The sequence below is a fragment of the Mus caroli genome, unplaced genomic scaffold (genome assembly GCF_978045245.1).
Source record: "Mus caroli unplaced genomic scaffold, Mus_caroli_1 scaffold_6, whole genome shotgun sequence".
In the NCBI taxonomy this organism is placed as follows: Eukaryota; Metazoa; Chordata; class Mammalia; order Rodentia; family Muridae; genus Mus; species Mus caroli.
In genome coordinates, this window is record NW_028227261.1 from 59,235,823 (window position 1) to 59,307,911 (window position 72,089).

The following is a 72,089-nucleotide window of genomic DNA, read 5'->3' on the forward strand; positions in this document are numbered from 1 at the left end:
ACATACATACATACATACATATATACATTGTAGGGAAATCTAAACACACAGTTACTCTGGCAAGGGATTCCATCCAAAGAACTTCTAGGGTGTGTGATCTGGCTGGAATGACACATCGTTATTCTGGCTAGAATACAAACAATGAAGGTAAAGTTAGTTTGTAGGAGGAAGCAGTCAAGTTTGAAAATAACACCCAATTGAGGGTCAGAGAAGTAATGAGTCAGAGAAAGAGTTGACAGAATGAGTCAGAGAAAGGTTACACCCAATTCTTATAAGAACAGACAGGATAGAGAGGTCACTTTAGAGCCTAAGAGAGCAATGTGTACACATGTATGCACACACACACACACACACACACACACACACATATACACACACACAGAGGCGGGGGAGGGGGAGGGAGAGACAGAGACAGAATGGAAGAATGGGAGAATGAGAGTGAGAGAATGGGAGAATAGGAGAATGGGAGAATGGGAGAATGGGAGAATGTGGGGAGGCGGCAAGCAGCGGTAACATTAGAACATATTGCCATAGTTAGTATGAGGCCAATCAGAGAAATTCAGCCAGAGCCATTTTCAGTCAGTCATTTAGAAAGGAGCTTGGGCCAGAACAGCTGAGGTGAAACAGACAGGCAGAGTTTAGAAAGAGTGAGGAGTCTAGAGCAACATTCTGGGAAGCCCAAGATACTTTATTATTGATGGTCATATATTTGATAAGCAATTTATATTCCTTACAAGAGATTTTAGTGTAGTTACATTTCCAACAAATGTAGTTGCATACTAAGACGTTTGGTATAATTTCTGAAGAGAAGAGGCATTTCTTCTTCATTTCTCCCCATAAGGTGACATACAACACTCAGGTGATGTTTGGCATAGTTTCTGAAGAGAAGAGGCATTTCTTCTTCATTTCTCCCCATAAGGTGACACACAACACTCAGGTGACGTTTGGTATAATTTCTGAAGAGAAGAGGCATTTCTTCTTCATTTCTCCCCATAAGGTGACACACAACACTCAGGTGATGTTTGGTATAGTTTCTGAAGAGAAGAGGCATTTCTTCTTCATTTCTCCCCATAAGGTGACACACAACACTCAGGTGACGTTTGGTATAATTTCTGAAGAGAAGAGGCATTTCTTCTTCATTTCTCCCCATAAGGTGACACACAACACTCAGGTGACGTTTGGTATAGTTTCTGAAGAGAAGAGGCATTTCTTCTTCATTTCTCCCCATAAGGTGACACACAACACTCAGGTGATGTTTGGTATAGTTTCTGAAGAGAAGAGGCATTTCTTCTTCATTTCTCCCCATAAGGTGACACACAACACTCAGGTGACGTTTGGTATAATTTCTGAAGAGAAGAGGCATTTCTTCTTCATTTCTCCCCATAAGGTGACACACAACACTCAGGTGACGTTTGGTATAGTTTCTGAAGAGAAGAGGCATTTCTTCTTCATTTCTCCCCATAAGGTGACACACAACACTCAGGTGACGTTTGGTATAATTTCTGAAGAGAAGAGGCATTTCTTCTTCATTTCTCCCCATAAGGTGACACACAACACTCAGGTGACGTTTGGTATAGTTTCTGAAGAGAAGAGGCATTTCTTCTTCATTTCTCCCCATAAGGTGACACACAACACTCAGGTGACGTTTGGTATAATTTCTGAAGAGAAGAGGCATTTCTTCTTCATTTCTCCCCATAAGGTGACACATAACACTCAGGTGATTCAACCCAGTAACTGGTAGATGTGATGCTGAGCACGGACATGTCTCACGGACACTCCTGACTTAAAAATTGTATGAAAAATTATTGAAGAATATTATATTGCCAAAACTTAGGTTCTGTACATACTTGAAGACACGTTGCCACATAAATAGCAATAAGCATATGTTTGAAAAAAGATGTTGAATATTTCCTTATTTTAAAATATGTTTATAAACACCCACATTTATGTATCATACTTACAAAGTGCCTCACCACTCAAGCTTCTGGCTTCTCCATTCCTTTCAACAAAATTTAGCTGTATGAAGACAGTGTGGTACTTGATGCAAAATGCATTGCAAACCAATTTTCTGAGAAGAACTATTTTTTCTGAGTTAGATAAAAATGAATGAATTCTCTCATTTACTGTAATTTTACATGTGTGTTTGTTTATAAATATAGGAGGAATTTCCCAAGCAAAAATAAAAGAAAACATTACAACAAAAAGAATGAGGTAGATTCCTCTGTTGAGGGGCATCTGGGTTCTTTCCAGCTTCTGGCTATTATAAATAAGGCTGCTATGAACATAGTGGAGCATGTGTCCTTCTTACCGGTTGGAACATCTTCTGGATATATGCCCAGGAGAGGTATTGCTGGATCCTCCGGTAGTACTATGTCCAATTTTCTGAGGAACTGCCAGACTGATTTCCAGAGTGGTTGTACAAGCTTGCAATCCCACCAACAATGGAGGAGTGTTCCTCTTTCTCCACATCCTGGCCAGCATCTGCTGTCACCTGAATTTTTGATCTTAGCCATTCTGACTGGTGTGAGGTGGAATCTCAGGGTTGTTTTGATTTGCATTACCCTAATGATTAAGGATGTTGAACATTTTTTCAGGTGCTTCTCTGCCATTCGGTATTCCTCACGTGAGAATTCTTTGTTCAGTTCTGAGCCCCATTTTTTCATGGGGTTGTTTGACTTTCTGGAGTCCACCTTCTTGAGTTCTTTATATATATTGGATATTAGTCCCTTATCTGATTTAGGATAGGTAAAGATCCTTTCCCAATCTGTTGGTGGTCTTTTTGTCTTATTGATGGTGTCTTTTGCCTTGGAAAGAGAGGCCCATTGGACTTGCAAACTTTATATGCCCCAATACAGGGGAATGCCAGGGCCAAAAGAATGGTAATGGGTGGGTAGGGAAGTGGGCGGGGGATATGGGGGACTTTTGGGATAGCATTGGAAATGTAATTGAGGAAAATACGTAATAAAAAAAAAAGAATGAGGTAGAAAGTGTGAATTTATTCAGCAGTAAGCCTGCAAGATGACAATTCCATCTGGCAAACAAAAATTACTTTTACGCCGGGCTCTGGTGGTGCATGCCTTTAATCCCAGCACTTGGGAGGCAGAGGCAGGCAGATTTCTGAGTTCAAGGCCAGCCTGGTCTGCAGAGTGAGTTCCAGGACAGCCAGGGCTACACAGAGAAACCCTGTCTTGAAAAAACAAACAAACAAACAAACAAACAAACAAACAGTTAATTTTACAATAAATAGCCTTGTTATAGGTCTCTAAGTTAAGTCCCCAGATCCACAATAATAAAAATAGTAATAACAATGATCAGGACAAAAGTGTTTTTCCAACAAGTGTTCATTAAACATTCATGGGCACACCAAGCACACCTCTGTTAAAACAAAGTGATGTGTTGCAAGGAGGTGAGAATGCTGCCTGCCACTCTGTTACTAGGATTAGCTTGGTTTCCCAGGTACACTGCAGTCACTGGGAAAGTTTGCTTATACCACAGGCTCCCAGATATCCATGGTGCTTTCTGGGGTACAAGCAAATCACAAACCTTACAACCACAATTGTCTCCTCAGAGGGAAAGACTTATTGACTGAAACACAATCTATCTTAGACTGCCTTTTAGTATTACTATTAGTGTTGTTGTTGTTGCTGCTGCTGCTGCTGCTGCTGCTGGTGCTGCTGGTGGTGTTTTTTGTGACAGTGTCTCACTAAGTAGTTCTACCTGTCCTGAAACTCATTATGTAAACCAGGTTGGCCTTGAACTAACAGAGATTTGCATCCCTCTGCCCACAGAGTGCTGGGATTAAAGGTGTGTGCCACCACTCCCTGCTCAATTATTATTTAACATTTTTATTACAATATAATTATACCCTTTCACCCTCTTCCCTTTCTTCCCTCCAATCTTGCCCTTGTCTCCCCACTTACTTCCTCTCAAATTGATGTCCTCTTTAATTGATTATATATACATATATATCATATGAATATAAATGTATATGGGCTCAGGGCTGGACACTTAGTATTGAAAAACAAAAGGCTCCTGTCTGGGGAAGGCTAACTCTCCCTTTCAGTAGCCTTTAGTTGCCTGTAATAATTTTTCTAGGGTGGGGACACCTTGAGATTTCCCGGTTTCACTTTTTCATATCTACTGGTGCCTTTTAAAACTGTATTTCCTATATGTTCTTGTGGGAACCCAGTGCCATGGATCTAGCCACTATAGAAGCAGTCTGGGCATCTGCAGGGCAGAGCAAAGCATGGCAGGGAAGTTTGGGAAGGAATGGGTAAAAGCTCTAAGGGGCGGAGAGAAGAGCTCTGTGCACGTGATCAGGGGTGCTCCTGTTCTCTGGTTCCAGCAGATTGGAAACTACTCTCAGAAGCTTTGTCACTGCCTGTGAGAGTCCAGCTCCAGGGAGGAAACCGGAGGAGCAAAGGGGAGTGGACAGAAAGGGATAGGGAGGGACTAATGAGGGGACCGGTTTAATAGGGTGCCCTTGTTGTTAGCACCTGGGACTTGCCGCAGCTCAGAACTTCATTCCTCAGACAAACCAGCTGCAGTTTAGCCATGCTTGCTGCTGCGGGCTCCCTGGTAGCCACGATCTGGGCAGCGCTCCATCCCAGGACTCTGTTGGTGGCTGCAGTCACCTTCCTGCTCCTGGCTGACTACTTCAAAAACCGGCGCCCCAAGAACTATCCCCCGGGGCCTTGGGGTCTGCCTTTCGTGGGCAACATATTCCAGTTGGACTTTGGGCAACCCCACCTCGCAATCCAGCCGGTAGGAAGGGGTGAGGGTGTCTTGCTTTGTCTGTCTTGACTTAATCCTGCGCTACAGGAAAAGGGGACTTACTGAGACTAGAACAGAAGACCAGGTTCAAAGACTGGTGATCACAACCTGATATCCAGAACTCAGAACCTGTGTCCTCTTTTAAGAAATACGTTGTTCGATTTTCAAATAGTTGGAGATTTTCTTACTCTTGTATGAAGGGCTTTGCTCCCGTTGTTATTCTGTTACGGTCAGAGAACTCCCTGTATGTGATTTTAAGTCTTTAAACCATGGCATATTAAAGGAATGATAATAAATCTAGATAAATAAGCCCTTTCAATTTCAGATATGGGTACAGAAGTGGTACCTCATCTTAGTTTGTTAGAGTGCCTGTAGAGAAAACAAAATGTGTTTTTCTCTTGATTGAAGTTGTCTACAAATAATCAGTTTTCTTATTGATCTTTGTTTGTCCTGTCAGTCCTTGCTGACTGTTCACCTACTAACTTTTTCAACCCCTGGGAAAGGTGTCTCCAGCTCCACAGGAAGTCTGCCTGTTTTTCCACTCCATTCTGGAAGCTCTCCTGCTTGAATTGGAAAGACTGTTATGTGCACATAGTGTGCATGAAAGACTGAAATAGTGTCCTTTTGGTATATGACCATCTTCCCACTTTATCTATAGTTATTTTCTCTGCTTAGATAGTGAATACTCCAGCCATGTTTGATTATCCCTGTCACTTCCCAGTACTAGTGATGTCTGACTCTGATTGTTACTATTTAAAGGCATACACCCATATTTTTTTCTTACTTACTTTAACCTATTTATTTTTCTCTTTTTCCTTCCCTGTGTGTTTTTTGGACACTTTCTGAGTAGTTACATTTTTATCCCCATTCAGTCTTTCTTTTTCTTCCTCTTTTATTGGATATTTTCTTTATTTACATTTCAAATGTTACCCCCTTTCCAGGTTCCTCTCCAGAAACCTCCTATCTTATCCCCCTCCCCTGCCTCTATGAAGGTGCTTCCCCAACCACCTACTCACTCCTGCATTCCAGCCTTGGATTCCCCTACAATGGGGCATTGAACACCCTCAGGACCAAGGGTCGCTCCTCCCACTGACGTCCAACAAGGCCATCCTCTGCCACCTATGTAGTAGTAGCCATGGGTCGCTCCGTGTGTATTCTTTGCTTGGTGGTCCAGTTCCTGGGAGCTTCAGGGGGGTTGGCTGGTTGATACTGTTGCTCCCCCTATGGGGTTGCAAACCTACTCAACTCCCTCAGTCTTTCTTAAATCTCTTTTATCATTCTTCCAGCCACAGCTCTGTGCTATGCAATAGGCAGGGGCAGCTGATGAGATTTTGCTATCACCATTTTCCACAGGACCACAAAGCGACCACAAGCATAAAAGATCCCTGTCTCCCCTCTATGATACTGATGTCTCAGGTGTTGTCTTCACACACACTGAGAACCATATTAGACTCTAACTTGCTCTTCAGTGCCCTGTGCAGCTGGAACTCAAAGTCATAAAAGCCTGTTGTCTCTGGCCCTTACTCATCCTCCTTTAGCTCTGTCTTTCTTCTGACCACACTGTCTTTCTCCTGAGTGTATAACACTAGATGACTCTCTGTTGCACTTATGTTTCTAATGCCCCCCCCCCGACTTCATTTTCACCTTTCTAGTTTCTCCAGAAGTGCTAAACTAATTTCTCTCTGCTTTCAATAGATTTCTATGGGATTGTAGCTTTCCTGCTGATATTGGTTGCTTTGCTTCACTTGGGGCTTTGTGCTGTTGGGTTCTTCATGGCACGTTTGTGGTTTGTTATACTAGGAAGTTTCTATAATTGCTCAATAATGTTCTCATCTACCCTTTCTCTTTCCTGTCTTTGGCAGACAGCCAGACCCAGGCACCGCTGTAATATCTTTGGTGCTGGCTCTTGCTGTTTTCCATTGCTATGTTTTTTGTGCTATGCAGGGTTCACCTGCTTCTCACCCTTGCCCTACCAGTGGTTGTTCTCACATCACTCCACTGCAGATCTCTTCTGCACAGATCTGCACTGAGAACCCGGGAGCTTTCTGTGCTCACATTTCCTTTGCCTCCTCTCTGTATCTTTAATTTTTTTTATTGAAAATACTTTGTCTCATACAATATATCCTTATCAAAGGTTTCACCCACTTCAATCTTTCTAGCTCTTCCCCACTCCACTTGCCTCCAGATCCACTTTCTCTCTACCTCATTTGAAAAAAAAAAAAAACAGCCCTCTAAGAGATAAACAAACATGACAGATAAAATATAGTAAGATAAAGCAAAACTTATATCAAAGTTTGACACAGCAACCCTGCAGGAGGAAAAAAATCCTGAGTGTAAGCCCAAGAATCAGAGGCCCACTTATTCTCACACTTAGGAGCACCATAAAAGTGTTAAAAAGCTGTAGTATATAAGCAGAGGACCTGGTACAAACCCATATAAGCCCTGTGTCTGCTGCTTCTGTCTCTGTGGGTTCGTATTCACATGCCTAAGGTGATTTGTCTATATGACTTTCATTTCTCTCTTAAAAATTCCTACCATTTGGATAATAGCACTTTGAAATATTTCACTCTCCTATAACATAAATATCTGTGCCACATTGATAAAGCTGAGATTGTCTTGGTTTTTGGTAAGGCAAGTTGTTTTAGACTGGATTGTGAACATTTTGTGCAGTGTGTCATATTTTTGCTGTACACTGGATACATATTTTATTCACAGAGGTAATCTGCTGAGGATATGAATACTCACTTTTGTGAAGGGTTGTTCACTTGTAAATTTAGCTGACAAGTCTCTGTATTGTGAATTTGATCAACCCCATTTGTGTTTCCTATTCTTCCTGGGGTATAATCACAGTCTAATCAATGTAGCTTTGTATAAAGAAAGAGCCATAGACCACGATACAATCTGAAGGAGAATAGAGGTCAGAGATTTGCCCATATTTATTTCATGAGGAAGCAATATTAGTATTAATGTAAGAACAGAATGGAAATCAGAGTTCTGTCCCAGACTCCACTGGGGATTTTCCTTATAGAACTTCAACTGTGAAAATCACAATTAAGCTACCCCACATAGGTAAGACTAGCAATGTTGTATCCAGGGATGCTACAATGACAGCCTTTTATAGGGTTAAAGTCTCACCTTTTGGTGTTCCACTACAGGACACAAAGGCAAAATGATAAGAGGACTTTGTCTTGTTGGCTATACTTCTTTTGGCTCTTGTTTAAAGAAAATAAACTTTGGTTTGAGTTCCACCTCTGTCAGGTGCTGCCATGATTTGCAAGAGTACAAAATCATGCTTTTATCTGATCTTGTCTGAGTTTATTTGCTTGTTTTGCTTCAGAATTAAATGTGACTAGAGAACTTAACTGATGTGTCTGGTGTCCCAACAGTGGCTTGTGATGTAATAAAGGTGGGGGAGAGTCTTCCCAGTCCAGTTAGTTTTTTATCCATTTATGGGTGTGTTTTCATATTTTCTCCTAAATCAAACATATAGCAAGAAGCAGAATTGAGATAGAAAGAGGTCAGATGTTCCTCAGTCCAATGTCTTGAGTACCATTGTGCCACCTCTGTCACAAACCCATTCACACTTCTTGATGGAAATGAAGAGTGTTCACTTGTGACTTTTGGTGGTGAAAGTTTTTGGCCTAAAGAATCCCAGTAACATTACTTTTCATGGGATTTGTCTTAGCAGATATTTCATCAAGGAGAGTGCCCCTGTTCCTGGTTCTCCCAGGCAATTTCTAGCTTTACTTCATCTAATAATTCATTGACCTCCTTTGACTTGCATGCTGAATAGGACTGTGAACTACTTGAAGTGAAAGGATTGGAATTCCTTATCACCTGGTCCTGACTTTTAGCTGGTATGCTCTAATGAGGCTTTTCTTCTATATTCCTGCACATATTCATTCTCCAGTCTATGTATTCTACTGCCTGAGCCACAATATGAGTATTTGGGCCTTTATACTGTATATGTTTTGTTTACATCCTCACCATTTAAAACTTGGCTAAAACACCATTTCCTCTAAGAAAGGAAATGTCTTCATCTCCCTTTCAATTTCTAGGAGGATTATAGTAGATGTCATCTTAGGCTGTGTATTGAATATTTTTCTACACCATCAGCCTATCTCAGAAGGTGACCAATGAGACTGTCATTCTGAAGAGGAATTAACGACCTCAAAGGAATTTACACAATTGTGCATAAATGAATACATGTGCATGGTGTTATAGTTAAGATCAGATATATAGTCTGAAAATTTCAAGGGACACTGTGGTCTATAATGTCTAATAATCACTGTTACTAATATTTCCATAGATTTATTTTATATTTATTTATTGAATAAAAATTATTTTCAACATAAAAGTAATAAATCCTTCATCGCTTAGTTTTTGTCAATTTGACAAAACATATGCATTACATGGTAGAAAGAAATCCTCGGTTGTTCAGGAATTATCTCCATCAGATGGGTGTGCGGGCATTTGCTCTTGCTTGCTATTTACTATAAGAGGCACCAGCCACTGAAATGATATCATTCCTTCACTTGATGATGGAATATCTCTTGTAAGACTAAACCTTTTCTTCACAAACTGATTTTAGTCAGTGTTTTATCACAGCAAAAGAAAACAAAGTACGGCCTGTGCAAATTGAAAGAAACACTTAAACACACAATTTTGCAAATGAGACAAAGAGTCACCAGACCATGAACATATTCACTGCCACACACTTACACTTACCCACTCAGAAACAATTTCATATAATTGTTCATCTGCATTTCTACACTTGATCATAATGAAAATAAAGTTGTACTTCCACTGTTTATTAAAGTTTTCTGAATTAGTAGGCAGTTTCTTCATATCAATGGAAAAATGAGTATCACATACTCATTAAAAAATGTTTAAAAGATGCAAACAAGTGACTTTAAAAAGTACAATAACCTTAAAGTTCACAAGAAAGGGCAGGCGTTCCACTGGCAAAGTGTTCATCATGTAGGACTGAGATTATGTGTTCAGTCCCCAGAATCTATAAGAGTGAGGTATAGTAGCTTGTCTTTGTAAATTCAGGGTTAGAAAAGAGAAGACAGCCAAACTCCTGAAGTTCACCAGCTAGCCAGCCATGCCTACTCAGTGCTCATGAATTACTCAAATAACAAAGTGGGCAGCTCTTGAATATGAAACCTGAGGTTGACCTATGGCACACACACAGATACACACACACACACGCACACACACACACACACACACACACACACACACACATGTGCGCACGCCTGCACACACACATGCACACACACAAACACATGCCCACAGCTTATTACACAGAGCTCTAAGAATTCATACTAGCAGACCTTCTCATCTACCACTAAGGGAGGAGGAACTGTGGCTGTTTTTCTTTTTGCTTCTTGGGTGTTCCTTTTCTGTTGTTCAGTAAGGACTTCAATAGAGCTGAGTCATTTGTATTCATGGCTCATTTTTTTTCACTAATCCTTAGCTTCTATTTTAATTCAGCCTCATTTTGTTCTTCCATAATCCATGTGGAGACTTACTTCTGGTATTAAGCTTGATGTATCTTATTTCTTTTGTTAAATTTTATGTCTCTTATTTCAATTCGTTGTTCTTTGTGTTCCTATTATTATTTTCAATGTTTACCTCTTATTTTACCCTTTAGAAGCACCTTAAAAAATAGCTTGTTTTAATCTTCACATGATGTACTGAATGTGCAGTAAAATTGGCTGTGGCTGCCTTATGATGTATGCCCAAAAGTCTTCTGGGTAATTAAATACACATAGATGAACTGACTGAAGGGATGACAAATTTGAGCATTGTAAGGGTCAGGACTTACACATTTTCACTTGGTGCATTATAAGATAAAACTTACTTAAAACTTACTGATGAACTTTGGTTGAAATAGACACATACAAGGGCAGAGAGCTGGTAAAGATAGAAAAAAGATACTCACCCAATACTTAGTCTCAGATGCTGAATACCATTGATAGAAGTACAGAATCTATGTGGTTCACATTGTTAGTTAGGATATACTTAAGCCAGATAACTTCTTTGTTGATATTGAAAATTAGTCAATAAATTATGTGCCATAAAAGCTTTCAACACATTGATCAAGGCAAAGTCAATTCCTTTTCATTGTATGTACCTAAGTCTGGTATCTTTCAAAAGAAAAGATACACGCTTGCTGGTTCTGCCTTATGAATCAAATGGATCTAAGACTTAATGAAGTTGTCAAGGACTCCGAATAAAGAACAACAGAAGCACGGAGTCTAAGTCATTATCTATAATATGTTGTAAGATCCAATAGTGAGACCAAATCATTACATTTTCTTTGACATGGTTTACAAAGGTCCAAGGCTTAGTGGTTGATGTGATAGAATGTAAGTAAATGAAGATAAGGAGAGGAAGGACAGAGGACCACAAATGCCTAGAAGAATTTAATTCAGTTTGGTACTACTGATAACACCCAGGATGAGCTAAAGCGGAGGTGGACCAACACAGGGCTGAGTTATAAATGCACAAGTGGAAGGATCTTTAAAACTGATCACACATGCTTCCAGCTTTGCACAAACCTGTTATGTCCTGCATCCTCGTGGATGGTCTCATTGTCTGCAGCTACCTCTTCTCCTTCCTCCAAACTCCCTCACCCACACACTCATACCTGGTACCCACTCTTTAACTAACAGTAAACTTCCAGTCTTATGAACATCCAAAGCCATTTTTTCCATAAATATTATGTAACACTTGGTAGAGTACCTCCACCAGGCAAAAACCTCTTTCTTGACTGTATTGCTTCATTTACAATTCCTTTTCCTATTTAGTAAGATGAAGAAAATTCTGACTATAGTAAAACAGTTATAAAAAATGAAATAAAACACAAAGCATACTGAGCACCCATTCAGTGGGTGTGGCTCTCTGGGACTGGTGGGTTCTTGCCCTAGATTTTGCCCTGCACTTTTATCCCTGAGCCTGTGAACACAGAGTCCATTCATTTCTCAGCGATGCAGTGGGTGACTAGAAGCCAGAAACAAAACAAGGCTCTCTTCTCAGTGTCAGTGTCCTTCTTAACCAGAGAAGCTTGTGAGGAGGGTGGGGGTGGGATGATATCTTACTCATCCATAATGGGGATCTGAAATTGGAAAAGAGCATATGTCACAAGTGTCACATACACAGCCCTCACAGAAACCTGTCAACATGAATCAAATTAGCTTCACACTTGCCTTACATCCTGGATACACAGACACATGCACGTTTAACTATAACTATTGATGTATTTTTCAGTTGGTGAAGAAATATGGGAATATTTTTAGCCTGAATCTTGGTGACATAACTTCAGTGATCATAACTGGACTGCCCTTAATCAAAGAAGCCTTTACTCACATGGAACAAAACATTATGAATCGTCCTCTAAGTGTTATGCAAGAACGTATTTCTAATAAAAATGGTAAGTTTATATAAGTTTATTGAGCAACACAAAGTGTGTTACAATGTTAATGATGCATTATAGGGGCCTGTTCCAACAATCCCATAAACCAACCCTATCTTGAATTGCCATCTTTTAGGAAGTGTGAGGTTACATTTCTTTTTTTATTAGATATTTTATTTATTTACATTTCAAGTGTCGTTTCCTTTTCAAATTTCCCCTCCGGAAAACCCATAACCTATCCTCCCTCCCCCTGCTTCTATGAGGATGTTCCCCCTACCCACTCCCATCTCCCTGCCCTGGCATTTCCTTACACTGAAGCATTGAACCTTCACAGGACCAATGATTCACAGGACCTCCTATTGATGCATAACAAGGCCATCCTTTGCTACATATGTGGCTGAAGCCATGGGTCCCTCCATGTGTACTCTTTGGTTGGTGGTTTAGTCCCTGAGAGCTCTGGGGGTTCTGGTTGGTTGATATTGTGGTTCTTCCTATGGGGTTGCAAACCCCTTCAGCTCCTTTAGTCCTTCTCAAATTCCTCCATTGGGGATCCTGTGCTCAGTCCAATGGTTTGGTGCAAGCATTCAAGCTCTGTATTTGTCAGGCTCTGGAAGAGTCTCTCAGGAGACAGCTATATCAGGTTCCTGTCGACAAGCACTTCTTGGCATCTGCAATAGTGTCTGGGTTTAGTGTCTGTATATGAGATGGATTTCCAGGTGGAGCAGTCTCTGGGTGACCTTTCCTACAGTCTTTGCTCCATACTCTGTCTCTGTATTTCTTCCCTTGAGTATTCCATTCTCCCCTCTAAGAAGGACTGAAGCATCAACACTTTGGTCATCTTTCCTCTTGAACTTCATGTGGTCTGTGAATTGTATCTCGGGTATTCCAAGCTTTTAGATTAATACCCACTTATCAGTGAGTGAATACCGTGTGTTCTTTTGTGACTGAGTTACCTTACTAAGGATGATAATGATAATGAATTTCATGAAGTCATTGTTTTTAATAGCTGAGTAGTACTTCATTTTGTAAATATACCACATTTGTCTGTATCCATTCCTCTGTTGAAGGACATCTGGGTTCTTTCCAGCATCTGGCTATTATAAATAAGAACATGCTATGAACATCCATTGAAGGATTTAACCATGTCATCCCTAATATAAATTGAAAGAATCCACATGTCTTTCAAAAACGAACTCTAAATGTGTTGATACAAAGTAATCATACACCCTGCCACAGACAGACACACTGTTCTCCTGTTTTCCCTACTCTGTGCCAACCCTCTGTCCTAGAAAATGAGTGTGAGTAACCTTTCTCCTCCTGCTGTTCATCTTGTTTAAAGCTTCTTACACTCTGTTATTAAGCCATGCCACACAGGGACCTCTATCCTTCCAGAGAGCATTAGATTAACATAGTATAAGTACTCAGTATTATTATTAAATCAAGTTACATGATATAAAATTGGAAGCAGAACTTCATGTGCATTAACCTACCATAGTTTTAAACATTTCATAATTATTCTGAGACAATCAACCACTAATTGTTTATCATTCACTATGTTTTCTGCTATGAGAAGCACAGAGCTGGGCATAAGTTATTAATAGAGAATATAATAGATGAAAATCTGTATCTTTATATAACATGCACTCCATAAAATGAAAAACCCTGGTGTAGTTAGCTAATTAAATCACATATGTCTACAATGTTAAGGAGAGCTGCCATTCAATAGTAGCTTCTAAGATATACTGAGATTCAGGTAAAACTTCTATAAGTAAGGACACTCATTCAATAACATGGAAAAACAGTTAACAGAGCCAGAATATCCCTGAAATAACAAGTAGGACTAGGGCCTTTAGAAACTGTGAAGATGTCCAGTGTTGTAAGCATAGTATCTAAATGGCATAATTAAGTAGAAACAAACTCATACATTTGGCTAGGAAGAGCCTAGATATTTGTTTTCATGTGAACAGCAGGAGTGGTGTTGAGCAGAGAAGATCACACACTGCACACTCTGAGAATCGTTTAAGTTGTCAGTTACCAAATGGAAGATGGCATGAAATTGTCACTGTAGGTTAGAAAAGATGGGATTTTGAAAAATAAGTTCAGAAGTAAAGAAATTTGATTATTCACTGATGGTGGCATAGCAGACACATGGACCAAATTATTCAAGAAAGAAACTGCATGACCTGATGATGTTTGCAGATGGCAGGAGATCAAGGATCTCAGGGGAATTACCAGAAGAGTGGCTCCTGTGGGAACAGCACATATAAGGAGGAACAATGAGAGATGATAAGGAGTTGGCAGTGCTAGCTTCTGTTGGGACTTTCAGGAATGCATAATAATTTCTGTCACTGATGTGCTGAATCTAAATGCTTGTAACTGCCAAAATCAAGTAGTCACGTGCACGTCTGTGGAATGTACACTTTATATGAGTGTCAGCAGAGGACATTTAAATAGTAGATATGATGAGATTTCCTAAAATAGAATATGCATCAAAAAGAGATGTGGAGCAGTCTCGAACAACTCCAATATTCCAAGAGTTGATAGAAGAAAACAAGACACCAAAATTTGTGGGAAATTTGACCTAAAGAGTTAGGAAGGAAATCTGAAATTGCGGAATGCCAGGTGAGACTAAGAAAGATTTTCATGAAGGATGTCTCTGAGTTGCTGACTGAGCATTTCTGTATGCTGAAAGTGTCCCATTTTGGATGTGTAAGGAGAAGAGAGACCAAGTGTTGTGTTTAAAATGTTCATGATTTTTCTGAAAGTTACAAATAGACTTGAGTATGGCATTGCATGTTCCAAGAAATACTTGGTAAATGCTGAGCACACTAGAATGTTTGCCTCCTTTTTTTTCCTATGTGAATTACATGTGCTTCTGACCTTACTGAGTCATTTTTTCATCTTTTAAAGCTTGTTTTACCAAGACCCTCCCCACTTAAAATGTCTTTCTTATTTCTTTGATTTATGTGTCTTGTCTTATCCTTTATTTAATTCCTGTTATTCAGGGTAACAGAACTTTGTAGACCTTTCTGTCTACACTGGAACCAGGAGAGATGAACCATGTTGGGAAACAGCTGTTTTCCCTTAAAAAGTGTAATTGATATGTATTCTTCATTTTCTCTTGCAGCAATTAGAATGGACCTGTTGCTGGTCATAAAAAGCATTAGGAGTTTTAAAGAAAAATAGATTACATAATATTTAAGAAATATCAGTGTGTGATGTTGCAGATGTTCAGACCATGTTAGTCATCATGACTCTTGTTTTCTAATTTTCTGTCTAGACAGCAATCAAGTCCCTCATTGGCCCTCTTCCTTTCCTTCACAAATGTGTTCAACAAATAATTCACAAGGTACTTTTAGACCATAATATCATAATGCTGAATCTCTTCTTTTCAGGATTGATCTTCTCCAGTGGCCAGACATGGAAGGAGCAAAGAAGGTTTGCCCTGATGACACTGAGGAACTTCGGCTTGGGAAAGAAGAGCTTAGAGGAGCGTATGCAGGAGGAGGCCTCGTACCTAGTGGAAGCCATAAGAGAGGAGGAAGGTGCGTCTCTCAGGTTCACCCATCGAGTAGATTCTTACTAAATATTTACCTATCTAAGTGATACTTTTTGCCCTTCACTAGGTCTGGGCACTGAGGATTGAACAATGAGCATCTAGCCATGATCCCAGCCCAGTTGTTCAGCAGCTAAGAACTGAAATGGGTTAATAAGCCCAGTATTGTATCTAAGGCCTGGTAATAAATCTGACTTCCCACGCATTAGCAGAGTACTTGGTGCATGTAAGACACCACTTGGTATGCTCTGACCAGGGCCTCTTACATGTGTATTTCTGGAATGTTTATTTCTCTGTCATATTAAGTTGATTTATTATGTGAAATAGAAACAAACCAATAACTTTGTAGGACTCATTTCTCCCTCTCCCCCTATCCAGGAAAACCTTTCAACCCTCACTTCAGTATCAACAATGCAGTTTCCAATATCATTTGCTCTGTCACCTTTGGGGAGCGCTTTGACTATCATGACAGTAGATTTCAGGAGATGCTGAGGTTACTGGATGAGGTTATGTATTTGGAGACAACAATGATAAGTCAGGTAAACATTTTTCTTTGCATATCTTTGAAGAGTAGGGCTTGTAAAGCTAATGTATAATGTTTCAAATACATTTCAAATCCAATTCTTGACTACTATAAGAAACTTTATATATAACAAAACATTTCTAACATTTATTTGAATAATTTTGATATTTATATTGATCTATATACATACATATGTAAGTGCTGGGCTCTTAGAAAATGACAATTTTTACTTGGACTCTCTTTTCCGATGCCTCTATCTTCCTTTCTCAGAGTTATCTGAATTTGCTTTCTAGCTCATTGCCTTGTTTTGTGATTTCTCTTTGTGCACTGATCTTTGTTATCGGGAGACTAGCAGTGCACTCTCTGAATCTGTTATTGTTTTCCCCTTGGTTAGGTAAGTGTGTTGTTCCTATGCTTATGGTGTTATTACTAACAGTTCCATGTCAGTGTCCATGTGACATACTCAATTTGTCTTATATTTGCATCTGGACATATAGGACAAAGATTCAGAAGTATGCACTCTTCCTATATCCCTTAATACTATCAGTCTTCTTAACTAGAAAATATAAACATTTGGTGTTCAAATGTCACTCCAAGTAGGCCTCATTATGTATCTCTAACCCTTACTCCTCCTCAAATACTCTCCATAGCTTACTGGTCACTCATCCACTCCTGTGAATATGGAAAACAGTTGGACAGTTGTAAGGTGAAATTAGCCTCAAGTGCTTGATTTTATCAGCCTGGTTTTCCTTCTTCTAGTCCCCTATCTTGGTATGTACACATTTGAGGATGTGTGCATATATGTTTGTATGTTTCTAAAACACTTCTATGGTCTTTTATTTAGTGTGTGTGCACACATATATACATTTGTTATGTATATGGGTGCACACAAGTCTGACAACAACGTTAAGAAGTAGGTTCTTCCATCATGTGTGTACCATGTGTGAAAAAAGTCTGTGTGTGTATGTGTGTGTGTGTGTGTGTGTGTATGTGTGTGTGTGATCATTTTTATTTACAACTGTTATGATTTATTGATTAGTGTTACCTTTAGGTAATATTAGTTTTTTTTTAATCTCTTTTGACTAGTGTTTGGGTTTGAAATCTGTTTTACCAGATATCAGAATAATTACATCAGCTTGCTCTATTTCTATTTGCCTTATAGACTGTTTTCTTGTGGGTATCTTTACCACTAAGATTTGCTTCTTTGAGATCACACAAATATTGATCTAGGTTTCAGTGTAGATAGTGACTCTGTTCTCTTAGACATTATGGTCATGCTCATTATTTTACTTAACGGATATTTGAAAGGAGTGTGCCCTCAGCATTGTGCAACATTCCTGATAATTTTCTGCAGTTTAGTCTGTTAGTGATGTGTTCCAGTGTACATTTTTGACAACTTCAGTTATTATTAAAAAACATTTTACATATTAATTTACATCCTGCTCACTCCCCTCCTCCCATAAACCTTCCCCTCCCACTTCCCTTTCTCCTCTGAGTTAGTGGGGGTCCCCTAGGTATTCCTACACCCTGGTCTATCGAGACTCTGAAAGCTTAGGTGTGTCCTCTTCTACTGAGGGCAGACAAGTCAGTACAGCTAGAAGAATATATTCCATGTACAGGCAACAGCTTTTGGGATACCCCTGCTCCAATTGTTCAGGTCTCACATGAAGACCAAGATACACATCTGCTTCATGTTTTGTTTTATACAGACCTCAGTTCCCTTGCTGCATGTGTGTTCTGTTGCTGATCATTTCTACAACGTTGCTGATATTTTCATTCATTTTGCTGACCTGTCCCTGTCTATTGCTGACTTCCTATTGTGGGTCTTTTATTAAATTCAATTGTTTGCTTATCTCCCCAGAGTCACTTATCATTTTTCCTAGAGCCCTTTTGAGACTTTTGTATAGCATTGTGTACTTCTGCTTCTGTATTACACTTTATGCTTTCTCAGACATATCTTCTGGAGTGTGGACATAACATTTGCAGATGTTTCATATTTACCATACAGGGAATACACATGGTTCCAGAAAGAATGAATCCAAAGCATAGTTATTGGCCCATTAAAAGTTCATTTTCTCTTTAAGAACTTCTGTTTTTATTCCATCAAATTCTCTACGATGCACCCAATAGTGGATTAATTCTCACTTTTGGTATCCCCACAAGCACTTTTCCCTTAAGTTCAGGGATTTGCTCACTGAAAATTAAGGAAATGGATAACAAAACTTATAGGTATGAAACAGGGCATAAAGAATGAGCTCAGCTGCACTTAGTGACTATACTATCTTGTGTTCCTTGTTATAACGCTTATTCATGTAGTTACAAGTCCAGCAGTTCCATGTTTTTCTCATCCTAGTCAGCAGGGGCTAGGAAGTCAGTGGAGATCAGAAGGTGTGCAGCCAACTTCTAGGTGTGTATTAGGGTAAAAAATAATCTCAGAAGGAAACATAAAGGTGGCAGAGTGATAATAAATGTTCTTGGAAAGATAGATTACAACAGTCATTTTGATAGATCACTTCAAAAGTTCATTAATTTTTACAATGCCCTTCTGCATAGGAAATGAGGCAACATGGTGTCAGCAAACTGGTAGAGCTGTGCAAGCAAATATAGATAGCAGTCCATCAGACCTCTATGGAATGCTTTGTATGTCTCTTGTTATTCACTGCTCTTGGATACAGGAAGACCCCATTATCACATTGTATGTTATCAATGCTACTTTGTAATAATATTAACATCATTAATATTATTATTATACCTGTTACAACTTATTATTACTAGAGGCTAGAGAGGTAGTAATCACCCCCACATATGTCTTATTTTAAATCTTGTTGATTTATGTTTTGTTATGCTATCTGTTTAGTACAAATATTATTGAAACCTCATTCACCATTTAGTTTACTTGGGTAAAGGTTGCAGTTTTATATGTGGCTCAAAGCACAGTACTGGTACCAGAATGTATAGTTACTTGCACAATACTTTTATTGATAATTTCCCATAAGGGAAATAAGTCATGTCAGAGAACCAGAGGAGTGAGAAGATGCTTGTCACTTTAAGGATAATCAAGTAAACTATCTCCAAAGAGACTTGACCAATGCTTTATGAAGTGAGGGGCATGGTTGAGAAATATCAGGGACACTTTTCAGGCACAATGAATATATGAACCAGGGCACTCAGTGTGTTCTCAAGGCTGCTGTGGTTTGATTATTTAGAGAAATAATAAAGGTTTGGGGGTTGCCAATTCTGTAGCATGTGCAGATGCCAAAGACTTTGTGCAATTCTGAGTCTAGGGACAACCTTCGAATATAGAAAGTAACAGAGTCAAGCATGTGATCACACTGATAAATATTTTTCCTGGAAATTATATGGTAAATAAGTTATAATGACATTGATAGTATAATAAATAAAAGTGTTGAGTGCTCTACCAAAGTCCAGATAGAGAGGTTGTGTTATATAGCATGTAACAGGCAGTTGGACTTTAAGAAATATTTGGAGGCTGAATATATTTTTCATGGTGGAGTTGAAATATTTTCAAGGATGAGGAGAAGGAAAACAAAAGCTGGTCCCACAGTTTCACAGTAAGAAGCATGTAGAAAGACAAGACTATATTAGGAAACACTGTAAAATACTACCACGTTGTCTCCATGACTATCTTATTTTTCCCAATCAGCTGTATAATATCTTTCCATGGATAATGAAATACATCCCTGGATCACATCAGAGAGTTTTCAGAAACTGGGAAAAACTGAAATTGTTTGTCTCTTGTATGATTGATGATCACCGGAAAGACTGGAACCCTGATGAACCAAGAGACTTCATTGATGCTTTCCTCAAGGAAATGACAAAGGTGAGGGAGATGCTTCTGTGTCTCTTTCATAGAGACAATGTATTCATTTAATAATTTTCAATCAATCATGCATCTGGCTACCACACACTTAGGGTTTGACTTGGCATGGATTTTTTCTCCTGCAGTTCTCACAACTTTAACTCTTAGTTACCACACAAGGTTCACTGAAAGGCAATGGAAACTATGATGCTGCATCTCCAAACTCCTAGAGAACACAGGTATCTTCTGTATTGGATCCTTCCTCTGTCTTCTTTTTTTTTTTTGATTTTTAATATTTTTATTACATATTTTCCTCAATTACATTTCCAATGCTATCCCAAAAGTCCCCCATAGCGCCCCCCACTTCCCTACCCACCCATTCCCATTCTTTTGGCCCTGGCATTCCCCTATATTGGGGCATGTAAAGTTTGCAAGTCCAATGGGCCTCTCTTTTCATTGATGGCCGACTAGGCCATCTTTCGATACATATGCAGCTAGAGACAAGAGCTCCGGGGTTCTGGTTAGTACATCATGTTGTTCCAACAATAGGGTTGCAGATCCCTTTAGCTCCTTGGGTACTTTCTCTAGCTTCTCCATTGGGAGCCCTGTGATACATCCAATAGCTGACTGTGAACATCCACTCCTGTGTTTGCTAGGCCCCGGCATCGTCTCACAAGAGACAGCTATATTTGGGTCCTTTCAGCAAAATCTTGCTAGTGTATGCAATGGTGTCAGCGTTTAGAAGCTGCTTATGGGATGGATCCCTGGATACGGCAGTCTCTAAATGGTCCATCCTTTCATCACAGCTACGAACTTTGTCTCTGTAACTCCTTCCCTGGGTGTTTTGTTCCCAATTCTAAGAAGGTGCACAGTGTCCACACTTTGGTCTTCATTCTTCTTGAGTTTCATGCGTTTAGCAAATTGTATCTTATATCTTGGGTATCCTAAGTTTTGGGCTAATATCCACTTATCAGTGAATACATATTGTGTGAGGTGAAATATTAATCTGTATAGCTAGTATTAACTCAGGGGTGTTAGAAATACAGTTTCCTCACTGTAAAGGCTGATACTTCCCTCTCATCCTTTTCCTTGCTTTTTTACCAATACATGAAAGAAATATATAAAAAAAATTAGTAATTAAACCTTAGAGCTCTATTTTTGGATGAGTTAATATAAAGCCAATTACTCACCCATTTTAGGCATATTGAAGTGTACAGGGAAAACTCAGCTGAATTCTGGAGTTTAGTTTTAATGTATAAATGTGGCATCTACCTTCTCATGATTGTATAGTTATAAACACCATTCAATCATGTACACTCAAAGAGAATGCAGCCAGTTGTGTGTATTTGTAATTTTGAATCTTGTGACAATAATTTGCAGAAACAATTTAAGAATTTGAAGGTCTATTTTTGGCTGATATTTTCAAGGGGTCTAACATGAAGGAAAATATATGGAAAAGGACGCAGTGGAGAAAATATATTTCATGGTAGACCAGGAATCTCAAACTAGCGAGGACCCAGGACTTTAATGCAACCACAGGAACCCCATTTCTATTGACTAAATTCCTCCAGTTGAACACCACCTGCCAATGTTCCAGACTATCCTGAAATAGTCCCAGCAGCTAGGAACAAAGTGTTCAAACCTTGAGTCTGTAGGGATCATTTTAAATTTAAACTATAACACTACTTTTAATGCTCAGACCAAAATAGGCTTCTAGCAAATACACATCACTGAATCTGTCCTATGAGCTTTGACTCATTAGTTAATAAATTCCTTTTCTACTCAGGACATAATAGTAAATTTCTTTTCTTCTTCTATCATATTTCATCTTCCTGACACAGTTTCAATAGTAACAACATTTTGTTCTCAGAAAAGGAGTCAAATTTTTCACTATATGGAGTACAGGTGTGAGAGCATTAAAATTATAAGCAATGTAAACAATGATACTTCTAGAGGAAGTTAGAAAAGAAGGAATTATACAGCAAATATGGTTTGATAGAATCAGAAGGTGTTAGGTATGAAATATTAATGAAGAGACCAATAAATACATAGAATTCATCTCAGTCCTTCTGAAATCAACAAAACCACTTGTAGAGTTTTTTTATATGTATCTGTTGCATCTCATACAGTTGATATGACATGTTAAGGGTATGTGTTATCCTCATTTTATAGACTGAAACAGATAAATGTGAAAAGAATGTTTAAAAATCATATAGTGACTTAGTGACTTAGCTGATAATGGAAGCTAAATATCTGTGGGTGGGTTTATCCTGGTCATGTTTGCATTGTGACTATTCCAAAAGTACAGTCACATAGAAAATAGTTTCTTGATATTAGTCCACTCAAGTACTAGAAGCTTTTGGTCAGCCTATAGCAGTTGGAGAAAAAAAAGCCTTATAATGAGGTCAAGGCATTATTATTTTCAAATAAATCCTTCTGAACTCATTACTAAGACTGAAGAAGACCCTATGTGTCAATCTTCTTGTATTTGGACCATGATAACTCTTACAATTTCATTGTGTCCTGAGGAGATTAAAGATAACATCACTTCAAATAGCAACATTTGCATTCGTTACCCAGGTTCAGAACCTGTGTATTTAATAATCACAAATGTTCTAACTAAACGCTGTCTTTTCTAGTACCCAGAGAAGACTACAAGTTTCAATGAAGAAAACCTTGTCTGCAGCACCTTGGACCTCTTCTTTGCTGGAACAGAGACAACATCAACTACATTACGCTGGGCTCTGCTCTACATGGCCCTCTACCCAGAAGTGCAAGGTAAGCATATTGTGACTATACCTGACAGAGCCAAATTCTTCTTCTGGAATCTATGGCTTAGAGAAGGCCAGAAGATGGTGCAGAGAAAGGGTGTGGCATAGCTGTGAGGCAGTGTGTACTTGGGAATGGGAATGCCTTCTGCATGTTCTGTCAGGATTGAGATAGGTCCCAAGGGTGCAGACATGTACAGAGTGCATCCACTCTTCTTCTTCTTCCTTTTTTAGTAGACCCCTGCCATTTTATTCTGCACTCTGTTCAAAATTATTATTCTGGTATTCGATACACCATCATATCACCTTTCTGCCTTTCCTGCTTCAGATCCTTCCACCAGCCATGGTACCTATTCTACACTATATGTCCTCTCTTGGCCCAGTACTTATTTGTGCCTCTAAGCCATGATACTACATTTTCACTCTACCACCATTATTCTGTTGCAATGTTCCCCAATTCTAGAAGAATAGTCTCAGATATTACTTTTCCAAGTCATTTAAAATTCCTCCATGGATTTGATAACTTGGGAATAACTGTCATTCGTTTCCTCCAGAGATCACTGATGGTATGCCGGGGTTCTGCTTAACACATTGTTTTTTCCTCCACTCACTGGCATCTGTCAGGGAAAGTGGTCCATCCTATCATTTTTATTCCATCAGACTCTAGCAAATTTAATGATTTGAGGATAGAAACATTTTTTTTTCTGTTATAGAACATGTGCTTTGTTGTTGCTCTTCTTGTTTTGTTATTGTTTTTGTTCTTTGAATGTTTAGCAACAGTTTACTAGATATAAAATATATTTCATAGATGGAAGCCCTATGTTTTCACCTTAAGAAAAAAATTGCATAGAAAAATTCAGAGTGCTTCCTTGTGGTAAAGAAAATCTTATAGAACAATCCATCTCTCTCTCTCTCTCTCTCTCTCTCTCTCTCTCTCTCTCTCTCTCTCTCTCTCTCTCTCTCTTTGTGTGTGTGTGTGTGTGTGTATTTGTTTATAAATATGTGGAAGCAGTAGATATTGCCAAGGAAACTACAGTCAGTGTCTGCCCAGTGAGCCATGGGATCTGCCTGTTGCCACCTCTTAGTGCCCTGCAATTAGAAATGCATGCTACTATATCCAGATTTTACCCATGAATTATAAGAGTCAGTCCTCATGCTTGCATGGCAAACCCTTTACTCAAGTTATTTTCCATGCCCAAATATTTTTTATGAATGCAAAATGCATATTTGTACCTGTATTTACATATATGCATCTTGAGTTTCAAGTAAAATACATATTTACCTGAGCAGTAATATTTTTAGGTTTTAAAGCTAGCATACATACTTGACCTCTAGAATAGCAGCTTCAAAATATCAGTAGATTTACATGAAAATTTACACTGGTGTCCATTTTGAAATATACATAATAGTCAAGGGATAGAACTATCAAGGTTGTTCACTGACCACAAATGGTTGCATGAATTAGAGCAGCACTTCATCTTGACAGAAAGAAGTTCTGATGGTCATCTAGTAATGTACGAGTTATCAGGACATGGCCCTAAGTTAAATAACCAATCAATAAATCACATGAACTGACCTATGCAACCCAAATTAGTTATGTTCAATAGTTAGGCACCTATCCAAAATGACCGAATGGAAGAGGGGAGAACCACCAATTGTATAATATGAGAGTTTCAATTTTCCAAGATGGAAAAGAACTAGCCACTGCTTACAGAATAGGAACAATTAATATTATTGACCTGTGCAGTTAAAAATTCTGACAGGAATTGTGATTGGTGGTACCCAACATTAGTCAAAATACTTGAAGAGCTTGAGGCAGGGCTGTCACAGTTTAAGGTTATTTGGCTACATATATAGAATATAAATGAAAAATTGTTATTGTGACAAGTTTTATGTCAAATATATTTTACTACCAGTTCATTTTTATATATACAGTAGTGTAATTGCTAGACATCTATTTCTCTGTCAGGACGAATCTCTAAGCTGGATTTTGTAATAGGCTTTTTGTTACAAATTCCTTTTAAATTGTTGCTGAATTGAAACTAAAGTGAAGCTTAGCTCTCTGTAAGTGGACAACCCTGAGTACTCCTTTCCCTAGAAGGGAAAAGAGAAAAGTAGACACCCTGTTGTATCAGACCATGTTCCAAAGGTGAAAAAATCGTGTTTATTTACAAATTTTTGACTTTTCAAGGCAGGCTTTCACTGTGTAGCCCAGATTGTCCCGGAACTCATTTTGTTAACCAAGCTCTCCTGGAACTCAGAGACCTACCTACCCTGTCTCACAAATATTGGGATTAAAGGGATATGCCACTGGGATCAGCTGTCTGTTTGTGTTTTACTTGCCAAAAATTAGTCACATGATCATTGACTGACTACACATTCAAGAAGTTAAGAATTTCTGTCCGGAAAACTGTTCAACCTGTATTGTCATTTTGGAAGATAGCTAACAACCATTACTATTTATTAGTATGAATCTACTTATGCATAGAAATTTCAAACTGTACTTTGTATAAGACATAATTATTCTCATTAGTCAGATGTGGAATCTGAACAGTGAAAAATTTCTTTAACAGTGTTGTCCAACAATATGTTGAGAAATTAGAGTCTACTGATTTATTATGGTGTGAATATTTATGCATTCTCCATTAATTTACTTGTTACAACCTTATTACCAATGGTATGATGTTAGAAGGTGATTAGTCCTAAGAAGGGAATTAATGCCTTTGAAAGAAATACAGAAGGAACAAGGGAGACAGGCAAAGAGACAAAGAATCTTGTTAATAACTCATCTGCTATAAGTGTAGTTCCCAAAAACCTCATGGTAGAAGAGAAAGAGCTCCAACAAGATGTCCTTTGACCTCCACTGTCCTGCCATAAGAACTCTCCACTGAAGAGTATTTTTAAATACTTATTTTTATTTAAAATTATTTAAAAGTAATTTTTTAAAAAATTACATGAGATAGTTATTTTTTCTATGACATGAAGAGAAAACAAAGCTTTTCCATCTATGAGACAGAAAATTGTTGCTATCAGATGAGAAATTTCTTGGTGCCCTGTTTTAGAATTCCGAGCATGAATGTGAGTTGTTTATAATCCACTGTAATGAAAGTATTCATGCCTCAATAGATTTTTCTCTGAGATTAGTAATGCTGATCACAGTTACTCAGTTCAGGATATATGTAAAGTTATAATTATGTTGTAGGTTCAAAGAGAGTTATAGAGCTTTTTTTAAAAAATTCAATCCTTTGAAGGGTTAAAGAAATATTTCTTTGCAGTCAGGACACTAAAATTAAATAAAAGCTGATAAGGTCTCATAGACAGCTTGTATATTGTTAGAAGAAATCTTTAAATTAAAATTTTAATAGACCCTTCTGTTTACTTTTAGAAAAGGTACAGGCAGAGATTGATAGAGTGATTGGCCAGAAGAGGGCAGCAAGACTTGCTGATAGAGAATCCATGCCCTATACCAATGCTGTCATCCACGAGGTGCAGAGGATGGGCAATATCATCCCCTTGAATGTTCCCAGGGAAGTAGCAATGGATACCAATTTGAATGGATTTCATCTGCCAAAGGTAACTATGGACTTCCAGCTTTATACACCCCAGTCCATTTTTATATCCTCATGTGAACCTAAAGTAAATGTGACATGTATTCCTGCCTCAGGATTACTTAAATCAGCAGAGGCATATTATGTCTGCTAAAGTATTCATTACCTCCGTGCATCTAAACAGATATTTACATATATAGTGGGAAAGATGACTCCTTGGTCAAATATGTTTAAGCAAAGCCTGGCTTTATTTGCTAAAGGCATCTGAGCATCTTCCTATGCTAATGTGGGCTCTAGCGGTCAGCAGTTCTCTGCTACATGACTTTACTCCAGAGAGAAGTTCTCAAGACTGAAGAGCTGCCCGACTAGGGTTAGAAAATACTTCTCCACAATCCTTGAAATACAGAATTTGAAATGTGAATAAAATTTGAGGAACTTGCACTACCATCATGGTGAGACTGTTATTTCTAAAACGGAGACCCACAGGCTTTGTTCCAGTGCTAATTTATACACAACTGAGATATATATATCATAAGGGAAGGCATTACAAAATGCCTTAAATACTACAGAATATCTGTGTGCTTTAGAATCTTCTCTCCTTCAAAATGGCTTTTCAACTTTTCAGAATAAGAATCAATCTCATTTTGAGATTGGAAAATTGAGGCTTTAGGAAATTTGGTCTGCACAAAATCTCTACTATAAAATCTGGGAGATCCAGAACCACCCGTGTTCTGTTCATTCTGGCCATGCCATACTTCCTCCATAGGACTTGCATTATTTTGACATGAAAAAAAATCTCCTTCAATGTTTCTATATGAGTCCCTGTTAAATTACCCATTTTTATGGATTGAATCCCCATCACATCTCCCAGATCTCTTAATACTCTGCACAGGGTTTCCTGAAACTTACACCTTCCATGCTCCAAAAGTTAAAATTCCTTCTATTCTTTCTATTTCACCATGGGTGATCAAGTCAAACATTTGTTGGCTGTGACAAAATTCCCAACTTTTCAGTTCAGTGTGGAAGTGGGTTGGTGAAAGAGCCAATATGATCACATAAGGGTAGCCAGGAAGCAGAGGAAAAAGTCAACAGGAGATTTTTTTCCCTCACTTCCACTCTTTCTATTTCATTCAGGCCATCAGCTTGTGGAATGGTGCCATCCACAGTCAGGGAATGTCTACTACCATTAGTTGATTATCCTGTGATTGTCTTCACAGATACTAGCATAAGTTGATGAAGACATACTACAGAGTTGGTAAAGAAAATGATGGGAGGTGAACACTGTGGGGTGGCTAAGTCATGTTCTTGGGTCTAAGAAAGCAAGGGAAGACTGCACTATGGTGGCACTGGGAACCAATAATTGATATGAGAGAGTTTGAAAGACTTATCAAGTCACTGAAGAAAGCATGAGTTTGTGTGAGGGAAAGACACACGCTGGAAAGTCCTGGCACAGTGCCAGCAAGCCTGATGAACTGGTCTTGTCTCACTGGATATGTAAATATTTTCCTAACCCTGCTGAAAAACTGGGTTCAGAAGCCTCCATGTTGAAGACTAAGAATGGAGATGCAGAGGCGAAAGACACACCTTTCCGCTTCATGGACCTGCCAATTGTCCTCATTGTAGGAAGTAGCTGGGCTGGTTTTTATTCCTCTCTGCCAAATAATACTCTTTTGGATGATAAAAGTTGTTTATCTAGACCATATAAACGTCCTCCTATAGACATTGTTAATCATTAAAGAGCAAGCTAATGGGCTTTTAAATCTCCAGCAGGCTCTTACATTCATTGTAAAGATTTCTAGACAAAGAGGAAGGTACTGTGAAAGGTAGAGGGGTCTAAATGTTAAATGCATGTTTCAATTCCCATTTAGATTGAATTAAAGATATGGAATTCAATATAAATGCATCAGAACTAGAGAACTATCTATGCCATTACAGGTTTGTTCCTTATATCAAGCCTTGACTCTTTGCTGTCATTTCTAGGGTACAATGGTTCTAACAAACCTAACTGCACTGCACAGAGACCCAAAAGAGTGGGCCACTCCAGATGTGTTCAATCCAGAGCACTTTTTGGAGAATGGACAGTTTAAGAAGAGAGAATCTTTTCTGCCATTCTCAATGGGTGAGTTGTGATGAACAGGAATGAGTTCAGTGCTCCACCTCAGCTCCTCCCTCCTCTTGTCTCCAGATGCCTCAATTTGACTGTATTTTGACTTTGGTTGCAATCCTGCATTCCCTGGACTTGCTACTTCTTCAGACTCAGCCTAATCCTCATTCTTCCTTGATCCTGCTGGGGATTCCAGTTTTCCTTATTCTCCTTTCCAAAACACTAAGGATAGAAACCAATACTCTGGCTCTGCTTCAATAAGGTGGATACGTGTCACCTTCTTAAGGTTTTTCAGTGTCCCAAGTTATTTTTAAGGGATGCACCTACACAGGGAAACAGAGTAGATTTGTAATGAGATGATGATGAGAAATTGGGGAGTAGTTACTTAGTCACCACAAGGGAAACATGAAGCAATAATTGTGAAAAGCATTTTCTTAACATGATTGGGTTCTAACCTATCCAAGAACTTTTCAAAAGGCAAGTCTTTTGTCTTTTATCTTTTATAATTTTAAGCATGCTTTAAAAATTCTAGTTAGATATTTTTGTGTTAATGCAACACAAAAGGAGATATAGTGAAGATACAGGGAAGGAGATATAGTGATGACTCTCACTCTTTCTTGTGTTTTCTAGCCAGCCAATTATGAACAAAATCTTGTAGGCATACAATTGTTGCAGTAACAAAATGCTCTATTGCATTACAGGTATTGGCTTCTATGCTCAGAACATATATTTTCAAATAATTTTACAGTTCTTTAGTTCCACAAATGTGTACTGAGTATATATTATATGTCAGACATACACCCTAGAACATGAAAGTAGTAGAATAGCTAATGAGCAGAGAAGCCCCTTACAGTAGTCTTTCAGGATGAAATGACTGAACCCTTGCAGAGATGAGAACACAGACCTAGTCAAATGTACTGCACCTGGGACTCAATATCTATCACATGTTCTCACACTGAAGCTTGTGTTTCATAACACTGCCTCCAGAAGGTGACTAAATGCTGCACAGAAGCCACACTTCAATGGTTGACAAGGTCAACAAGTTTTCTTGATTATTTGGGGCAGTGCCACTTCTCATGACCCTGAGGCTCAGCAAAGGAGAAGCCTGAACTTGCCCCCTCGCCAATCTGGATTCAGAGCCAGTGTTTCTCAGATCTGGGCTGCCCTGGATGTAGTTCTGATATCTTTGTCTTTTTATCTGGTCTTCTTTATCCCTTTGTTCACTGTTCACAACTCCCTTTAATAGAAAACTTGATATGACACAGGAACTCTGCCCAGAAGTTTTGAATTGCAGTACAAAACCTTAGCTACATATTTCACTTACTCTAACCATTATTTTTCTTTTTACTGAACTTAGATACAGTTTTGTTTGGTTTTACCCTATGTCTCTTTTAGTTTATGATTAAGATCAATGCAATGTGAAAAATGTAAAGTTATATCACCTTTTACATTTCAAATAAATATTTTGTGTGATATTTCCTGAGATGGGTGACAGGAATGTGAGCAGATCGCCTTTCATGGCTTCCACAAGAGGATGTTTCTCCAGGCCCATTGCTGTCCATATACATGCCAATGTACCTAAATTATAGGAAAATTTTAAGTAGCTCTCAACCCTTCCAGTTTAAGATTCACTGACTTCTTATCCTGTGTATCAGTTATAATTCTGATGAACAACAAACATCTCAAACTACACCACTTAGTAAGAACAAGTTGTTGCTCACAGGTTTCCAGATAGTTTGGTGGCTTGGCTCTTCTTTGCTTTCTGTCTGAGTGCTGGACATGATCATCTCAGTGGAAGGGCAGAGTTCTCATCATCTCTCATCCTCTAGTAAGCCAGTTTTACTTTCACATGGTGATGGTTATGTCCTGACTGCAAGTACAGAAGCACACAGGCCTGGTGAGGCCCAGTTTTAAAAGGTATTCTGTATTTTGGTAGCAAGTCACAAAGCCAGCCATAATTGCAGGGAAGGGAAATTACTTCAGCCTTTGTTTGGAATTGCATAGAAGTTACACTGTACACAATGTGGAAGTAAGGATAGAGGGTAATTTTCTCTGTTTATTGTCATCATCTCAATTTCTTCTCTTTCTTTTTTTTTTATACGATAAATCTTCTTTTTTATTCTTTTATGCTTTTTTTATTGGGTATTTATTTCATTTACATTTCCAATGCTATCCCAAAAGTCCCCCACACACTCCCCGACACACTCCCCGACCCACCCACTCCCACTTCTTGGCCCTGTCGTTCCCCTGTACTGAGGCATATAAAGTTTGCACGACCAATGGGCCTCTCTTCCCACTGATGGCCGACTAGACCATCTTCTGACTCATATGCAGCTAGAGACATGAGCTCCGGGGGGATGGGGGGGGGCGGTACTGGTTAGTTCATATTGTTGTTCCACCTATAGAATTGCAGATCCCTTTAGCTCCTTTGATACTTTCTCTAGCTCCTTGATTGGGGGCCCTGTGATCCATCCAATAGCTGATTGTGAGCATCCACTTCTATATTTGCTAGGCCCCGGCATAGTCTCACAAGAGACAGCTATATCTGGGTCCTTTCAGCAAAATCTTGCTCGTGTATGCAATGGTGTCAGCGTTTGGAAGCTGATTATGGGATGGATCCCGGGATTTCTGATAAAGAAAAATAAAACACATTTATTTTGGGATGCTCAATGAAAACTATCATAAGCATCATGGACAATCCTGAAATACCTGCTTGGTTAACAAAGTAAAGTGAATGTTTTAATCACTATTTGATTTTTTTTTCCCAAACTGCTTCCTGTTCTTGCCATTTCTAGAAGATTTAAAAGAAGCCACCAGGGAAAAGCAGGATATATTTCAAAGATGCTCCTCTCTAGGAAAAGTTAACTAGAAGTAAAAAGATTTTCTGTGTCTCATCACTGAAGATGAAAAAACTATATTTATATGGAAGTGTTCTCATTTACACCATCTTCTGAGTGAGTCAACAAACTCAACAGTTTCATCCTAAGAGAGATTGACAGGTTCTCTATTAATAAATGGTGTCATAGAGCATAAGAACAGGGTTCATAAAGGTGATTGGCCAGAGCCTAGTTCAGTTCTCTTACTTCACTGAATGAGTAATTTTTCTGGTTATTTTTGTTCCTGTTGTTGTGTCTTTTGTTTTCTGAAAGCAAAGGGTCAAGTAGCCTTTAGCCTAGGTTGTTTGTCAACTTTCAACCTCACTGAAACAATACCTGAGAGGGACAATTCATTGGAGGGAGCTTAGTTTGGCTCATGGTCTTAGAGTTCTTAGTCTGTGACCATGTGATCTGTCTACGATGAGACAACATTTGTTAGTAGTGTATGGCTTAAGAACATGACTACCTCATGGGGGCCAGGAAGCAAGAAAAGGAAGCAACCAAATTAAAAAAAAATCCCATCAAGAACATGGCTCACATGACCTATCTTAGGCACATGTGTTTAATTTTCTACCATTTCTTAGTGGTGTGTCAAGTGGCAACCAAGGCTATATGTAGTTCAGTGCACCTGGTGATACATGAAGAAACACAAACTAACCAACATACATTCAGATTATATGGCCTAGGCAAACATCGGGATACCATTCAACTTTCCCAGGTGAATGACTTAGTCCTAAGGGTAGCACACGTGTGCACACACACACACACACACACACAGATAGAGATAGAGATAGATAGATAGATAGATAGATAGATAGATAGATAGATAGATAGATAGATAGATAGAGAGAGAGAGAGAGAGATACAGAGACAGAGACAGAGACAGAGGAATGAATATGAGCAAGTGATGATAGGGTGGCAAGAAAAGAAAAAAAGGACAGGAAGGGAAAGGAAAAGATGAAACAAAGAAAAGGAAATTATGTTTCTCTAGTATAAACTTTGACACCAGTGTCTACATGGCTTTGTACTGTCAAGAGACAGACTTGGTGCACTGTATGTGTTATTATTAGTAGTATAATTTAACCAGTCAGTGGAGAGATGAAGTAACTGGAAAACAATGGCTGCTCATCAAAGCTCTTCCTCAGAACCAGTCTATTCATCTCAGTGAACTTCTATTTAGTTAGAGCAGCCAACATAAGCCATAGGCTTTGCTTTGGATTTTATATTATTATGTTTTTGTATTAGATATTTTCTTTATTTACATTTCAAATGTTATTCCCTTTGGCCATTTCCCTCCCTTCCGAAAACACCCTATCACATCCTCCTTCCTCCTGCTTCTATGAGTGGGACCCACCCACTCCCACCTACCTGCCCTCGATTCCCTTACACTGGGTCATCTACCAAGCCTTCATAGGACCAAGGACCTCTCATTCCATTGATGCATGACAAGGCCATCCTCTGCTACATTTGCAGCTGGAGTCATGTGTACTCCTTTGTTGATGGCTTAGTCTCTGGGAGTTCTGGGGAGTCTGGTTGGTTGATATTGTTGTTCTTCCGATGGAGTTGCAAATCCCTTCAACTCCTTCAGTCCCTTCTCTAAATCCTCTATTAGGGACCCCACACTCTGTCCAATGGTTGGTTATTAACACATGCCTTTGTATTTGCAAGGCTCTGGCAAGGCCTCTCAGGAGACAGCCATATCAGGCTTCTTTCAGCATGCACTTCTTAGCATCCAAAATAGTGTCTGGATTTGGTAACTGTGTATGGGATGAATCCCCAGATGGGACAGTCTCTGGGTGGCCTTTCCTTTAGTCTCTGCTCTACACTTTATCTCCATATTTAGTCCTATGAGTATTTTGTTCTCCTTCTAAGAAGGACTGAAACACTCATACTTTGGTCTTCCGTCTAATTGAGCTTCATGTGGTCTGTGAATTGTATCCTGGCTATTTATTTGAATCTTTTGAGCTAGTATTCACTTATCAGTTAGTGGTTTCTAACCATGTGGTTTCTTTTGCGATTGGGTTACCTCACTCAGGATGATATTTTCTAGTTCTATCCATTTGCCTAAGAATTTCATGAATTCATTGTTTTAAATAGCTGAGTAGTGCTCCATTGTGTAAATGTACCTCATTTTCTGTATCTATTCTTCTGTTGAAGGACATTAGGGTTCTTTCCAGCTCCTGGCTATTGTAAATAATGCTGCTATGAACACAGTGGTGCATGTGTCCTATATTATTACTTTTTTCACTCTAAATGGGTTGTTTGGAAAAAAGGGAAGCTAATGACAAGTAGCTTAAGATAGTTCACCTCATCAGTTATTAATTCTGTGAGCATAATGTCCAGATTTGATCCCCAAAGTCCCCACTAAAAGCTGAACATGCCAGCATATGCTTGTAGTATTTTTGTTAGATGGCCAGAAAGAGAAGGACCAGTGGCCAGACAGCCTACGCAGCTTTTCAAAGACCCAATCTCAAAAATAAATACATACATACAGAAAAAAAGTGGATGACACTAAGAGATCAAGACCCATATCTGGACTCTGACATCTACACACATGTACACATGTGTACACACAATAAGCACACATGTACAAAAAGAAATCTACACAAAAAGGGTCTTAATGATGAGTTAGAGTTATGATGAAGGCTGCAGTGCTGCTGGGGTGCATGGTGAGGAGGTTCAATGAGGAAAAGAATAGTGGAGTGCTAGGGTTGTCTCTGGTCACCAGAGATCACAAATCTAAACCCAGATATTTAATATGAAGCCTGGCAATTAGATCTGTGCAAAAATGAACATGGACACAAGCACTTGGGTCTACAGAACCACTGAAATAAATACACCCTGTTCATCTGTGTATGGTGTGAGATGACCTAGGTCAACAGCTCCCAGAGTTGAAAGAATGCCTACTGCCCTGGACTTACCTTATATATCACATTATTCAATGCAAAGAACCAGGACACCTGGGAAAATGACATTTCCAGGGTGACAAAGTGAAAACATAAGTCTGGGATATATTCTTATACCAAAGGTCAGGAAATGTTACTTTGAATCAGGCTCTAATGACCAAATCATGAAGATGTGAGACATGATTACCATCAAAATGCCCAGGATCAGCTCAGGATTTAAGGTATGATGGTGGAAACACCAGACTCTTGATGTACTAAAGTCAGCTGAGAGAGTGACTCATCTGTTTTTTTTTCCCCCCCACAGGAAAGCGAGCTTGCCTGGGAGAACAACTGGCCAGGTCTGAGCTGTTCATTTTCTTCACTAGCCTTATGCAAAAATTCACCTTCAATCCCCCAATCAATGAGAAGCTGAGCCTGAAGTTCAGAAATGGCCTCACACTTTCTCCAGTCAGCCACCGCATCTGTGCTGTCCCTAGAAAGTGATGCTGGAGAAGCAATGAGAAAAGGAAGATAGGATGTATGCCCTGAAGCTTCTGGGTTGCTCACATGAGAGAAGAAAGATGTCAGAAAAGGAAGGTGATTCAAGAAGTACTGAAGAAATGTGGCTTAGAAAATTGAAGCAATCTCCTAGAATAGTAGCCCCTTGATTTGGTGGTGGGCACATCATTTATGAGCTCAGTGGCAGGCCTTTTTGTCTAAATGTTTTGAGGATAATGGTGATTCTTCCAAACAAAGTGCATTAAATTGAATTTAAAATGAATTAAACATCAAAATTAAAACTGTGATTGTTATTTAAAAAGTAAACTTTCTAAGTTCATCCTGAATCCTCTCTTGACTGGTGTACTATCAGTTTGCCTCCTTCCTCCTTTCATGCATCTGTATTTGTTTCTTGCCCATTGAAATGTTAGCCTAAAGTGGTACAAAGAGAGAATAAGAATCAGAACCGAGTTTCTGATTGCATCCACAGAAACAGGCTATTGAGACTTTCCCAGATGACAGATCTGTCACTAACTTCTGTAGATCTGTATCTATATAGACCTAGAAACCAGGAAAGCAGGAATGTTTCCCTACTCACAGGCTGGCAAATAAGTGCTATAAAACCATTTGCCTCTTTTTTTCTTTTAAGTTTGTGTTGTTTTATTGAGAATTTCATATCATGTACCCCCATTCAACTTATCTCCCCCAACCCTTTACATCACATCCACCTCATATCCTCCATCCTTGTAACCTCTGGCAAAATGTAGACTAAAATATATCATTGTGGATGCTGGAGTGTGTCACAGTTTGTCCAACAGTTTACAGCTTTGGAACTGCTCCATTGTCAATACTAAAAAAGATTTAAGTATTTTATTTCTTATTGGGACTCCTCAAGGATATTCTTTTGTTGTGCGGTATCTTGTATATTCTGTGGTTTTGAATGAGTAGGACTGGCCCCTTTATATACTACATGGATGAGATAGATGTGAGACAGGACAGTTCAAAGTCCCAGATCTGGGCCTGAGAGGTATTTGAGCTCTCTAGAATCTACACCTTCTGTGCAAACCCTCCTGCCTTGCCCTAGCTTGACCAATGTCACTGCCAGCAAGGGGCAGAGCCTGCTCTCCTACACTCATGCCTTTGGGCTGGTTCATATGTACGCATACCAAGTATAACTCTTCTGTGCTTCCAAGGGGAGCTCGCCCGAGTGTTACAGAAGGAGAGAGGCAGGGGCATTCTCCAATAACTTTGAATCCCGGGACCAGCTCTCCCATGTATGATCAGTACCAAAATCGGATTATTTTTATATATTGTAGTTTGACAAAAACCTAGGGCTAAGTAATCATATCACTTGAAGAAGGTTAGCCAATGTGGTCAAAGTTAATATCATTTTAAAAGAGTCCTGCTAACCTGTACTCCATTTTCAAGATTCTGTTCTGAGATAATCACAAATTCTCTGTCTCTATATGATTTGATTGTGTACCTTAGCAGGTTTTGTGGGGACACCAAACAGTAGAAGTCAAGGGTGTCTCTTTTAGCTGATCTTAGAATCTTTTGCCTCCTACTGACTAGACTCCATCCAGCATTGATTGGAGGACTTGTGCTTAGTCTTAGTGTAATGTCCTAATGCCATGTTCAGTTGATAGCTCTGGAGGCCAGCTCTTTTCAGGAAGCAAACTGAGGAGAGGTAGATCTGAGGAAGAACAAAGATGAGGAAGAGACTGTGACAATAGATGGGAAACTATGGTCAGAATGTAATGTATAAGAGAATAATAAGTCATAAATTCACTAGTTAATTAATTTACTAAATAATGAAAACCTCTTCTACAAAAATACACAATGCCTTTCTTGTACTGAGACATGATATTACAGGTTTTAATAAAGAAAACTTTACCTGTGACACCCTGGACCTCCTCTCTGGTGGGATAGATACAACATCTAACGGACTACACTGGATTCTGCTTTACAGGAGTGTAAACACAGAAGCTTAGGGTACACATGTGATGAGTGTATCTGGACAAGGCAAAATGGTGCTTCTGAAAGTTGTTTCTCAGATAGAGCCAGAAGACAAAATAGTGGGGTGGGAGACATGCAACAGCTGTGAGATAAGTGATCTGGAGAAAGGGTATGCCCTTCGCATATCCTGCCAGGATTGGAATGAGTCATGGGGGAAGACTTTATAGTCTATGACTTGAAGGATCTTCAACACTAGTGTTAAATAGAGAAGTCTGCTGTAGTTCTGATAGGCTATAATAAGGAGTCACAGTCTCCCATGAAAACCTACTGGTCCCCTTCTTTCTTTCAGCACTGTCATCCTATTCTGGATGGCACCTTGGATATCACCGAGATGTCTTGGTCAGATACCTGGCATCATTTTGATGTGAGTTCTGTCTGTCCACACTCACATAGAAACATTCTTCATGATGCCTCCCTGAATTACATTTTCTCCTTTGGCATTACCATTAATCTTATCTCTATGTAGTCTTTGGACCTTCCATATCAAAAATGGACTATTTCAATCTCTTGAGCTTTCAGAAAAATCTTCTCTGATAGTAACCCTTATGATGAAAATTCTATTAAGAGTTTACTGCTTGGCAAATTGCTGCATTTTTCTATCAAGAGATGCATGGATGTGCCACATTACAAAGCTGTGCACAATGTTTATGTGCCCATAGGAACTTTCTCACCTTGAGAAATAGCGACCCATCTCATCATTTTTATTCCTCTGGATTATAGAAAAGTTTTTCAGGTGGAAGATAAGCTCTTCCTAAGGTCCTGAGTTCAAATTCCAGCAACCACACAGTGGCTCACAACCATCCCTAATGAGATCTGATGCCCTCTTCTGGTGTGTCTGAGGACAGCTACAGTGTATTTAGATATAATAATAAATCTTTGTGCTGGAGCGAGGTGGGGTCAGAGCAAGCAGAGGTCCTGAATTCAATTCCCAGCAACTACATGATGGCTTACAATCATTAGTACAGCAACAGTGTACTTATATACATAAATAAGTGACTAAATCTTAAATTAAAAAAAATATATTTCATGTCATGAAACTTATTTTCAAATTGTGGTAAAAGTTTATGTGAGAAGTATAAAGTCACTGTAGCACATTCAAGCCTAATATTTTACCCTAAGATAAAAATGAGAATAGTGATCTCAATATCTCATATATAACAAAGATAAACTTGTCATTTTTTCAGATTCATCCACTTTCTCGCAAACGGTCTTTCATTGGCCTGGAAATCACCAAGTAGTTCTATCTCTTCAGTACAATGGGTTAAGAAATGCTTGCCAATATATCTGGATTTTTATCATGATTTCTAGAGATCAAATTCAAATCCTTATGTTTGCATAGCTAATGCTTTATCTAATGAACTTTTTTGTTCATGCCCAGTTTTTATCTTTTTTATCAAAATATACATATTATTGCTATATCTGTCTATAGGTATAGATATAGATTATAGATATATGTTCAGTACAAGTACAGATGCAGATAATAATATATTGATACTTATATGTTTGCTACCTATATTTCTGTTTCTGTGTTATAATACTATAATTAAACCTAATTTATATATTGGAGAGTTTATTTTCACTGATAGACTCTAAAACTATACAGGATGCATAACATTGAAAAAGAATCAGGAGTCTGAGTCATAACATCTCAACTGAAAACAAAAAGCAAAGAGAAAACTGAAAGTAAAGAAAGAATAGAAACCCTTAAATCCATCCCCACTGACATATTTGTTCCAGCAAGTCTCTGAATCCTAAAGATCCATGATTCCTAAATAGCATCACCTCCCAGGACTAAAGGTATGAAAATGAAAGCCTAAACTACATTTCTCATTTATTCCTTTTCATTTGGGCCATCGTTCTCTATAGGCTCATGGTATGTTATGATGCAAAATGCATTTAGTTGAACTCTAAAAGTCCCCATAGGTAAAAACAGGTCTCATAAATCCAGACTCACAAATCTGACCACCACCACCCTTTCCCACTGCAACAAAATCTCTTTCTTCTGAGAAGATGGTACTTTGTGAAGGTGGGATCATTGGTGTTTTGTTCCCAATTCTAAGAAGGGGCAAAGTGTCCACACTTTGGTTTTCATTCTTCTTGAGTTTCATGTGTTTTGCAAATTCTATCTTGGGTATTCTATGTTTCTAGGCTAATATCAATTCATCAGTGAGTACATATCATGTGAGTTCTTTTGTGATTGGGTTACCTCACTCAGGATGATACCCTCTAGATCCATCCATTTGCTTAGGCATTTCATAAATTCATGCTTTTTAATAGCTGAGTAGTACTCCATGGTGAAAATGTACCACATTTTCTATATCCATTCCTCTGTTGAGGGACATCTGAGTTCTTTCCAGATTCTGGCTATTATAAATAGGGCTGCTATGAACATAGTGGAGTTACAAAGGCAAAGTTTGGAACTTATATGAAAGGATGGACCATCCAGAGACTGCCCCACCTGGGGGTCCATCCCACAATCAGCCACCAAATGCAGACACTATTGCATACCCCAGCAAGATTTTGCTGAAAGGACCCTGATATAGCTGTCTCTTGTGAGGCTTTGCCAGTACCTGGTAAACACAGAAGTGGATGCTCACAGTCAGATATTGGATGGAACACAGGGCCCACAATGGAGGAGCTAGAGAAAGTACCCAAGGAGCTGAAGGAGTCTGCAACCCTATAGGTGGAACAACAATATGAACTAACCAGTACCCCCAGAGCTCGTGTCTCTAGCTGCATATGAGTCAGAAGATGGCCTAGTTGGCCATCATTGGGAAGAGAGGTCCCTTGGTCTTGCAAACTTTATATGCCCCAGTACAGGGGAAATACCAGGGCCAAGAAGTAGGAGTGGGTGGGTAAGGGAAGCAGGGGGTGGGGAGGGTATAGGGGACTTTCAGAATAGCATTTGAAATGTAAATGAAGTAAATACCTAATAAAATAAATTGGGAAAAAAATCTCTCATGCCAGAAAAAGAAAGAGAGAGAGAGAGAGAGAGAGAGAGAGAGAGAGAGAGAGAGAGAGAGAGAGAGAGAGAGAGAGAAAGAAAGAAAGAAAGAAAGAAAGAAAGAAAGAAAGAAAGAAAGAAAGAAAGAAAGAAAGAAAGAAAGAAAGAAAGAAGGAAAGTGGGATCAGAAGGTGGATTACTGTGATTTTGAGGCCTGCTTTGTCAACATAATAGTTTAGGGGAAATCAAAGCTATTTAATAAGACCCCTATCTCACAAACAAAGAAACAAACAAATCAGTCAATCAATCAGGGAGACCACTTGCTGAGCCCTGGGAACACTTCTCATCATAGCTCTCACAAAGGGTTGAATTGTCCCTCCTCCTCTGTTACCAGTGACCATAGACATTTAACATTATCGACATTTTAATTATTTTGCTCCTTTTGTGGGACCTCCAACTCACTCAGAAACTTTTAAAAATAGACTGAACTCTATATTAGGTGGTGCCTAGAACTCTCTCTTCAAACCCTTGCTATGCTGTCAGTGGCATTGATAATTCTCCTGGAGAAATTCTCTCCTGAAGAGTAGTCTTAAGATGCTCCCAAATACCTACCACCTTTTTTCTCACTCCCAAAAATTTAACACACTAACATAAAGTTATACACACTCACTTTTAAACAATTGTTTTAATATATACATATACACATATACACATACATGCATATACTCATAAATCATAAATCATATATGCATATGTAAATACATACATATATACATGCATACATATATACATGTATTTTACTGTCTAGTTTTGTGTCAACTTGACACAGCTGGAGTTATCACAGAGAAAGGACAGTTGAGGAAATGCCTCAATGAGATCCAACTTTATGGTATTTCCTCAATTAGTGATCAAGGGGGAAAGGCCCCTTGTGGGTGGGACCATCACTGGGCTGGTATTCTTGGGTTATATAAGAGAGCAGGCTGAGCAAGCCAAGGGAAGCAAGCCAGTAAAGAACATTCCCCCATGGCTTCTGCATCAGCTCCTGTTTTCTGACCTGCTTAAGTTCCAGTCTTGACTTCCTTGGTGATGAACAGCAGTATGGAAGTGTAAGCCCAATAAACCCTTTCCTACCCAACTTGCTTCTTGGTCATGATGTTTGTGCAGGAATAGAAACCCTGACTAAGACATGTATGCATATGTGTGTATGCATATATACATATATACACATATGAATATATACATATATGCATATATACATACATACCTATGGGCATATATACATATAGTCTGCAATTCTCAAAGAATAAACAAAATATTTTGAATGAATTAAACATTTATAAAATGATTTATATTGGATATTAGTCCCCTATCTGATTTAGGTTAGGTAAAGATCCTTTCCCAATCTGTTAGTGGTCTTTTTGTCTTATTGACTGTGTCTTTTACCTTGCAGAAGCTTTGGAGTTTCATGAGGTCCCATTTGTCAATTCTCGATCTTATAGCACAAGCCATTGCTGTTTGATACAGGAATTTTTCCTCTGTGCCCATATCTTCAAGGCTTTTCCCCACTTTCTCCTCTATAAGTTTCAGTGTCTCTGGTTTTATGTGAAGTTCCTTGATCCACTTAGATTTGACCTTAGTACAAAGAGATAGAAATGGATCAATTCGCAATCTTCTACAAGATTACAATCAGTTGTGCCAGCACCATTTGTTGAAAATGCTGTCTTTCTTCCACTGGATGGTTTTAGCTCCCTTGTCGAAGATCAAGTGACCATAGGTGTGTGGGTTCATTTCTGGGTCTTCAATTCTATTCCATTGGTCTACTTGTCTGTCACTATACCAGTACCATGAAGTTTTTATCACAATTGCTCTGTAGTAAAGCTTTAGGTCAGGCATGGTGATTCCACCAGAGGTTCTTTTATCCTTGAGAAGAGATTTTGCTATCCTAGGTTTTTTGTTATTCCAGATGAATTTGCAGATTGCTCTTTCTAATTCGTTGAAGAATTGAGTTGGAATTTTGATGGGGATTGCATTGAATCTGTAGATTGCTTTTGGCAAGATAGCCATTTTTACAATGTTGATCCTGCCAATCCATGAGCATGGAAGATCTTTCCATCTTCTGAGATCTTCTTTAATTTCTTTCTTCAGAGACTTGAAGTTTTTATTATACAGATCTTTCACTTCCTTAGTTAGAGTCACGCCAAGATATTTTATATTATTTGTGACTATTGAGAAGGGTGTTGTTTCCCTAATTTCTTTCTCAGCCTGTTTATTCTTTGTGTAGAGAAAGGCCATTGATTTGTTTGAGTTAATTTTATATCCAGCTACTTCACCGAAGCTGTTTATCAGGTTTGGGAGTTCTCTGGTGGAAGGGGACTAATATCCAATATATATAAAGGACTCAAGAAGGTGGACTCCAGAAAATCAAATAAACCCATTAAAAAATGTGGCTAAGAACTGAACAAAGAATTCTCACCTGAGGAATACCGAATGGCAGAGAAGCACCTGAAAAATTGTTCAACATCCTTAATCATCTGGGAAATGCAAATCAAAACAACCCTGAGATTCCACCTCACACCAGTCAAAATGGCTAATATCAAAAATTCAAGTGACAGCAGATGCTGGCGAGGATGTGGAGAAAGAGAAACACTCCTCCATTGTTGGTGGGATTGCAAGCTTGTACAACCACTCTGGAAATCAGTCTGGTAGTTCCTTAGAAAATTGGACATAGTACTACCGGAGGATCCAGCAATACCTCTCTTGGGCATATATCCAGAAGATGTCCCAACCGGTAAGAAGGACACATGCTCCACTATGTTCATAGCAGCCTTATTTATAATAATCAGAAGCTGGAAAGAACCCAGATGCCCCTCAACAGAGGAATGGATACAGAAAATGTGGCACATTTACACAATGGAGTACTACTCAGCTATTAAAAAGAATGAATTTATGAAATTCCTAGGCAAATGGATGGACCTGGAGGGCATCATCCTGAGTGAGGTAACACAATCCCAAAGGAACTCACACAATATGTACTCACTGATAATTGAATATTAGCCCAAAACTTAGGATACCCAAGATATAAGATATAATTTGCTAAACACATGAAACTCAAAAAGAATGAAGACCAAAGTGTGGACTCTGTGCCCCTTCTTAGAAATGGGAACAAAACACCCATGGAAGGAGTTACAGAGACAAAGTTTGGAGCTGTGACAAAAGGATGGACCATCTAGAGACTGCCATATTCAGGGATCCATCCCATAATCAGCTTCCAAAGGCTGACACCATTGCATACACTAGCAAGATTTTGCTGAAAGGACCCAGATATAGCTGTCTCTTGTGAGACTATGCCAGGGCCTAGCAAACACAGAAGTGGATGCTCACAGTCAGCTATTGGATGGATCCTAGTGCTACCAATGGAGGAGCTAGAGAAAGTACCCAAGGAGCTAAAGGGATCTGCAACCCTATATTTGGAACAACATTATGAACTAACCAGTACCCAGGAGCTCTTGACTCTAGCTGCATATGTATCAAAAGATGGCCTAGTAGGCCATCACTGGAAAGAGAGGCCCATTGGACATGCAAACTTTATATGCCCCAGTACAGGGGAACGCCAGGGCCAAAAAAATGGGAATGGGTGGGTAGGGAAGTGGGGGTGGAGGGTATGGGGGACTTTTGGGATAGCATTGGAAATGTAATTGAGAAAAATACGTAATAAAAATCATTAAAAAAAGATTTATAAAAAAAGAAAAATAAGAAAACATAGAGGGAGGAAGCTCAGTTATAGAGACCTCTGGCATAATATCAGAACCCAGAAATACAAGTTGTAACTGTCCGTAGAAATCTTACTTCATGGGAAGGTTGCCAGCACTGGAGAAATTGGTTTACAATCCAGAAGCCTTGTGGTATGCAAATCATGATTCCCAGAGCCACACAAAGGCTTAGAAGAAATTACTTTCTGAAAGAGCAACCACTTTCAACAGGCCTTCCAATACTTCCAAAATAATATTTTTATTGGATATTTGTAATTTCATATAATGCACTCAAATTAAACCCACTTGCCAGGCTTCTCAGGTTTACCCTCCATGATTTTGACCTTCCCGGGGTGGGGAACATAAAAGGGAAAAAAGGCCCATTTTCTCTTTCCCATATATTCACCACTATATAGTATAACCCACATTGAAAAGCTCCTTAAAGAAAAGTTGGCCCCTCCCCACCCCTACGATCACCCCAACCAGAAGCCATCAATTGTTTAGAGTTACACTTCAGAATTTTTATCTGACTTTTAAGAGTTCTCTTAAGGAATTCTTATCTATTCTGTTGATTTTCTTTAAGAGGGAATAGGTATACGGTTTATCACAGCATCCTTCTATCTTTCTTTCTTTTTTTATTACGTATTTTCCTCAATTACATTTCCAATGCTGTCCCAAAAGTCCCCCATACCCCCCCCCACTTCCCTACCCACCCATTCCCATTCCCCTGGCCCTGGCATTCCCCTGTACTGGGGCATATAAAGTTTGCAAGTCCAATGGGCCTCTCTTTCCAGTGATGGCCGACTAGGCCATCTTTCTATACATATGCAGCTAGAGACAAGAGCTCCGGGGTACTGGTTAGTTCATAATGTTGTTCCCCCTATAGGGTTGCAGATCCTTGGGTACTTTCTCTAGCTTCTCCATTGAGAGCCCTGTGATCCATCCAATAGCTGACTGTGAGCATCCACTTCTGTGTTTGCTAGGCCCCGGCATAGTCTCACAAGAGACAGCTATATCTGGGTCCTTTCAGCAAAATCTTGCTAGTGTATGCAATGGTGTCAGCATTTGGAAGCTGATTATGGGATGGATCCCTGGATATGGCAGTCTCTAGATGGTCCATCCTTTCATCACAGCTCCATCTTTCTTAACCACAAGCCCGCAATCATCCATTCCTCTGCAGAAGCAACTTCCTTCCCCTTCACAGTCAGTAATAGCATGGATCATAGATTTCCACATGGTTTCAGGTGGCAACGTGAACCACAGACATCCTCGTGGCTACTGGTGTCAGCATGTGCCAGGGTCACAAGCATGGTCACTGATCTCGGTACAGAATATAGAAATCAACAGGGCTCTGTGCCACAGCAAGGGCCACAGACACCATTATAGCCCTTGGTAACAATACAGACCATGGATGTTACTATGACCTTCTGGGAACAGGGGCCATGTATACCAGTATGGTCCCTGGTGGCAACCCAGCCTGTAGTCCTTAACATGACTTCAGGACTCAGCATAGAAAAGGGGCATTTAATCCACATGGTGTTCAGTTGTAACCAGGGGCATGGACATCAATATGGTCCAAGGATGTAGCATGATCACAGACTCTAATGTGGCCTTTAGCAGCAGCACAGCCCACAGATATCACCATGATTGGCCCCTGTCTGCAGTAAGACCATAATTTCAAACATTTAGTCAATACTTTTAAACTATGTTGAGTGTGACTGTTTGGGAACAGAACATAGTGTCTGTAATATAGGAGTGGGAGACACAGTAGCTGCAGATAGGCATGAGTTGGGGGAAGAAGCAGAGCAGAGCACACCAGAACAAAACTTGAGAGTGCAGGGCAGAGTAGTTTGGGTAAAGGTGCACAGGAGCAGAGGGCACACTTCATGCCATATTCTTCGTTGCAGAAGACTGGCAGAGAACAAAGAGGAGGCAGGGCCAATAGGGATAGGGTGAATGTACCAGAAGAGAACAAATACTTCCAGAAAGATAGGCAGGCTTGGGTAACAAGGAACAAGGTAGAACTTAGCACAGGTCTAAAAGTACTGTCAGGGGATTGGTCCAGATCAGACTCTCACCATGTTTGCTACTATGGGTTGCCTGGTGGCTAACATCTGCTCCGAAATCCATCTCTGGACTCTCCTGCTGGCTGCTCTCACCTTGCTGCTCCTGGTTGACTACATCAAAAACAGGCACCCCAAGAACTACCCTCCTGGACCATGGCGCCTGCCATTTATGGGCAACTTGTTTCAGTTTGATTTAGATGTGTCACATCTGCATTTGGAGATCCAGCCGGTAAGAAATGGAGAGAGTGTCTGGTTGTGTCATGACCTGATCCTGAGCTGTTGAAACAGAGGCAGACTGGAGGCTGATGCTGCCTACCTGCTAACCTATCCAGTAAAGCAAGTTTCTAATCTGTTTCCTCGTGTGAGAGACATGATGGTAAATGCCAAAAAGTTGATCTTATTATCTTTGTATAAACAATTTGCAGTGCTACTCCATTATGGTCTAACTACACACTATGCATGATTTCAAATTTTTTACGTATATTAAGCTTGATAGATGAGTTGATAGTTCATCTTGATAAAGAAGCTCTGTTGCTGTAGCAAATGTTTGTGCAAATGGTCATCTGCTTAATATGTTAAGAATTCTAGCAAGAAACACACACACACACAACTGCTCTCTTTATCAGAATTTCCTTTTTTAAATTTTTTTTTATTTTTAATATTTTTATTACATATTTTCCTCAATTACATTTCCAATGCTATCCCAAAAGTCCCCCATAGCGCCCCCACTTCCCTACCCACCCATTCCCATTCTTTTGGCCCTGGCATTCCCCTATATTGGGGCATATAAAGTTTGCAAGTCCAATGGGCCTCTCTTTCCATTGATGGCCGACTAGGCCATCTTTCGATACATATGCAGCTAGAGACAAGAGCTCCGGGGTTCTGGTTAGTACATCATGTTGTTCCAACAATAGGGTTGCAGATCCCTTTAGCTCCTTGGGTACTTTCTCTAGCTTCTCCATTGGGAGCCCTGTGATACATCCAATAGCTGACTGTGAACATCCACTCCTGTGTTTGCTAGGCCCCGGCATCGTCTCACAAGAGACAGCTATATTTGGGTCCTTTCAGCAAAATCTTGCTAGTGTATGCAGAATTTTCTATAGCATGATTTTCTTTCATTGATTTTTTTTTTATTATTATTATACAGCCTTGATGGCTGCTTCGCTACTGACTTTATTGACTACAGAGAAAGTTCCGCAGATGTCTCTAGCTCCACTGGGAGTTTAGATGTTTGTCTCAGCTTATTCTCCTACCATTCTTCCCTGTGCACACTTATGTGTGCGGCAACATGTGTGTGTGTAGTATGTGTGTGTGTGTGTGTGTGTGTGTAGTATGTGTGTGTGTGTGGTGTGTGTGTGTGTGTGTGTGTGTGTGTGTGTGTGTGTGTTGTACACATCTAGAATCGATAGATTTTTTTGTGTGTGCAATGACCAACTTTCTGTGTAATATTGCTTTTTACCTATAGTAATTTCCTCTGTCCTGTGCCTCAGCAGAGTATGCTTGGGCTATGTTTATAATTATCATTCCTACTTGCAGGTCCATTATTTATTATTTCTATCTCTTACAATTAGCTGGGAAGAGTACATCATTTTATGTACTTATTGTTATATAAGAAATTTTACTCCTTAATTTTATTATTGTATGTTTGTATTTCCACTTCTTTCCTCTCCCATTACCCCATCCCTGTGATGTTTTTCACTGTTGAACACTTTTTAAGTAGTCATCTTCACTCTTTCCATACATATTTTTATACATTATTTTATACATTATTTCCATACATATATATTTTTATCATTGACCCCACAGCTGCTTTGCTATATGCAATAGACACATTCAGCTAATGAGACTTACTAACACCATTCTCTACAGGAATTAAAATGGCTACAAACAAAGAGGATCCCTGTTTCCCCTCTATAGTACAGCTGTCTCACGTGTAGTCTCCACACACACTGAGAACCACATCAGACATACACCTGCTTTTAAGTGTCCTGTGCAGCTGGAATTCAAAGACAGAAAAGTCTCTTGTCTTTGCTCCTTACTCCTGCTCCCAGGGCCCTGTCTTTTTTCTAACCCTTCAAGTTCACAGCTTTCTTTCTGATGACAAGCACTTCCTTTCTCCATTCCTTCAGAGGGAGCATAGCAGAAGGAAATATCTTAGTTTTGCCACCCTCAGAATGATTTCCCCCTCCATGCCCACACTGTCTTTTCCCTTTTTATAGGACACTAGGTTGATTAAATGCTTCCCTTAAACCTTTTACATAGTATCCTGCTTTGTTCTGACCTTTGTGGTTTCCCAAAAGTAAGTGGTACATTATTTATTTTCTCTCAGTTTTCAAAATATTTTCTGTTTTTAGATTCTATATTGATTGTGGTGATTTTGCTTAATAAAGCTTGTGGCTTCATACTGATGGCTTCATCATGGCAGGGTTGTATGCTGTCAGGCAGTGGGCATGTGGGAATAAAGGGGGTTGTAGAAAACCCACCTCCCACCAGAGTTCCCATGCTCTGGGCAGGTGGACACAGAGGACTGCCACACTCCCCATATGGCCCCAGGTGGGTAAAGCCTTGGACCCAGTCTGTGGTGGGTGGATAGGGAGCAGTCTGAGGTCTCTGGGCCTCACAGAGGCCAGATATAACAGGTTCTCAGTCTCGAATATCCCAGAGAATATCTGAGAATAAATTATAATTATCATTCCTTCTTGCAGGTCCATTATTTATTATTTCTAGTGTGGTTGTGTTGAATCAGTAGGGTTTTCTTTTGACTGTCTCTATGCATTTGTGTCCCTGACCTTTGGAACACAAAGCCCATTCATTTTCAGAGATGCAGTGGGTGGCTGGGACCAAACAAAGTCGTTCTCCCAGTGCTGCTCTCATTTTTCCCCTCAGGATTCAGTGAGGTAGGGGGTGATTTTTAACACTTTCATGTCTGGGGGCCCTAGACTTGAAAGATCACAACTGCCTCAGCCAGCCTCAGGACCTTAAGAGAGGAGTGGGCAGAGGGAGAGGGGCACTGGGTGGTTCCCACAAGGTCAAGAGTCCTTGGTCTGGTCCATGGCTGAAGCACAAGAAGGCCTTCTGGCAGGAGGGTAGACGTGGCTCTTTAGGCAAATGCCTATTCCATCATTCAAGCATGGTGGGCCTTGATGAGCAGAGACAGTCCATGGTTTTAGAGCTTTATTGTAGAAAGTCAGAGAGAAAGAGAGAAGGTAAGAAGAAAGAGAGAGGCTGGCCATGACCACATGGAGAGAAGAAGCGAAGGTAGAGGGAAAAGGAGAGCTAGAGATGAGAATAAGAAAGGTGAGAGCTTAAGAGAGAAAGGTGGGGCCATGCAGCCCATTTTATAGTAGACTGGGCTATCTTGTAGTTGCAGGGTAGCTGTGGGGAGGAGTATACCTGGTTATTGTCAGGTAACTATGAGGATGGAATCTAGTTAGAATGCCAGGAGCTTAGGAATTTGTCTGTGTGACTTGTAGTATACAGAATTATGGAGTTGAGGACTCTGCGTTGTCAGGCACCTGTCTCTGGGAAAGTGGCTCACTGTTCTGTCCCTTGTAGTTTTCTCCTAGGTCTCCTAAGTAAGCATCACTCAATCAGAACAGGCTGCCTTTCATGGTCCCACAGTATTTTGCCCCTCTAGGAAGTTTCTACCATTCTTTAAGTATATTCTCATCTATACTATCTCTTTCCTTGTTCAGTTGACAGTTGTAAATCTCTATGAGTGTGGTTGTGTTGAATCAGTAGGGTTTTCTTTTGACTGTCTCTATGCATTTGTGTCCCTGACCTTTGGAACACAAAGCCCATTCATTTTCAAAGATGCAGTGGGTGGCTGGGACCAAACAAAGTGGTTCTCCCAGTGCTGCTCTCATTTTTCCCCCTCAGGATTCAGTGAGGTAGGGGGCCCTAGACTTGAAAGATCACAACTGCCTCAAGTGGCCACAGTTATTAACCTATTAAAGTTATTATAGTTATTGAGCCTATGTGCTTCTATCACTCCAGATCTTCAGAAATGTCTCCACTCCCAGCCTACACCCTCTATTGCATTTTTATGTCTTCTAATACAGTAGTTCTCAACCTGTGCATCCTGACATCTTTGCAGTCACATATCAGATGTCTTTCATAACAGATATTTACATTGCAATTGGTAACAGTAGGAAAGTTGCAGTTATAAAGCAGCAACAAAACAATTTTATAGTTGGTAATCCCCACAACATGAGAAACTGTATTACAAGGTTACATAAATAGGAAGGCTATTCTGCAAAAGGATAATCAGGAAACATATTCTTTCCTACAATGACATAGATTTGACTAAAGCTTCCTGTGCTTGCTACAACAGACTTGTACAAAGACAGCTTGAATGTCTGAGGACTGATGCTCCTATTCCTCTGCTTTCATTATATGCCAGGTTATAGACATTGCCTTTGTAGAAAAACATTTATGCCTTCATGATTTAGTCTGGGGAAACACTGGTGCTCTCTTGGTTCTTAACGGTAAATGCATGTAAAAAAGTATAAGAAGAAACTTCAATTGTAACTGTATTGAAATTTGAAAGAGTGCAAATGGAGAAATTACTGAAATATTCCTATGACATAATGGTAACTTTTCTCACACAGATATGCAGACTCCCCTCCATGTTTGTCTCATTATTTACACATGTACATCTCATGTCTGGCTGATGCTGTGGACATGGCCTTATTCTCTAGACAAACAGACCATTGATTTTTTTTTAAAAGAAGTCCATGAAAACTGTACATGCACACACTTTGCTCAGCCTTTGTCAGGTCATGGGTGCCTGAGCCTCTGCCTTTGCTGGACTTTAGAATTCTTCAGGAAGTTACCCCAATAATTTGTGGACTCTATTGAATAACCTTATATCTTCTTTTAGGAGTACATGTTAGAATATTTCTAAAGTCATAATCACCTATATTATTGATTTTTTTATAGAGTACATTCAATTTTAATTGAAATTAAATTTAGTTCATAGGAGGAAAAAACATTTTCAGAAACATTTCCTCAGACCAAGCTGCATCCCTCCATTCACATTAGCACACAGACCCCTTAACAGAATCCACTGAACACACACCTGTCTATTACTCCTTGACACAATAACACAGGAACATTCAACTATGACAATTGAAATGTTTTTCAGGTTTGTGAAGAAGTATGGAAACCTAATTAGCCTGGATTTTGGTACCATCCCTTCAGTGATCATAAGGGGAGAACTCTTAATAAAAGAAGCATTAACTTGCATGGAACAGAACTTTTTGAAATGCCCCATTTTAGTGGCAAGGCAACGTATTTTTAAAAACAATGGTAAGTTTAATTGGCAGCAATATTGAATTCAGTGGGTTATTATAAACAAGACATGAAATTGGATGGAAAATGGGGAACTGTGGAAAGGTTCCATTGACAAGTGGAGAGAAGGAGTAGAAAAGGATTTTAACAAGATGAATTGCACATTTATGAAATTTTCAAAAGAGAAAGAGGTGCTGGTTTCTAGTATAAGAGAAGCTATGTGTATTGTATGCTAAAGGTACCTCTATGTCTGTAATTTTACAATATCCCAATGAATCAAATCCTTCATCAAATGTTATATTTTATTATTTTCCTCTCACCCTCCCATTTACCCCTCCTCTCTGTTTCCTCAGAAGAACAGAGGCCTTCTATGGATATCAATGAGCCTTGGTTTATCAAGTTGTAGTAAGGCTAGGTACATCCTCTTTGGTTGAGGCTAGAGAAAGCAGCCCAGTTATTGGAAAGGGATTCAAAAGCAGGCAATGTTATCTTTAAAGTCAGCTGGATACTACATTTCCCATATGAAATCAACCATCTGAGGTCTGACATCATCTCTCTCTAAGAGAGTCTTGGATATACCATGTGTCCTGCAGAATAACTCAGAGGCATGCATAGGAAGTAACAAGGGTACCATCCAAAGCCAAATACAAGTGTCTCATTTCTCTTTTCCTATTTCAACACTCTGCCTTACCAAAACAGATGTGAAGCACCTTTCTCCTACTGATGCTCTTCTTATTTATGCCTTCTTAAACTGTGTCGTTCAGGCCATATCCTGCCAGAATTTCTAGCCTTCCAGATATTGCTAGAATAGACTATCATGAGTGCACAAAGAGATCATTAAATCAAGTTAGGTGCTTGAAAATTGAAACAGACTTCAACAATATTAAACTATAAAAACTTCACTTTCAGCAATTTCCTAATTAACTCTTGAAACAATCAACCATTGATTGCAAATGACTGACTACATTATCTGCAATAAGAACTATCATCAGCATAAGTGATTAGTAGTGACAACAATAGGTAAAAATCATTCTCACTGTGGGACACATAGTATCTGAAGACCATATTTATTTGGGTGAAAACTGTTGACATTGGCAAAACGAACCCAGCTCTTAATTTTTATTATAAGAGTAAGGGGAGCTCTTGAGTGGAAATGGATAGAGGAGAAGATCAAACACTGCACATTTTGAAGCTCATTTATGAAACGAGTTAGAAAACACAGGTATGGTAGCAAAATATTATCATTGTAGGCTATCTATGAAGGAAGGAGTTTGAACACTCAAGGTGAAGAAAAAATAGTATGTTAGCCTGGGATGGTGGCATTAAAAATGCCTTGGACTGAACTGTTTCAAGAGAGAAGTCATTATGGTATATGTCTCAGGCACCAGGAAAATGCATTCTTAGAGAAATGTCAGAGGACTGAGTAATGAAAAAGGAACAATGGCAGGAAACAAGGTGTGTGGTGGTGTTAGCTTCTATTTAGGAGTTTCAGGAATATAATAGTGATCTTATTCATACATGTGCTAAGTCTAAATTCCTGTACTTGGCAAAGTTTATGTTAGGTGCATGCCTCAGAAGTGTGTAGCTTCTGGGACAAAACTACAATTAATATCAGAAGAGGTTATTTAGGGCATTGCCTGAGCATCTGCAGGAGGCATCTTGGCTCCCGGACTCCACCGAGACTACTCTGCACAGGTGAGAGTGTGGTCTACAGAAGCTAACAGTTTCTGGGCAGGTCCTCTTTCGGGCCTTCATCTTCTTCCAGGAGGCAAGTCTGAATGCCAGATATCTGTGCACCTTCTCTGAAAGAGGAGAGGCTGCCTGCAGAGAGTGCACTGACCACTGAAACTCGGAAGAGAACTAGTCTCCCCGGTCTGGTCTGCTGGTAGAGAATAACAGAATCAGGAGAGGAACAAGCTCTAACCAGAGACAACTATAACAACTGACTCCAGAGTTTACCAGATGGTGAAAGGTAAGAATCTTACTAACAAAAACCAAGACCACTCACCATCATCAGAACCCAGTACTTCCACCTCAGCCAGCCCAGGGCAGCCCAACACACCCGAAAACCTAGACCCAGATTTAAAGGCATATCTCATGATGATGGTACAAGACATCAAGAAGGTCTTTAATAACTCATTTAAAGAAATACAGGAGAACACTGATAAAGAGTTGCAAATTCTTATAGAAACAAAGGAAAACACATCCAAACAGATGATGGAAATGAACAAAAGCATACTAGTCCTAAAAAGAGAAGTAGACACAATAAAGAAAACCCAAAGTGAGTCAACACTGGAGATAGAAACCCTAGGAAAGAAATCTAGAACCATAGATGCAAGCATCATCAACAGAATACAAGAGATGGAAGAGAGAATCTCAGGTGCAGAAGATTCCATAGAGAACATCAACATAACAATCAAAGAAAATGAAAAATGCAAAAAGATCCTAACTCAAAACATCCAGGAAATCCAGGACACAATGAGAAGACCAAACCTACAGATAATAGGAGTAGTTGAGAATGAAGATTTTCAATTCAAAGGACCAGCAAATATCTTCAACAAAATGATAGAAGAAAACTTCCCAAATCTAAAGAGATGCCCTTTACCATCAAGAAGCCTACAGAACTCCAAATAGACTGGACCAGAAAAGAAATTCCTCCTGACACATAATAATCAGAACAAAAAATGCACTAAATAAAGATAGAATATTAAAAGCAGTAAGGGAAAAAGGTCAAGGAACATATAAAGGCAAGCCTATCAGAATTACACCAGATTTTTCACCAGAGACTATGAAAGCCAGAAGATCCTGGACAGATGTTATACAGATGTTAAGAGAACACAAATGCCAGCCCAGGCTACTATACCCAGCCGAACTTTCAATTACTATAGATGGAGAAACCAAAGTTTCTCCATCTTTGGACACATGCTCCACTATGTTCATAGCAGCCTTATTTATAATAGCCAGAAGCTGGATAGAACCCAGATGCCCCTCAAGAGAGAAATGGATACAGAAAATGTGGTACATTACACAATGGAGTACTACTCAGCTATTAAAAATAATGAATTTATGAAATCCCTAGGCAAATGGATGGACCTGGAGGACATCATCCTGAATGAGGTAATCAAATCACAAAAGAACTCACACAATATGTACTCACTGATAAGTGGATATTAGCCCAGAAACTTAGAATACCCAAGATATAAGATACAATTTGCTAAACACATGAAACTCAAGAAGAACAAAGACCAAAATGCGGAAACTTTTCCCCTTCTTAGAATTGGGAACAAAACACCCATTGAGGGAGTTACAGAGACACAGTTTGGAGCTGAGACGAAAGGATGGATCATCTAGAGACTGCCATATCCGGGGATCAATCCCATAATCAGCCTCCAAACGCTGACACCATTGCATACACTAGCAAAATTTTGCTGAAAGGACCCAGATAGAGCTCTCTTCTGTGAGACTATGCCGGGGCCTAGCAAACACAGAAGTGGATGCTCACAGTCAGCTAGTGGATGGATCACACGGCCCCCAATGGAGGAGATAGAGAAAGTATCCAAGGAGCTAAAGGGATCTCCAATCCTATAGGTGGAACAACAATATGAATTAACCAGTACCTCCCCAGAGCTCGTGTCTCTAGCTGCATATGAATCAGAAGATGGCCTAGTCGACCATCAGTGGAAAGAGAGGTTCATTGGTCTCATGCAAACTTTATATGCCTCAGAACAGGGGAACACCAGGGCCAAGAAATGGGGGTGGGGGAGTTGGTTGGATAGCGGGTGGGGGACTTTTGAGATAGCATTGGAAATGTAAATTAAATAAATAAATAAATAAATAAATAAATAAATAAATAAATAAATAAAAGGTTATTTAAATTTTTGGTCTTCATTAGATTTCCTGAATCAAAATATAGTATAACGGGGAGGTTTTATACTTAGTGTTAAAGAACTCCAATATTTCATGAGTTGATAGAGAAAAATAAAACAATAAACATTATAGGTAATATCTGTCAAAGAATGAGGAAGAGAGTATGTAACTGAAGGATTAAAAATGTAAAGAAGAATTTCAGGAAATAAATGACTGAATTGAAAGTAAACACAGAATAGACGCCAGGACCCCTGTTTATAAAATTGGAAATTCTTCTGAAAAGAAAGACATAGTCAGGCTCATGACATTGCATGTACCCTGAGAATTGAAAGATGTTGAGTATAACAGCTTATTCCTTCTCCCCATCCCACAAACACAGTGTGTGTGTGTGTGTGTGTGTGTGTGTGTGTGTGTGTGTGTGTGTAAAAGAGAGACTGAGAGAGTACTCATCTTTGTTAACTTTTTAATACATTTTCTCTTTATTAATATATATTTTTATAGACACTATCCTCTACTTTCTTTCTTTCCTCCTCATAAATGTGTGCCCTGTCTTATTCTAGAGAACATTCTGGATACTCATTGTGATAAATAGACTCATATGTCTAATTATAAAAGTGGCATTTTAGAACCATGGAAACTTGAATTTCAATACTGAATGCCTACCTACTTGATGTCTTTCTAAGTTTACTTTGCATTATATTATCATACCTCAGTGTTTACCAACTGAAATGGACATTTTCTCTAATTGATTATGAACATATGAAGTTCCTGTCAACACACACATTATATAATACAGTACTTAGTAAATTATGAGCTTTCATACCAGAACATATTTGCTACTTGCATTGGAATTTTCTTTCTATAGGTTTGAGTTTCCATATTTATCCTTTATCTCATCTATATGCATGCCTCATGAAGTTTTTCAGGTGTGTTTCAGCTGTATACACAATGTCATAATGCTGAGTCCTTTTTTTTTTTTTTTTAAGGAATTATTTCTTCCAGTGGCCAAACATGGAAGGAACAAAGAAGGTTCACACTGATGATACTCAAGAATTTTGGATTAGGGAAGAAAAGCTTAGAACAACGTATACAGTATGAGGCTCACCATCTTGTGGAGGCCATAGCAGAGGAGAAAGGTAGGCATTTCACAGGGTTGTGGAGAGGCCTCTGGCCATTTCATTCATCGAAGAAATATTTATTAATTTTCTAATTAAATTTTGTCTTTGGCCTACAGAGTGATGAGTACTGTGGATGGAACAGTGAACATTAAGCATGCCCCTGCCCAAGGAGTGCTATAGATAAGCACATAAATAGGTCATTAAACAAACTGCTGAATGTAAAGCCTGGTTATCTATGTGACTTTTCAGGTATTGTCAGTGTTCTTGTAGGGGGCTGTGGTCAGAGATTTCCACATTTTCCTCTACTGTGCAAATTTTATGTCATATGGAGTAGAAATTTCATAAATATAATAGAAAGAAAGAAAGAAAAAAGAAGGAAAGGAAGGAGGGAAGGAAGGAAGGAAGGAAGGAAGGAAGGAAGGAAGGAAGGAAGGAAGGAAGGAAGGAAGGAAGGAAGGAAGGAAGAAAGGAAGAAAGGAAGAAAGGAAGAAAGGAAGAAAGGAAGAAAGGAAGAAAGGAAGAAAGGAAGAAAGGAAGAAAGGAAGAGAAGGGAGAAATCAGTATCTCTTAAAAGTATTTTTTATGTAATCTTCTTTTACAGTTCAGATTTCATCCCCCATCCTGGTTCACCCTCTGACTTCTCCACATCCCATACCTTCTACAGACATCTCCACAAGGATGTTTTCACCTCTCCAGATCTCCCCACTCCCTGGTATCTCCAATCTCTTGAGGGTTAGGTGCATCTTTTCTGACTGAGTCCAAACCCCGCAGTTCTCTACTGTATGTGCGTTGGGGGCTTCATCATTGGTGTATGCAGCCTGGTTGGTGTCCCAGTGTCTGAGAGATCTCAGATTCCAGGTTAGTTGAGATTGCTGGTCGTCCTACAGAGTCATTCTCCTCAGCTTCTTCCAGCTTTTCCCTAATTCAACCACAGAGGTCAGCAGCTTTTTTCCATTGGTTGGGTATAAATATCTGTGTCTGATTCTTTCAGCTTCTTTGTTGGGTCTTTCAGAGGACAGTCCACTTTTTGTGAGCACACCATAAGCTCAATAATAATGTCAGGCTTTGGGACCTCCCATTGAACTGGATCCCAATTTGGACCTATCTCTGGACCTCCTTTTCCTCAGGCTCTTCTCCACTTTTGCCCCTGCAGTTCTTTTAGACAGGAATAATTATTGGTCAGAGTTTTTGACCATGTAATGGCAACCCCATCCTTCACTTGATGCCCTGTCTTTCTACTAGGGGTGTGCTCGACAAGTTCCCTCTCCCAACTGTAGGTCATTTCATCTTTGGTCCCTCCCTTTGAGTCCTGAGTGTCTCTCACCTCCCAGGTCTCTAAAGATACAGCCTTTAAAATACCCAACCTCCCCCATCTCTGCACCTCCAGGATGGCCTTTTGACCCCCACTTCATGATCAATAATGCAGTTTCCAATATCATTTGTTCCATCACCATTGGGGAACGTTTTGATTATGAAGACAATCAGTTTCAGGAGCTACTGAAGTTAGCAGATGAGACCCTGTGTTTGGAGGCATCAAAGGTGTTAATGATAAGCTCTCTGCCTTTGCCTATTTTGGAAAGAATATTGGACTAAGACTGACTCAAAAACTGTTATGTTTTTATTTTGATGTAGGGATTTTTAAAGATAAGACATGATATCATAAAATTTGAATTTGATACAAACCTATTTATATGTGAATTTAGCATATATAAAATATTTCTAGCATTTATATGAACTATTTCAATATTTACATTGATATATGTGGAGGATTTTCCTTCTTTTTTCATTAATTAATTTAGTTTGTTAGTTTTCATTCTGATTTCAGTCCAAACCTCACAAGCCTCTCCCCCAACTATCCATTTTCCTTTTCTTCAGAGTTGGAGAAATCCTACATGTGTACCAATCTGCCTTAGGACATCAAGTTGTAGCAGAACTAAGCCTATCATCTCCCACTGAAGCCCAACAAAGCAGTCTAGTCCGGAGAAGGGGATCTAAAAACAGGCAATAGAATCAGAGATAGCTCATCTTCTAATTGTTAAGTATTCCACAGGAACACCAAGCTGCACATCTACTGAAAATATGTAGTGGACTTAGGTGCAGCCCTGCATATCCTTTGGTTTGTGATTCACTCTCTGTGATCCCCCATGGGCCCAGGTTACTTGACTTTGTAGGTCTTCATGTGGTGTCCATGACCTCACTGGGTCTCTCAAACCCATCCCTCACTCTTTCTCTAGATTTTCTTAGTTCTGCCACATGTGTGATTGTGAGTCTTTGTATTGATTTCCATCAGCTGCTAGATGAAGCCTCTCAGAGAACAGTTATGTTAGGCTCACATGTTCAATAATGGCAGAGTATCATTAATAATGTTATGGGTTGACTCACTCCCACAGGATGGGTCTCAAATTGGGCCAGTCATTGGTTGGCCTTCCCCTAAATCTCTGCTGCTCCTTATTACTGTGTACTTATAAGTAGTACAAAGTTTGAATCAAAGGTTTTGTGAGTGCGTTTTTGTCCTCCTCCCTCCACTGGAAGTCTTGCTGGCCAGGGGAGGCCTTTATATCCCCAGCCGCTAGGAGACTCACCGAGGATCACCCCATAGATACCAGTGGCCTCTTGCTGTCCCAGGTCTCCAGGTCACTTCAGAGATGACTCCCTCCACCGATTTCTAGTCTCTCTCCCAAACCTCTGCCACCCTTACTCCTCCTACATGACTCCCATGCCCATTCCCTTCTTTCCCTGGTCTCCCACTCAGTTCCCTCCCTCTATTCATCTATTTTATTCTCCCTTATGAGTGAGATTCAAGTATCCTCCCTTGAGTCTTCCTTGTTTCTAAACTCCCTTTGGTCTGTGGATTATAGCATGACTATCCTATATTTATGGCTAATATCCTCTTATAAGTGAGTACAATTGTGTGTCTTTCTGGGTCTGGGTTACCCCACTCTGAATGATATCCCTTTAAAATAACAAATAATCATAATTGAGAGAGTGGGCCTTGTACTTCACCTGGGCAGCACAGTAGAGCTGACCCTAGTGGACGATGTGTGGGTGAAACAGCCCCAGGACATGAGATCAGTAAACATGTTTCTTCCCCTTGTTGGCTGCAGCGTTGGGTAAGCTACCTGGAACAGTGCTGGAGATCCTGCCCTGATGATGTGGGGACAAGAAATCTGGTGGACTGACCAAGTCACCTATATCCCATTCCAGGATAGGGCTTTGAGATGACTTGCCATAACATCTACCCAACCTACCATCTGCTGGAACACAAGAAAGGGCCAGTACTGTAGACACAAAGTGGCAGGATCCCCATGACAGAGGACAACAATAGAACATCCAAGAGGAGCGCCCATTGGGCTCTAGATTAGATAGTGTAACACAAGCCAGAGGCCTCCAAACCAACCAATGGCCCATTGCAATGAACATGTCAAGTGAAGACATGTTGACCAAAAGGGTATAGTTTTTGTCACATTGTAACACACTACAGATGCCACAACTAGATTTCTTTAATTCTATATTATTGTATTTTCTTTTGTGGGGGCTAGCCAGTGCAGACAGTGGATAAAAGAGGTGAAGAGATGAGTGGGATGGGGTTATATAATGAGAAATTCACAAAAAAAAATGATAAAAGTTAAAAACATAGTAATGATAATAATAATAATTAATAATAATAATAAAACAGTAAAAATAATCCTACCATTAACTAGGTTTGGCTCCATTGATGCCCCTTCTCTTCCTTTCTTAGAGTAATATTCCAAGTGTATTTTCTAGCTCTTCAACTTTATTTAAGGTTCCTCTTTATATGCAATGCAGTGTCTGAATGAGAATCCACTTTCTCTGTGGTTAGCTACTTGAGATATCCTAGGCTTAGAGTTTTAAGAATCTGAAAATATTCTGCTTCCAGTATTTAAGTGAATGTCTCCATTCATTTTGAGGTTACTTTTAGGGTGATTTTTAAAAACATTTTTCATTTATTTTTTACAGTCCAGTCCTTACCCCCATCCTGGTCTGACTTCCCATAGCTCCTTATCCCATTCTTCCTCTCCCCCATCACCATGAGAATATCCCATTTGCCCACCCCTGACAAGCATCAAGCCTCCCCATTCCCTGGGCCTCAAGTCTCTAGACGGTTAGTCATATCTCCTCTCACTGAAGTCAGGCCAGGCAGTCCTCTGCTATATATGTGTTAGAAGAATTGGACCAGCTAGTGTATGCTGTCTTGTTGGTGACTCTGTCTGAGAAATCTCAGGGGCCCAGGTTAGTTGAGACTGCTGGTTTTCCCTCATTCTCAGCTTCTTCCAGTCTTTCCTTAATTCAACCACAGGGGTCCTCAACTTCAATCTATTGGTTGGGTGTAAGTGTGTCTCTCTGTCTCACTCAGCTGCTTGCTGTGCCTCTCATAAGACAACCATGCTAGGCTCCTGTCTGTAAAAACATCATCATATCAGTAATGGTATCAGGCCTTGAGATGGATATCAAGTTGGGCTGGTCACCTTTCCATCAGTCTCACCTCTATTTTTGTCATTGCAGTTCTATTAGACAGAAAAAATTCTGGGTCAAAGTTTTTTGACTGTGGAATGGCAACCCCATCCCTCCACATGATTCCCTGTCTTTATACTGGAGGTGGACTTTACAAGTACCCTCTCCCCACTGCTGGACATTTCATCTAAGGTCCATCCCTTTGAATCCTGTTAGTATCTCATTGCCCAAGTATAAGGTACATTCTAGAGGGTCCACCCACCTTCCATCACCTGAGGTTGCATATTCTATTCATTCTGCTGGCCCTAAGGACTTCTCTCCTGCTGCCAACCCCTAATACCTAATCATGTTCCCCTTTTCCCCTGACCCCATCTCCACTCTGGACACTCCCTCCCTCTGCTTCTCATTATTTCCTTCTTCTCCCTCCCAAGTAGGATTGAAGCATCCTCCCTTGGACCCTTTGGCTTGTTCTCCTTCTTGAGTCCTGTGGGTTGTATCCTAGTTATTCTGTATTTTTTTTTTTTTGGCTAATATTCACTTATCAATGAGTACATACTATCCGTGTCAATTTGGGCCTGAGTTACCTCATTGAGGATGATGGGGTGTTTTGTTTTGTTTTGTTTTGTTTTGTTTTGTTTTGTTTTGTTTTTGTTCCATCCATTTGTCTGCAAAACTCAGGATGTCCTCACTCTTAATAGCTGAGTAGTATTCCATTGTGTAAATGCACCTCATTCCCTGTATTCATTCTTTCATTCTGGGGGTCATCTGGGTTTTGTCCAGCTTCTAGGTATCACAAATGAGGCCTTCCTGAACATAGTGGAACATGTGTCCTCACATTATGGTGGTTCATCATTTAGGTATATGCCTGTGTGATAGAGATGGGTCTTCAGGTAGATCTATTTCCAGTTTTCTGAGGAACCTCCAAGTTGATTTCCACTTTGCTTGTACCAGTTTACAATTTCACCACCAGTAATGGAGGAGTGATCCTCTTTCTCCACATCCTTGCCAACATGTGCTGTCACCTGAGTTTTTGATCCTAGCCCTTCTGATTTCTGTAAGGTGGAATCTCAGGGTTGTTTTGATTTGAATTTCCCTGATAATGAAGGATCATGGACATTTCTTTTTAAGTGCTTCTTGGCCATTTGAGATTCCTCTATTGTGAATTGTCTGTTTAACTCTATACCCCATTTTTATTAGGTTGTTTTGTTTTGTTTTATTTTGATTTGTTTTGTTTTGTTTTGGATGTTAGCTTCTTGAGTTCTATATATATTTTGGATACAAGCCCTCTATAAGATATGACATTAGTGAAAATATTTTTCCTAATCCATAGGTTGCCAATCTGTCCTATTGACTATGGACTTTGCCTTACAGAAGCTTCTCAGTTTCATGAGGTCCCAATTCTGAATTATTGATCTTAGAGCCTGAGCCATTGAAGTATTGAAGTTCTAGCTAGAGCAATAAGACAATAAAAGGAGATCACAGGGAAACAAATAGGCAAAGAAAAAGTCAAGGTATGGCTATTTGCAGATGATATGACAGTATGTATATGAAATCTCAAAAATTTTACCAGAGAAATTCTACAACTGATTAACAACTTCATCAAAGTGGCTGGATATAAAATTAATTCAAACAAATCAGTAGCCTTCCTTTACACAAGTCGTAAATAGACTGAGAAACAAAATAGGAAAACAACACCCTTCACAATAGTCCCAAATACTGTAAAAAAATCTTGGGGTCCCTATAACCAAATAAGTAAAAGATCTAAATGAAAAGAACTTTAAGTCTCTCAAGAAAAAAAAAATCAAGGAAGACCTCAGAATATAGGGAGAATTTCCATCCTCATAAGTTGGTAGGATTAACAGTAAAAATTGCCATCCTACCAAAAGCAATCTACATATTCAGTGCAATCCCCATCAAAATTCCAACACAATTCTTCACAGACCTAGAAAGAGCAATTCTCAATTTCATATGGCAAAAAAACCCACCTAGGACAACAAAAACAATTCTTAACAATAAAAGATCTTCTGGGGGAAATCACCATCCCTGACCTCAAGATGTAGTACAGAGCAATAGTGGTAAAAACTGAATGGTATTGGAACATAGACATTCAGGTGGATAAATGAAATAGAATTGAAGACCCAGAAATAAAACCACACACTTATGGACACTTGATATTTGACAAAGTAACCAAAAATGTACAATGGAAAAAAGAAAGCATCTTCATTAAACAGTGCTTGTTTAATTTGCAGTTGATGTGTAGAAAGCTGAAAATAGATCCATATTTGTTATCTTGCAGAAAGCAGAAATCCAAGTGAATTAAGAACCTCAATATAAATCAGACTCACTGAATAAGAGAAAGTGAGAGTTTCAAACTCATTGTCACAAATTTTACTAATTATTTTTCTAAGTGCATATATAAATATAAGTGTTTCTAATTACATAGCACAGCTTGCTCACTTTGTATGTTAGTTTCATGCATGTTTTCAAAGATGATTATTTGGAATTGTACAACCAATTAGTAAGATTTTTCTTGGAGAAGACTTTTCCCTTCATTCTCAATATTCTTAAATTGCCTATAGTGCCTTATAGAAGGTTGAGATTTCTGTGGTAACAATCTCTCTGTTATGTTTCTTGTCTATACCTATTGCCCTTGTTCAGATCATAGACAACATTGATTTATTTGTATCTTCTGAGACATAATTTGGGGTATAGAATGCATTCTGTTTCAGAGAAGATTCTATTTCTGTGTTTCCATGGAAAAAAATACCATCTAGCTATCTCTTAAGACCACCTATGTACACTGTAATGTAACTGTTTTCTTTTGATCTTTACACTGGAAGATCTATCAGCAGATGAGAGCAGCTATCTGAAATAACTGTTATTTATTACTTCAGGACTTCTCTGGAATTTTATGTTTATTATTCATAATTATGTGAAATTGGCAGCCCTGAGTCAATTTGTATCATATTGAATTTCAAACATATTTTCAAATACCAGAATCATTAGACTTACATGTTTTTAATTATCACTATCCTTGCCTGAAAGATGTGTTTCTTAGAAACAATACAATGTTAGTCCAGGTTTCTTCAATCTCTCTGTTATGTTTGTTGTGTTTGAGTCATTGACATTTAAGATTGTTTAAAAGTGTCCAGTAACTTTTTAAATCTTGACAGTTGTTTTTCTGGGTGGTTGAATTAGTGTTTATTCTTTGTTTAGTTTACTTTACAGGTTGTCTTGTTAAGTATGGTAATCACAATGGATTCCTTCATAGCTCTCAGTAATTCAGCAATTTGTTATGAAATGTAGTCTTTTCTGTGTTATTTTGATTGACATTGATTTTGTTCTTCTTCCGAAAATGATGTTGTTTTAAACAACTTTTCCATTGCTGGCTTAGTGGAGCTGAATTCCTGATTTAAGAAAAAATAATCTCATTTTTCCAGCAATTAAATATTAGAGATTTATTCATTTTATTTTATTTGTATGGGAGGTATGCCTATATGAACACCTGAACCCCATGTTTGTGTGGTGCTCTAGGAGGCCAGAAAGGAAGGGGCTTAGATCCCCTGAATTTGAAGTTACAGCCATGGTTTTAGTCCTGGGATTCAAACTGATTAAGCAGCCAGTCCTCTTAACAGTTGAGCCATCACCTTACTCCAATCTTCTTAGTTAAATGCCTTTTCAGTCCACTAATCATTTCTATAAGAAAATTTATAAACTCTTCTTGTAGCACTTAACTTTTTTTAAAAGTATATTTGGGTTTATGTTTTAGAAGTTAACAGGTTTTTTTTTGTGTGTGTGTGTGTGTGTGTGTGTGTGTGTGTGTGACGTCCTCCCAGCTTCTATTTTCATTTTTATTGTGTATTTGTGTTACACTTTATGTTCACTTAAACATCTTTTCTGCTGTGTGTGGAAGTAACAGTTTCAGAAGATTTACCTTTATCTCACCGTGAATATACAATGGTTCCAAAAAAAAAAAAATATGTATCAAATTACTGGTCCTTCAAAAATTCATATTTTTTTCTTTAAAACATTCTGTTTCATGTTGTGGTCCTTGATCCACTTGGATTTGAGCTTTCTTTGAGGTAAAAATTATAGATCTATTTTCATTTTTCTACACATCAACTGCCAGTTAGAGAAGCACCATTTATAAAAGATGCTTTCTTTTTTCCACTGTATACATTTAGCTTCTTTGTCAAAGAGAAAGTCTCCATAATTGTTTGGTTTTATTTCTAGATCTTCAATTTTATTCCATTGATCAACCAGTCTGTTTATGTATTGATATCATGTATATTTAACTGCTATTGCTCTGTAGTACAGCAGAAGGCCAGAGATGGTTATTGCCCTAGAAGATCTTTTATTGTTAAGAATTGTTTTCACTATCTGGGTTTTTTGTTGTTGCTGTTTTTCCAGATGAAATTGATAATTGCTCTTTCCAGGTCTTTGAAGAATTGTGTTGGAATTATGGTGGGGATTGCATGGAATCTGCAGATTGCTTTTGGTATAATTGACATTTTTACTATGTTAATTCTACCAATCCATGAGCATGGGAGACCTCTCAATTTTCTGAGGTTTTCTTCAATTTCTTTCTTGAGAGACTTGAAGTTCTTGTCATACAAAATTTTCACTTATTTGGTTAGAGTTACTCTAAGATTTTTTTATATTATCTGTGACGACTGTGAAGGGTGCTGTTTCCTTAATTTCATTCTCAGCCCATTTATACACTGAACCTAAGAAAAGAGAAAGTGATAAAGAGCCTCGAACTCCTTGGCACAGGGGGAAATTTCCTAAACAGAACTCCAATGGCTCCCTTCTAAGATAAAGAATTGATAAGTGGGACTTCCTGAAACTGAGAAGCTTCAGTATGGCAAATGACATAATCAATAGGACATATCAGCAAACTACAGGTTGGGAAAAAAATCTTAAGCCCACACCTAATAGAGAGCTAATAATCAAAATATATAAAGAACTCAAGAAGCTAAAACCCAAAACAAAACAAAAACAACCAACCCAATCCAAAAATGGGGTATTGAACTAAACAGAGAATTCATAACACAAGAATCTGCAATGACCAAGAACCACTTAAAGAAATGTTCAACAGGATTTTGAGACTTCTGGTGAGTGGAACACAGCTTCTGCTCCAGTCCAATCACACGGGACCTGAGACTGCTTTGGTTGGGGAGGCAGAAATCTGGCCTGAGTAGGGCCACAAGCCTCTTCCGGTCAGAACAGCATCAGGGTCGGCTGACACCTGCCAGCTACCCACGACACCCGCCACATGATCTTAAGACTTCTGGTGAGTGGAACACAGCTTCTGCTCCAATCCAATTGCGCGCGGGACCTGAGACTGCATTAGTTAGAGAAGCAGAAAACCGGCCTGAGTAGGGCCACAGGCCTCTTCCGGCCGGACCAGCACCGGGGTAACTAGAGCGCAGGGTCGGCTGACACCTGCCAGCTACCCACGACACCCGCCACAGGATTTTGAGACTTCGGGTGAGTGGAACACAGAGTCTGCTCCAATCTTTAAACAGTGACAACGATAACAACTAACCCCAGAGATTACCAGATGGAGAAAGGTAAACGTAATAATCTTACTAACAGAAACCAAGGCCACTCACCATCATCAGAAACCAGTACTCCCACTTCGAAGAGTCCAGGGCACCCCAACACACCGGAAAAGCTAGACATGGATCTAAAAGCATATCTCATGATGATGGTAGAGGACATCAAGAAAGACTTTAATAACTCACTTAAAAAATTACAGGAGAACATGGCTAAAGACTTACAAGTCCTTAAAGAAAAACAGGATAACACAATCAAACAGGTCGAAGTCCTTAAAAAAAAAAAAAAAACAGGATAACACAATCAAACAGGTAGAAGTCCTTAAAGAAAAACAGGAAAACACATCCAAACAGATGATGGAAATGAACAAAACCATACTAGACCTAAAAAGGGAAGTAGACACAATAAAGAAAACCCAAAGTGAGGCAACACTGGAGATAGAAACCCTAGGAAAGAAATCTGGAACCATAGATACGAGCATCAGCAACAGAATACAAGAGATGGAAGAGAGAATCTAGGTGCAGAAGATTCCATAGAGAACATCGGCACAACAATCAAGGAAAATGTAAAACGCAAAAAGATCCTAACTCAAAACATCCAAGAAATACAGGACACAATGAGAAGACCAAACCTACGGATAATAGGAGTGGATGAGAATGAAGATTTTAAACTCAAAGGACCAGCAAACATCTTCAACAAAACTAGAGAAGAAAACTTCCCAAACCTAAAGAAAGAGATGCCCATGAACATACAAGAAGCCTACAGAACTCCTAATAGACTGGACCAGAAAAGAAATACCTCCCGACACATAATAATCAGAACAACAAATGCACTAAATAAAGATGGAATACTAAAAGCAGTAAGAGAAAAAGGCCAAGTAACATATAAAGGCAAGCCGTTCAGAATTACACCAGATTTTTCAGCAGAGACTATGAAAGCCAGAAGATCCTGGACAGATGTTATACAGACACTAAAAGAACACAAATTCCAGCCCAGGCTGCTATACCCAGCCAAACTCTCAATTAACATAGAAGGAGAAACCAAAGTATTCCACGACAAAACCAAATTCACACATTATCTCTCCACGAATCCAGCCCTTCAAAGGATAATAACAGGAAAAAACCAATACAAGGACAGCAACCACGCCCTAGAAACAACAAGAAGGTAATCCCTCAACAAACCTAAAAGAAGACAGCCACAAGAACAGAATGCCAACTTTAACAACAAAAATAACAGGAAACAACAATTACTTTTCCTTAATATCTCTTAATATCAATGGACTCAACTCCCCGATAAAAAGACATAGACTAACAAACTGGCTACATAAACAAGACCCAACATTTTGCTGCTTACAGGAAACTCATCTCAGAGAAAAAGATAGACACTACCTCAGAATGAAAGGCTGGAAAACAATTTTCCAAGCAAATGGTATGAAGAAACAAGCTGGAGTAGCCATTCTAATATCTGATAAGATTGACTTCCAACTCAAAGTCATCAAAAAAGACAGGGAGGGGCACTTCATACTCATCAAAGGTAAAATCCTCCAAGAGGAACTATCAATCCTGAATATCTATGCTCCAAATACAAAGGCAGCCACATTCATTAAAGAAACTTTAGTAAATCTCAAAGCACACATTGCACCTCATACAATAATAGTGGGAGACTTCAACACACCACTTTCACCAATGGACAGATCATGGAAACAGAAACTAAACAGGAACACGGTGAAATTAACAGAAGTTATGAATCAAATGGATCTGGCAGATATCTACAGAACATTCTATCCTAAAACAAAAGGATATACCTTCTTCTCAGCACCTCACGGGACCTTCTCAAAAATTGACCACATAATTGGTCACAAAACAGGCCTCAACAGATACAATAATATTGAAATTGTCCCATGCATCCTATCAGATCACAATGGACTAAGGCTGATCTTCAATAACAAAATAAATAATAGAAAGCCAACCTTCACGTGGAAACTGAACAACACTCTTCTCAATGATACCTTGGTCACGGAAGGAATAAAGAAAGAAATTAAGGAGTTTTTAGAGTTCAATGAAAATGAAGCCACAACATACCCAAACTTATGGGACGCAATGAAAGCATTTCTAAGAGGAAAACTCATAGCTCTGAGTGCCTCCAAAAAGAAACTAGAGAGAGCACACATTAGCAACTTGACAACACACCTAAAAGCACTAGAACAAAAGGAAGCAAACTCACCCAAGAGGAGTAGATGGCAGGAAATAATCAAACTCAGGGGCGAAATCAACCAAGTGGAAATAAGAAGAACTATTCAAAGAATCAACCAATCAAGGAGTTGGTTCTTTGAGAAAATCAACAAGATACATAAACCCTTAGCCAGACTCACTAGAGGGCACAGGGAAAGCATCCTAATTAACAAAATCAGAAATGAAAAAGGAGACATAACAACAGATCCTGAAGACATCCAAAACACCATCAGATCCTTCTACCAAAGGCTATACTCAACAAAACTGGAGAACCTGGATGAAATGGAGAAGTTCCTAGACAGATACCAGGTACCAAAGTTGAATCAAGATCAGGTTAATGATCTAAACAGCCCTATATCCCCCCAAAGAAATAGAAGCAGTCATTAATAGTCTCCCAACCAAAAAAAGCCCAGGACTAGACGGGTTTAGTGCAGAGTTCTATCAGACCTTCAAAGAAGATCTAATCCCAGTTCTTCACAAACTATTCCACAAAATAGAAACATAAGGTACTCTACCCAACTCATTCTATGAAGCCACAATTACTCTAATACCTAAACCACAAAAAGACCCAACAAAGATAGAAAACTTCAGACCAATATCCCTTATGAATATTGATGCAAAAATCCTCAATAAATTTCTTGCTAACCGAATCCAAGAACACATCAAAACAATCATCCATCCTGACCAAGTAGGTTTCATCCCAGGGATGCAGGGATGGTTCAATATACGGAAATCTATCAATGTAATCCAGTATATAAACAAACTCAAAGACAAAAACCACATGGTCATCTCGTTAGATGCGGAAAAAGCATTTGACAAGATCCAACACCCATTCATGATAAAAGTCTTGGAAAGATCAGGAATTCAAGGCCCATACCTAAACATGATAAAAGCAATCTACAGCAAACCAGTAGCCAACATCAAAGTAAATGGTCAGAAGCTTGAAGCAATCCCTCTAAATTCAGGGACTAGACAAGGCTGTCCACTTTCTCCATACCTATTCAACATTGTACTTGAAGTCCTACCCAGAGCAATTCGACAACAAAAGGAGATCAAAGGCATACAAATTGGAAAAGATGAAGTCAAAATATCACTTTTTGCAGATGATATGATAGTATATATAAGTGACCCTAAAAATGCCACCAGAGAACTCCTAAACCTGATAAACAGCTTCGGTGAAGTAGCTGGATATAAAATTAACTCAAACAAATCAATGGCCTTTCTCTACACAAAGAATAAACAGGCTGAGAAAGAAATTAGGGAAACAACACCCTTCTCAATAGTCACAAATAATATAAAATATCTTGGCGTGACTCTAACTAAGGAAGTGAAAGATCTGTATAATAAAAACTTCAAGTCTCTGAAGAAAGAAATTATAGAAGATCTCAGAAGATGGAAAGATCTCCCATGCTCATGGATTGGCAGGATCAACATTGTAAAAATGGCTATCTTGCCAAAAGCAATCTACAGATTCAATGCAATCCCCATCAAAATTCCAAATCAATTCTTCAACGAATTAGAAAGTGCAATCTGCAAATTCATCTGGAATAACAAAAAACCTAGGATAGCAAAAACTCTTCTCAAGGATAAAAGAACCTCTGGTGGAATCACCATGCCGGACCTAAAGCTTTACTACAGAGCAATTATGATAAAAACTGCGTGGTACTGGTATAGTGACAGACAAATAGACCACTGGAATAGAATTGAAGACCCAGAAATGAACCCACACACCTACAGTCACTTGATCTTCGACAAGGGAGCTAAAAACATCCAGTGGAAGAAAGACAGCATTCTCAACAAATAGTGCTGGTACAACTGGTTGTTAACATGTAGAAGAATGCCAATCGATCCATTCCTATCTCCTTGTACTAAGGTCAAGTCTAAGTGGATCAAGGAATTTCACATAAAACCAGAGACACTGAAACTTATAGAGGAGAAAGTGGGGAAAAGCCTTGAAGATATGGGCACAGGGGAAAAATTCTTGAATAGAAGAGCAATGGCTTGTGCTGTAAGATCGAGAATTGACAAGTGGGACCTCATGAAACTGCAAAGCTTCTGCAAGGCAAAAGACACCATCAATAAGACAAAAAAACCACCAACAGATTGGGAAAGGATCTTTACCTATCCTGAATCAGATAAGGGACTAATATCCAATATATATAAAGAACTCAAGAAGGTGGACTCCAGAAAGTCAAATAACCCCATTAAAAAATGGGGCTCAGAACTGAACAAAGAATTCTCACCTGAAGAATACCGAATGGCAGAGAAGCACCTGAAAAAATGTTCAACATCCTTAATCATCAGGGAAATGCAAATCAAAACAACCCTGAGAATCCACCTCACACCAGTCAGAATGGCTAAGATCAAAAATTCAGGTGACAGCAGATGCTGGCGATGATATGGAGAAAGAGGAACACTCCTCCATTGTTGGTGGGATTGCAAGCTTGTACAACCACTCTGAAAATCAGTCTGGTGGTTCCTCAGAAAATTGGACATAGTACTACCAGAGGATCCAGCAATACCTCTCCTGGGCATATATCCAGAAAATGTCCCAACCAGTAAGAAGGACACATGCTCCACTATGTTCATAGCAGCCCTATTTATAATAGCCAGAAGCTGGAAAGAACCCAGATGTCCCTCAACAGAGGAATGGATACAGAAATTATGGTACATTTACACAATGGAGTACTACTCAGCTATTAAAAAGAATGAATTTATGAAATTCCTAGCCAAATGGATGGACCTGGAGGGCATCATCTTGAGTGAGATAACACAATCACAAAGGAACTCACACAATATGTATTCACTGATAAGTGGATATTAGCCCAGAACTTAGGATACCCAAGATATAAGATACAATTTGCTAAACGCATGAAACTCAAGAAGAATGAAGACCAAAATGTGGACACTGTGCCCCTTCTTAGAATTGGGAACAAAACACCCATGGAAGGAGTTACAGAGACAAAGTTTGGAGCTGTGATGAAAGGATGGACCATCTAGAGACTGCCGTATCCAGGGATCCATCCCATAATTAGCTTCTAAACGCGGACACCATTGCATACACTAGCAAGATTTTGCTGAAAGGACCCAAATATAGCTGTCTCTTGTGAGACTATGCAGGGGCCTAGCAAACACAGGAGTGGATGCTCACAGTCAGCTATTGGATGTATCACAGGGCTCCCAATGGAGAAGCTAGGAAAAGTACCCAAGGAGCTAAGAGGATCTGCAACCCTATAGTTGGTACAACATGATGAACTAACCAGTACCCCGGAGCTCTTGTCTCTAGCTGCATATGTATCGAAAGATGGCCTAGTCGGCCATCACTGGAAAGAGAGGCCCATTGGACTTGCAAACTTTATATGCCCCAATATAGGGGAATGCCAGGGCCAAAAGAATGGGAATGGGTGGGTAGGGAAGTGGGGGGCGCTATGGGGGACTTTTGGGATAGCATTGGAAATGTAATTGAGGAAAATATGTAATAAAAAATATTAAAAATTAAAAAAAAAGAAATGTTCAAATTCTTTAGTCATCAGTGAAATGTAAATCAAAATGATGCTGAGATTTCACTTTATACCAATCAGAAGGGATAAGGTCAGAAATTCAGGTGACAGCACATATTGGCAACAATGTGGAGAAAGAGGAATAGTGTTTTATTGCTAGTGGGATTGCAAACTGGTATAACCAATGTGGAAATCAATCTAGAGGTTCTTCAGAAAATTGGAAATAAATATATTTGAAGACACAGCTATACCACTGTTAGGCATATACCCAAAAGAAGCCCTAGTTGGCCATTTGTACTAGTTCCACTAAGTTCATAGAGGCCTTATTTGTAATACCCAAAAGCTGATAACAACCCAGATGTCCCACAAGGAAAGAATGGATACAGAAAATGAGGTTCATTTACCCAATGGAATACTATTCAGCTATTAAGAATGAAGGCATTGCAAGCTTTGCTGGCAAATGGATAGAAATGGAAAATATCATTCTGAGTGATCTATCT

General features: G+C 39.2%; 2 protein-coding genes across 2 annotated transcripts; both read left to right on the forward strand.

The window, feature by feature from the left end:
• The first annotated feature begins 4,348 nt into the window (after positions 1-4,348).
• On the forward strand, positions 4,349-35,076 carry LOC110293364 (cytochrome P450 2J6). The gene is made up of 9 exons (XM_085839179.1): positions 4,349-4,764; positions 12,052-12,214; positions 15,592-15,741; positions 16,131-16,291; positions 19,940-20,116; positions 22,735-22,873; positions 26,249-26,436; positions 28,392-28,530; positions 34,602-35,076. The coding sequence occupies exons 1-9, from the start codon at positions 4,555-4,557 to the stop codon at positions 34,778-34,780; spliced, it is 1,506 nt and encodes a 501-aa protein (XP_085695305.1). The 5' UTR covers positions 4,349-4,554; the 3' UTR covers positions 34,781-35,076.
• A 10,486-nt stretch (positions 35,077-45,562) lies between these two features.
• LOC110288175 (cytochrome P450 2J3-like) lies at positions 45,563-57,419 on the forward strand. The gene is made up of 4 exons (XM_085839522.1): positions 45,563-45,774; positions 50,696-50,859; positions 55,695-55,844; positions 57,214-57,419. The coding sequence occupies exons 1-4, from the start codon at positions 45,563-45,565 to the stop codon at positions 57,417-57,419; spliced, it is 732 nt and encodes a 243-aa protein (XP_085695648.1).
• Positions 57,420-72,089: the final 14,670 nt, after the last annotated feature.

Bases quoted from the DNA above. Each gene is read 5' to 3' on its own strand.
- LOC110293364 (XM_085839179.1), top strand. From the start codon at position 4,555: ATGCTTGCTGCTGCGGGCTCCCTGGTAGCCACGATCTGGGCAGCGCTC. The intron at 12,215-15,591 runs GTAAGTTTATAT...TCTTCTTTTCAG, and splicing joins ACGTATTTCTAATAAAAATG to GATTGATCTTCTCCAGTGGC. The intron at 26,437-28,391 runs GTAACTATGGAC...TGTCATTTCTAG, and splicing joins ATGGATTTCATCTGCCAAAG to GGTACAATGGTTCTAACAAA.
- LOC110288175 (XM_085839522.1), top strand. From the start codon at position 45,563: ATGTTTGCTACTATGGGTTGCCTGGTGGCTAACATCTGCTCCGAAATC. The intron at 50,860-55,694 runs GTAAGTTTAATT...TTTTTTTTTAAG, and splicing joins ACGTATTTTTAAAAACAATG to GAATTATTTCTTCCAGTGGC. The intron at 55,845-57,213 runs GTAGGCATTTCA...CTGCACCTCCAG, and splicing joins GGCCATAGCAGAGGAGAAAG to GATGGCCTTTTGACCCCCAC.